General features: G+C 42.9%; 2 protein-coding genes and 1 pseudogene across 2 annotated transcripts; 2 read left to right on the top strand and 1 right to left on the bottom strand.

Moving 5' to 3' along the window:
* Nucleotides 1-26037: 26037 nt before the first annotated feature.
* Nucleotides 26038-27626, bottom strand: LOC118996730 (phosphoglycerate kinase 1-like; annotated as a pseudogene).
* Nucleotides 27627-29502: 1876 nt separating this feature from the next.
* On the top strand, nucleotides 29503-41563 carry DGAT2L6 (diacylglycerol O-acyltransferase 2 like 6). Its single transcript, XM_037060292.1, has 6 exons — nucleotides 29503-29610; nucleotides 30311-30381; nucleotides 30746-30950; nucleotides 32534-32708; nucleotides 40255-40454; nucleotides 40897-41563. Exons 1-6 carry the CDS (start codon nucleotides 29535-29537, stop codon nucleotides 41049-41051), a joined length of 882 nt encoding a protein of 293 aa, XP_036916187.1. The 5' UTR covers nucleotides 29503-29534; the 3' UTR covers nucleotides 41052-41563.
* A 19419-nt stretch (nucleotides 41564-60982) lies between these two features.
* AWAT1 (acyl-CoA wax alcohol acyltransferase 1) lies at nucleotides 60983-66672 on the top strand. Its single transcript, XM_037060263.1, has 7 exons — nucleotides 60983-61123; nucleotides 62074-62181; nucleotides 62451-62521; nucleotides 63852-64056; nucleotides 64409-64580; nucleotides 66036-66235; nucleotides 66481-66672. Exons 1-7 carry the CDS (start codon nucleotides 61048-61050, stop codon nucleotides 66633-66635), a joined length of 987 nt encoding a protein of 328 aa, XP_036916158.1. The 5' UTR covers nucleotides 60983-61047; the 3' UTR covers nucleotides 66636-66672.
* The last annotated feature ends 3254 nt before the right edge of the window (nucleotides 66673-69926 follow it).

Raw genomic sequence — 69926 nt, 5'->3', positions numbered from 1 at the left:
CAATGACTGCAGTCTGTCCATGCGGAAGAGAAAGCAAATGGACAGGTGTTGGGTGTCAGTTGGGGCCCAGACACTGGACCCAACACTCTCATATAGTATTAATACAGTGAGCCCTGGCCAGTGTGGCTCAGTGGATTGAGCACTGGCCAGGGAACTAAAGGGTCACTAGTTCAATTCTCAGGGCACATGCCTGGGTTGTGGGCCAAGTCCCCAGGAGAGGCCCCACAAGAGGCAATCACACATTGATGTTTCTCTCCATCTCTTCCTCTCTCTAAAAATAAATAAATAAAATCTTTAAAACAAATACAATGATCATGCAAAAGAGGTAGCATTATCCCCATTTTACAGATGAGAAAACAGGCCCAGAGAAACTCAGTGATTTCCTCAAGTTCACACTAGTAAGAAGCTGTGCTTCTCTCATTTTCCAAGTGCTTCCCGATTGTTTTTGCTTTTAGTTATGTCTTAAGGCCACTTTAAAAGAGGCAGCAGCTTTAAAAATCCAAACTCAAACCACCACTTATACATCACTGGAGCTCTAGAAATTCCTTCTTAGCTGACTCACTAAAGAAAAGGTTATGTCAGCTGCCCCGCCACCCCACATCTCCCCCTCAGCTGGGGGAGAAGAAGACAGAGGCAGTGAGCAGCCCAGCCTCCTCCATTTTCCCACCCGCCAGAGAGACCAAAAAAGAACCACCTTCTCTACTCCCACCTCCTACCAGATCCAGGCCTTTCAGGGTCCTAGAGTGAGCAGGGTTTGGGGGACTCCAGGAAGTAACTATTCAAAGCTTTCAACAGATCTGGAATGATACTATTTCATAGTTTCCAGAATGCTTTCACATACGCTGCTTCTGTCATTTCCACAATCTGTCCAGCAGGAAATAATGTCTTCATTTTACAGAAAAGGAAACTGACTCTGGGAAATGAACTGAGGGACTGACTTCGGTCACATAGCTGATAAGTAGAGTGTAAGCCACAAAATTGGCTCTCACTAGCTCTCCCCTAGAAGTCCACTCAATTGGAAAACGAGAAGCTGAGCACTAGGTACTTTAATGTTTTTATACAGTGATTAGTGCTTTCCAGGTTGTTCCTCTCAGTACCCTGGTGAGAAAGGCCAGGGGACCTACAGCACTGATTTCAAACCCCAGGGCTCCGCCACTCCCTAGCTGGGGGCCTCTGGAGTATCCAAGCCACCTGCATCACTTCCGTCCTTTACAACAACTTGAAAGGGGGAAGTGTTTGAAATCAGTCCACCTCCGTGTCATCTGGACTGCAAAGTTGGCCTCTGCCTCATCTCAGTCTCATCGGGGCCTCCAATTTGCTCATCAATACAGGAGACGTGTGGCCACGCATCTGTGCTGGACAGCACAGCATACAGCCAGGTGCTACTGTTATCACCATCTTCTTGCAAAACAGCTGTCTCCAACACCTCCACATCATTGCCCCACAGGTTGCCTTTAACCCATTCATCCAAGGAATGGTTTACCCTGGCACAGTTTGCTCGTGTTCTGTGACAAGGAAACCTGGCTCCAACTCCCAGCTCTGCCATGAGCTTAGCTCCTCCCTGTTGCAGGCAACACATGCCCTACTTACCTCACAGGTGCCGTGGGGAACAAATGGAATCCACCTGTGGAAACACTTCACATAGTTGTAAAACAGGGCTTGATAACCCTCACTGGCATGGGTCAGTGGGTTGGGCATCATCACATAGAGCAAAAGGTTGCCAAGTTCAATTCCTGGTCAGGAATGCCTGGGTTGCTGGCCTGGTCCTCAGTTGGGGCGCATGTCAGAGGCAACTACATATTGTTGGTTCTCTCCCTCTGTTTTGTCCTCCCTTCCCCTCGGTCTAAAAATAAATAAATAAATAAATCTTTAAGTAAATAAATAAATAAAACAGGTCACAAGAACGAGGAGGAAGAGTAGCAGGCTGTTGGTGAGCAAGGGAGACAGAGGAGGGGATGCATTATTTCCTCTTCACTGTTTCACAACTTGACTTTAATTCCTGCCCCTCTAATGCTATCTCACTCTACTGTTTGTATATCATCCATCAAAAAAGTTTATGAAATGCTTTCTTTGTATCTGCCCACTAGGCCATTTCTGATAAATGTATGTGAAAGGATGGTGAACAGATTGGAGATTTCAGTTTCTTGTCCCACCCGGCACTGAATCTCTGAAAGAGAGTACAATCAGCAATGACTGGGGCCAGCCTATTCCCATGTGGTCACCCAGATAAAAATAGCAGCCACAGAGGATAGGGGCAATGTATTGAACACCTAATTTCTATTGGGAACTTTGTTCTTAATCCTCACAACAGCCTGAGGTGGATACTATTATATCCTTAATTTGTAAATGAGCAAATGGAGGCTCAAAAGAGTGATGTCTCAGATTTCAGTCAGCCTGACTGCAGTCTACTGTGTGGCCTCACACTGGAAGGTGGGTGATGCTACCTGGTGGCACACTGCTCTGGAGACACCCCTCCCCTTTCTCTAAGTTTTGGACAAGAATTGCATCAGCTTTGCCTGCCAAGTTCTTCAGGTGCACATCAGAGACCTGCTCACCAGGGAAAACTCCACTTTGAAACCTCCCTTTCCTTGGTCCTCCTATTCCTCAAGCCACAGGGAAACATTCTTGCTCCCAGAGCCAGGTGCCCCTCTGCGCTTCCAGCCCTGGCTGACCTTGATACAAGTAAATTGTTTAAAACCTCTGCTACAGCCTCTCACGTAAGGGTTTCCTACAATTTTCTAAGCCAGCTGAAGCCCCCATGGTCCAGCAGGCTTTCCCACATAACTATGAGCAGACACGGGCCATGAGCACATGATGCTTAGGGGCCAGGGGCTGGGAGGAGGGGTTTCTGCCTGAGACCCTTCAGTGACAGACAGCATCTGTGCTCCCCAGGTGCCCTTGGCCCTGGCTCAGAGACATTCTTATTGGACATCTCTTCCTGAGCACTTGTGCACTGTGGACTAGCACTAGCCCTTACCTTCCAGCTCAGCCCCCACCTATACCTGACCATCCGCCACACAGCTCCACAGGGGGAGCAAACCCAAGTCCAACTCAAGTCTCAGAATGAGCTCATCATATTCCCCACCCCTCTTTCTCCCTCACAGCTTGTTAGGTCATCCCCACCTCTTTAGTGCTCACCCTGAGAAACTTAGTATTGTTTTGGCCATTTTCCTTTTGACAAAGCAAGCATTCAGTGTGTGTGGAGTGAATTACTGCATAAATGAGTCCCGTAATGAATCACACTTCTTCATCAGGCACATTCACAATAATCCAGCCTCTTTCTTTTCATGTTCAAACAATTTCACATAAAAGAAAACTCAGAATCCCTTCACCTTCAAGCGGCAATCATTTCTCTCTCAGACCTTTCAAGCTGACACTGAAGAGAACATGTTTTCACAAAGGGCATTCAATGGAGGGGTCCGCTTTCTGTTCTGCTTTTAACATGTCATAGACTACAGAGTCCACCTTACAATAATTTTAATGAGTGCAGATTAGCTTATAATGTTGCTATGTAATGGCTTACTTAGCCAGCTCTGCATTTGGAACATTTGGATTATTTCCAGGTTTTTACTGTTTGTTCCTTGGTTCATTTAACAAAGTAAACCACATTATTTGCATAAAATAGCCCTGTAGGAGGAGGGGTATTGGGTTGTTAGGGGCCAGGAGTGGGAAGGAGACTTTCCACTGAATTCTCTATCATCCCCTTTGAATTTTGAATCACAATATTCTCACTCTTTAATATAAATATACCAAAAGTTACTAAGCATTGCCCTGGAAGCGGGGTGTAGGAGGTGGTCTATACTCCCAAACTAACTTCCTGATATGGACTCTCCGGAAAGTGTGCCTATCGTGCCTTGGGAACCCAGGGGAGAAAACTTGGTAGAGAGTCTCAGGGAATGACACGCTGAAGCCTGGGGCAGGACTTGGTCCTTCTGCTAACACACCACACTGGGCCAAGGCCCAGAAAAAGAAAGAGCACCTCTTCTTTGGGGGAGGGGGCTGTATCTGGCATGGGGCAACAGTGAAGGGAAACGAGACTTTCAAGGAAGGCATAACCCAGCGTGGACTCGGCTACAGCTGCCAGGCTCTGGGGTCTGAACTTGATCCCAGCATTGATGGGAGATTTTTGAGGGTTTGAAACAGGGATGAAGCTAAGAACTGTGTGTGACAGTGACCCTCCAGCAGAAGCATGGGGACCAAAGTATAGGAGAAAGGGACAAGGGATCAAACTAGGAGGCCAGCTGTCCTGGTCTGTCCAAGACCCTCCTGGTTTTACCATCAAAAGTCCCATGTCCTGCGCAACTCCTCAGTCCCTGGCAAACTAAGATGGTTGGTCACCTCAACCTGCCTCTATGTCCCAGGGCCCACCTGTCCTGAAAAGTGATCTAGTGATTTCCAGGAGACTTTGAAATATCCACCCAGTTATGCCCTACCCTTTACAGATCCATCCTCAAACCACCACTCCTCAGTTCACTTTCACTGATTCTAGACCTGCTGACCTGTATGTACACTTAGAGATTTGTAAGAAACACATTCCCCCTGGTTGGTGTGGCTCAATGGGCTGAGCACCCTACTGGGAAGCAAAAGGTCACCGGTTTGATTCCCAGTCAGAGCACATGCCTGTGTTGTGGGCCAGGTCCCCCAGCAGGGGGCGCATGAAGGGCAACCACACATTGATGTTTCCCTACCTTTTTTTCTCTCTCCCTTCCCCTCTCTCTAACAATAAATAAATAAATAAAATCCTTTAAAAAAACTAAAAATTAATAAAAAACCCAACATCTCCACTTACCAACTTCCGGCCTTCTTCCCCACTCCCCTCCATGAAACTGAGGCTTCAGTCAAACTGAACCAGTCCCTGTGCCAAAGCAAAACTTATAGATGTTTGTATCCACTGGACCACTACAGGAAATGTTACATTCCCTATTTCTCTGCCTGTTGGAGTCCATTGCAAATACCACCTCCCCACAGGTCTACTGAGTACTAAAGAGCGGCTCCTGCATGTTAGATACCTCCTAAGGAGCTTTTCAAACCATACCACTAACCTTCAGAGCAAATAAATATCAATAGTCCCTCTTTCAAGATGAGGAAACCAAGACTCAGAGAGGGCAAGTCTCTCGTCCAAAGTTGCACAGCTACTAGCCTTCCCTTCTGTCTTCTTTGCAATTTTCTCATGGCCCCAATCCTTGTGTTGATGATGCAGGCACTTCTTTCACTCCCTACCTGCCCCCCTGACAAAGCATACACACAATTGTCAATCTAGAACAAAACCAGACTTCTAGTAGAAACATTTGGTGAATGAAGGGACTGTGCACGTTTCTTCTATAGTACCTCAGGCTGGTGCCTGGCTATAAATAAATTCTTCACAAATGGTTTTAATCAAGCTGTAGTTGCAATACCCAACCAAATAAGAGTATGTCAGAAGAGGACAGATCAGAAGAAAAGACACTATGGCAAACCTCAGCTACCCAAAGCTTTCTGGAAATGAGTCATTCTGAGGGCTGAAGGGGAACCTTTGAATCCAGGAAGAAGAACCCTGGGGTTGCTTCTTTCTCAGAGCTCCCCTCACTTCTACCGCTCCTTCTGAGCTCCTTGGTCCCCTTGGCCTTTTTTTTCTTTATTCTTGTCCTTTCTTTGTTTCGTTTTTCTTTTCCTCTTTAAAATTTTTTAAAAGTTCTGTTCCCTCTCGCACGGCACACCCTCAGACAGAGACCTAGCCCTCAACCCAGGCATGTGCCCTGACCTGGAATTGAATGACGGTAACCTTTCGGCTTGCAGGACAATGCCCCACCCACTGAGCCACATCAATGAGGGCCTTTCTTTGTTTTTCTGTTGCTCTTTTGAAGGTTCTTAGCTTTCCAGCTTATCACAGACTCTCCATTCCCTCTAGTTTGCCAAACTGATCACAGTCTTCCTTGGACTGCCCAGCACACTCTTGGTGCCTAGTCCACTTCAGCTGGCCACAGCAGCCCTTCCTCCAACAAGCCGGCCCTGATCACTTCCGACTAGTGACTGCTGGTCTCTCATGCACCTCATGGTTCCCATGCAGGTATCTGGGCTCGCCTCTACCTGGAAGGCTGGGCTGTGAGTTTCTTGCAGGTTCGGGTTGTGTCAGCCTTAAATGCTTCTGAATGGACTTGGCAGACCTTTGCTGCTTTTTGGCCACCTTTCCTTTGGCACTGCTGACTCAGTGGCAGTGAACCTTTTGTTTTTTGGTTGGTTGGATTGTAATCAAGGAATCATGAGTGCCAGCTGTTCAGAGTTTGTCTGGTGGCCTACTTCTCTTCTTCCTGCCTTTTGTACATTCCCTGGTATTTTACAGTTGTCCATCTCGCGCAGCTCAGGCAGCATGCTCTCTGTTTGGGGAAGGGAAGGGGTGGCCAACTGGGGTCTGACCCAGCCCTGCCACTCACTCTTGCTAGAGGGACCAGGAGAGCAGACCTTCTTCCTTTGTTCCAGAAGCATCTACTTGAGTACCTACTCTCTATCAGGCCCTGAGTCATGTGTTAGGGAGACAGAAATGAACATTGGTCTGTCCTTGCCTGGCACCTGGTGTCCTGTGTGACCTTGCATCCTTTCTTGTCCTCCATTTACCGATCTGAAAGTAAAGGGGATAGAGGCTTGCTCTGTAAGGAGACTTGGAGCTCTGGACAATGTGGATCTCATTTATCCTGAACACCGCAACCCTCGTCACACCTAGGCTTTCTGTTACAAGAGTCAGGCCTACCTCTCTCTTTTTTTAATATATTTTATTGATTATACCATTACAGTTGTTGTTCTATTCCCCCCTTCATTCTCCTCCACCCTGCACACCCCCTTCCCCACCATTCCCCCCTTTAGTTTATGACCACGTGTCTTAAGTTCATTAGATTCTATATTTCCCATACTATTCTTGCCCTCCCCCTATCTATTTTCTACCTATTGTCTATGCTGTTTTCTGTACCTTCTCCCCCCTTCTCCTCCTCCCTCTCCCCTGTTGCTAACCCTCCATGTGTTCTTCATTTCTATGGTTCCACTCCTGATCTAGCTGTCCTCTTGGTTTGCTTTTGTTTTAGGTGTGGTTGTTAATAACTGTGAGTTTGCTGTCCTTTCACTGTTCATATTTTTCATCTTCTTTTTCTTATATAAGTCCCTTTAGCATTTCATATAATAAGGGCTTGGTGATGATGAACTCCTTGAACTTGACCTTATCTGAGAAGCACTTTATCTGTCCTTCCATTCTAAATGAAAGCTTTGCTGGATAAAGCAATCTTGGCTGTAGGTCTTTGGATTTCATGACTTGGAATACTTCTTTCCAGCCCCTTCTTGCCTGTAAGGTCTCTTTTGAGAAATCCGCTGACAGTCTGATGGGTACTCCTTTGTAGGTGACTGTCCCCTTATCTCTTGCTGCTTCTAGGATTCTCTCCTTCATTTTAATCTTGGGCAATGTAAGTATGATGTGCCTTGGTGTGTTCCTTCTTGGGTCCAACTTCTTTGGCACTCTCTGAGCTTCCTGGATTTCCTGGAAGTCTATTTCCTTTGCCAGACTGGGGAAGTTCTCCTTTATTATTTGTTCAAATATGTTTTCCACTTGTGGCTGTTTATTTCCCCCTTCTGGTACCCCTATAATTTGGATGTTGGAATGTTTAAAGATGTTCTGGAGGTTCCTAAGCCTCTCATTTTTTTTGAATTCTTGTTTCTTTATTCTTTTCTGGTTGGATGTTTCGTTCTTCCTTCTGGTCCATTCTATTGATCTGAGTCCCAGTTTCCTTTCCATCACTATTGGTTTCCTGTGCATTTCCCTTCATTTCAATTCGTTTAGCCTTCATATGTTCCTCTAATTTGTGACTAAAATCAACCAGTTCTGTGAGCATCCTGATAAACAGTGTTTTGAACTATGCATCTGAGAGGTTCGCTATTTCTTGGTCACTTAGAGTTATCGGCTCTGGGGCTTTGAGTTCTTCTTGAGCCATATTTTGGATTGTTCATGCCTGTTACATATGAGGAGCAGAGTCCTAGGTGTTCACCAGGGCCGGGCAACCCAGTCGCTGGGTTGTGGCGCTGTATGTGGGGGCGGGGTCAAAGGAAATCAATGGCGGTGCCCTCTGCCTCCTCCCGCCGCAGGGGCTGCACAGTCCCTCTCACTGCGCGTGAATGTGCGACCGAGGTCAGCCTGCCCCGCACCCTCACTGGGTTCGCCGCTGGGGCCTGTGCGGTCCGTCTCACTGCTCACACCTCTGCTGGTTTATCTGCGCGTGAATGTGTGACCCTGCTCAGCCTGCCCTGCACCCTCACTAAGTCCGCGTTGCCTGCCCGCCTGGGTCGCCAGGGTCGGGGGATCCTTCCTGCCCGACCCCCGCTCCACTGCTGGCTCCGCCCCTCTTACTGGTCCCAGTTGAACGGTTCATTGTTATCGGACTTCCGTATAGTTCAATTTTCTGTTCTTTGGCTGTGTCTTTGTTTACCAAACCTTTGTTGTATTCAAACTTGGTTGTGGGAGAAAGCACAGTGTTTCCGCATACGCCTCCATCTTGGCGGAAGTCCACCTGCCTCTCTTACCTCTCTTCCTCTTCCCCCGCAAATTCTGAGTAGTGTATCTCACTCTGGATATAGTCAAGTGGCCCCAAGAAGCAGCTTAAAAACTGCAGCCAACTAGGGTAAAGTAAAGAACGAGGAAGCGGAGCCCTGACTGATATACCTCAGTGTGTTGCATGTCCTCCCACTGATCAAAACAGTCGCCGTTCACAGAGTTTAATTCCAGGTCAGGGCATGTGCGTGGGTTGCGGTTCAGTCCCCAGTCAGGGTGCAAAGGAGAGGCAATCAACCAATCACTGTTTCTCTCCCTCTCTTTCTCCTTCCCTTCCCCTTCTCTATAAATAAACAAATAAATAAAATCTTTAAAAAAGAAAGGAGTTACATGTCAGGTGGCCATCTAGGGGATATTGTAGAATAAACGAAAACACAACCCTGCAAGATGCAAAAAAAAAAAAAACCCTTTTCTAAGGAGAACTCTGAAGAGTTGTATTAATCAGTTTAGTTAGGAAGCCTCACCAAAAGCCAGAGTTGGGGGTGGGTGGGTAGGAAGGAAGGCAGAGTTCTGCTAATCTTCCTGGAGAAGGCTAAGGAATCGATATCTTCCTGCACTTGTAGGACACTTGATATCATTTTATATTTTATCTTCCAAGCAACCCTTTAGGTTACAGTAAAAAAAAATTTTCCCCACTCTGGCCAGTGTGGTTCAGTGGGTTGAATGCCATCCTGTGAACCAAAGGGTCACCAGTTCCATTCCCAGGCAGGGCACACACCTGGGTTGTGGGCCAGGTCCCCAGTGGGGGCCTGTGAGAGGCAACCAATTGCTGTTCCTCTCCCTCTCTTTCTCCCTCCTTTCTTCTCTCTCTTAATTAATCAATTAATTCATTCTTTAAATGTTTTTTTCCTTTTTGAGCATTTTGTATACTGAAAGACATATGCTGGGAATACTAGCTCTTTTCCTTTAAGGCACTTAATCAAAAATTTAAGTGTGCAGATTTTTTTTGTGACTTTTGTTTGTTTGTTTGATGTCTATATCCTCAGCTAAACCATAAGTTCAGTGAAGGCAGGAATCACATCCATTGTCTTCCCCACTGAACCCTCAGCACCTACAACAGTGTCTGGCAAACAGCAGTCACTCAATAGCTAATTAAAGGACACCAATAAACCGAGAGGTCTGGGACCTTGGGACAAACTTTAATTTTGCAAAGGCTGGTATGCAGAAGCAAGTCTCTTACCCTGGAAACCTAGTACATATTCAATAAATATTAATTGAACTTAATAAATAATAACAACAGGAAACACATAAATAATGCCAACTGTGTGCCAGGCCCTGTGCCAAGCACTTTATATTCATCCACTGATTTAATCCTCAGACAACCCTATGAAGTAGGTACTATTATTATTGCCATTTTACAGATAGGTGAAATTGAGGCTCAGAGGTTCACCAGTTTGTAAGTGGCAGAGCTGAGATTTGAACCCCAGCTATCTGGCTCTAAAGTCCATGCCCCTAACCACTACACTGCCTCCCAACAAGAGTGGTCACACTGAGATCTAAAGAGATGAACAATTTCCAAAACTGTCATGGCAAAAACATGGTGGAGCTAGGACGGGAACCCAGGTCTGCTCTCTGTACAGTGCTCTACCCACTCTATTGTATCAGCTGCTGATACTGAGACCCTGAAAACAGAGGCACAAGGAGGGATTTGAGAAGGATAGATAGCCATGCAGGAAAGGGCCCTGGTCAGCTAGGTGGCTCTCAGCAGAAGACAGGAGGAGGCAGATGGCAGCCACTAGGGCAGAAACAGAGGTGGTACCAGGTCCCTTTTCTCAAGCAGTGAGAGGTAACAGGTTGATTTCAGAGGTCTTACTTCAGGCTTACGCCATTCTTTTTCCTGAAGTAATTTATAAGGGAACCCCACCCCACCCCCACACACACAGCTAGAACCACCCCAAGGCCATTTCTGCCTCATTGCAATCAGAGACACTCGGAGAAAGGCTATATGTATATTAGGGAGTTTAGAGACTAGGATCTGAAACCCGAGGTGTGTAGGAAGTTGGGGCGGGGCAGAGAAATGGAATCCTGGAGGGAAGTCAAGCTCAGGTCTCAAACTTCCAGCAGCTGAAGGGATTCAGTGATAAGAGATTAAAGCAAAGCACCTGTAAGCACCTCAGCTTTAGAGGCACTGGCCTCCTGTTTGAGCTTCTTGACACAAAAGAACAGCTTCACGATCATGGCCTTCCTCTTCCGACTGAATCTTCAGGAGGGCCTCCAAACCCTCTCTGTTCTGCAGTGGATCCCAGTCTACGCAATTATGGGTGAGTGAGCCCCAGGAGCTGGAGAGTACAAGGAAACAGACTAAGAAAGAGGCCAGGAATATCCAGATGAGGGGGGCTCCCAGGAGCTCATTCGATCAGTCCCTTCCCTATGGGAAGGGCTGTGAGGGCGTCCTCACTCAAGACAATGGCTACTGTTGAGTTCACTGGATTTCTCTCCTCCCGATGGAGGGGCATGAAGGCCAGGAGTGAGCCTGTGGTTGTTCTAGGTTTTGTTTTTTGAATTCTCATTCGAGTGAGACAGAAAGGGGGAGAGAGAAAAAAAATCATCAATGTGTTGCTTTCTGCATGTGCCCCAAGGGGGGATCAAGCCCACAACCCAGGTGTGTGCCCTGACTGGGAATTGAACCAATGGCTTTTTGCTTACAGCACACTTCCACCAAGGAGCCACGTTGATCACGGCGGGCTGTTCTAGTTTACAAGACCAGTGCTCTAACCCCTGAGCTATAGAGCCTTCTGTTCTAGTTTAAAGATCACCCCAGCCTTCTCAGGACTGCTCCTTCTAGTTCACTGTCGTATTCAGGAACTGAGGCAAAGGTGGTGTGGCTTGCTGAGTTGGTGTTATTGGGTAGGTATAAAGTGATTTCACAGTATGAGGAAGTGGTGAGAGAATCCTGGAAAATCTCGGGGCTCCTGAGGAACTCATTTGACAGAATTTTGAGAAAAGGCTAGTCGTCGAATGGACACCCAGCCAGAAACCAGGGCTTTATGAGAGCCAGTTAAGGGGCAAACTTGGAAACTGGATGGGGAGAAATGTCATCCTGAAGGACGGGGCAAGTAGGAGGTAGCCTATTCCAATCTAGGGACGGCTGCATGACCCCTTCCAGCAGAGGTTCTTAACCAGGACCTTGAATTTGGGGTCAGGGGCAAATTTGAACTTGGATGGGGAAAAAATGCCCTTTTATTTTCACTAATTTCAGATGGAAATGACGGGTGTAGGCAACAACCCATACACGTGTTAGCAGTACATGGGAATCCATCGGTGACATCACAGGGATGTGCCTGTCGTCACCAGCCAGTTGCTGCAGGCATCTTGACATTTTGTTTATGGCTCATGACTACTTCCAAGTTCTTACAGTTCTGAAAGCTCCCATTAGGTCCACTTATTTAATGAATAAATTAAGAAGCCCATGTTACTATGTCACATTTTCACCTGTTTTGATAACTGTGTTTTAATATGTTGAGTTTCCTTTGTAAATCTGTATTTATTTTGTGCATTAAAAAATACTCTTCAGATAAGGGTCCATAGGCTTCACTGGACTGTCAAAGGGGCTCATCACCCCCAAAAGGTAAAGGCTTCTTCAGCCTCATTGAAATCAAATCACAATGAGCTCTCAGTCTGTCCTTGGCTTGAATCTAATAGTAAGAGAAGAAAGCGATTTTTCTGTAAATTCATTTGTTTCTAGTCCTTCCTATTTTCATGTTTTCTTTGGTGTTTATTTTTTTGAAAAAGATATTTTCTTTATATTTACAGAGAGGGGAAGAAAGAGAGAGGGAGAGAAACATCGATTGGTTGCCTCTTGCCCCATGGGGAACCTGACCAGGAATCTAACCAGTTCGATTGTAGACCTTCCAGTTTGTAGAATGATGCCCAACCCACCAAGTCACACTGGTCAGGGCTTCTTTTTTTCTATTTATTTATTTATTTATTTATTTATTTATTTATTTATTTATTTATTTATTTATTTTAGACAGACAGGAAGGGAGGGAAAAAGAGAGGGAGATAAACATGAATGAGTGAGAGATACATTAATTGGTTGCCTCTCACATGCCCCCAACTGGGGACCTGGCCTGCAACCCCAGCACATGCTCTGACCAAGAACCAAACAGGTGACCTTTAAGTCTGCAGGCTGGCACTCAGTCCACTGAACCACACCAGCCAGGGCTGGTCAGGGCTTCTTCGTGTTTATCTTAACTCTTCAAAACAACTCCCTTGACAAGTTCTAGCCCTGAGCTAGGAATGTGAGGGGCCTAGGAGTGTCCTAAGAGACTTGGCATCATGATGGCAGCCACCATTTCAAGTCTGGATTCCAGAAAGAGTTGACAAAGATGGGGCAGACAGAGTGGGGCAAAGAGGCCAAGAGAGAAAAAGCTGTGTGAGTTGATCATTTTAGGTGTGGGGTCTGGCCCACCCCAGAAAGCTTTTCTGTGATATTTGAACACAACTGTCCAGATTGTTCTGGCTCTTCTGGAGGACTCTCCCATGTTCTCATTTTTCTCCCCATAAATGATTTCTCCTTAAGTATTTTTCTCTCTCTTCATTTTCCTCTCTCAAAAGGACACTGTCTCTGGACAGGGATGGGGTAGAAAGTACATCTAACAATGAATATGGAAGGGTCCAAGAAGGTGAGAGTTAGCCTTCTTGTCGTGCCCACCCCCAATCTCACCAGCTGCCAGTTGCCCTAAAAGAGCTGGAGGAGTGGAGTGAGAATGTCAGGGACAAATGATCGATTGATGTGTCTTAAGTAAAAACACTAATAATAAATGTGAATGTTTTCTTTCACTTGCATTTTTTTTTAATTTTTTTATCTTCACCTGAGTACATTTTTTTCCCATTGCTTTTTAGAGAGAGAGGAAAGGAGAAAGGGAGAGAGAGAAACATCAATGCAAGAGAAGCATCTATTGGTTGCCCCTCATGTACACCCACACCGGGGATTGAACCTGTAAACTAAGTAGGTGCCCTGACAGGGAATGGAACCCACAATCTTTCAGATATGGGATGATACTCCAACCAATGGAGCCACACTGACCAGGGCTCACCCTGCATTTTGAAAAGCTTTTAAAAATTGTGGAACCCCTGGCTGGTGTGGCTCAGTGGATTGAGCACTGGCCTGCGAACCAAAGATTGCTGGTTCAATTCCCAGTCAGGGCACATGCCTGGGTTGCAGGCCAAGTCCCCAGGAGGAGGCACGTGAGAGGCAGCTACACACTGATGTTTCTTTCCCTCTCTTTCTCTCTCCCTTTTCCTCTCTCTAAAAATAAACAAGTAAAATCCTAAAAAAAATCTTTAAAACTTGTGGTAAAATGTCATAACAGAAAATACACCACCTTAACCATTTTTTAAAAGATTTTATTTATTTATTTAAAGGGGGGAAGGGAGGGAGAAAAAGAAGGAGAGAAACACCGATGTATGAGAGATACATCGGTTGGTTGCCTTTCACGTGACCCCAGCTGGGGATCTGGCCCGCAACCCAGACATGTGCCCTGACTGGAAATCAAACCTGTAACCTTTTGGTTTGCAGGCTGGCACTCAATCCACTGAGCCACACCAACGAGGGCTTTCTTGACTTCTTTTTAATTGATTATCTTTATCATTGTATTTGTCTTCCTCTGCTAGTTTAAGTGTTACATGTTTTGTTTCTATTCTTTTAGCAATTGTGTTAGAAATTCCAACATGAATCCTGTGTCTTGGAGATTACCAAGGTAGTTACAGCATCTAACAGTTGTGATGCCCACAGAGGTACCTAAGATATTCAGATCAGTTCAGCAGTTATAGAGCAAATACTAATGATAAGACCTTGGCTCTCTACGCTAAGACTACAACAATGCACTGACTCTTCTGATCTGTAGTCAGAAGTATCATCCATTGTGCCACTGGCTCGATACTTAGAACAATGCGTTGTAAGTACATGGTCCCTACTATCGAGTAACAGAGATCAACCAACCAATCATTCATTCCACCAATTTATGCATTTCAGGTGTTACTGTGGGACGTATACACAAGTCACTGCAATGCAGGACAGACTGGTTAGTGGCAGAAAGATCCACAACAAAGTGATATTAAGGTTTCAGAAAAGAAATGAATACATACACTCAGTAGAGAGGATCAGGGAAGGCAGGAAGGGGAGCAGTATGGCATGGTGAACAGGATGTGGGTTCCGGAGTTAACCCAACCTGGATAAGACAATTAGCTGTGTGACTTTAGACATGGACTGTAATTCCTTTAACATCAGTATCCTCATCCTCTAGCCTGGTGCACAGCAAATGCTCCATGCAAAGAAAAATGTGTCCTTTCTTCCTTCCTCCCTCCCTTTCCTCTTTCCTTCCTTCCTAACTTCCTTCCTCCTTTTTCTCACTGTCTTTCCTTCATTCCTTTTGTCTTGCTTAGAGCCTCTTTCAGTGCTTCTCCCTCCTAAACGATATTCAGAATCATGGCTGATTACTGAGCATTAACGGAAGGGGTGGGCAAGGAAATAGGGAAAAGGGAGACAAAACAAGGTAAAGGGACAAGAAGGAAGGAAGAAGTGAGAAGAAAGGAATGTAAAAAGTGTTTGGTCGATCTCTGACTGATGTGGCTTAATGGGTTGGGTGTCATCCTGCAAACCGAAAGGTTGCCAGTTTGATTCCTGGTCAGGTTGTGGGCCATCCCTGGTCTGGGTGTGCTATGAGAGGCAACTGATCAATGTTTCCCTCCCTCTTTTTCCCCGTCCATTCCCCTCTCTCTAAAAAGAAAGAAATAAAATATTTTTCAAATAAGTAAGTAAGTAAATAAATAAATAAAATCTTTAAAAAAACTGGCTCAGGGAGGTATGAAATACAAATATTGATGACCCTTAGAATTAAGGAATGGCCCAGAGAGTCCCTCTGAGGGCCAGCTTCCAGAGAATGGGTCTCCAACTGTCTCTTCTTTTCTGGGCTTGTATCACCATCTACCTAAATATCCTGTTTCCTAGCCCTCTACCCTCTATTCTCTACCCTCTCCAATTTACTCCACTGCCTGCTCCCAGGAGAGTCTTTCAAAAGCATCTTTGATTACAGCCCTCTGCTCCTCAAAACTAGTCAGTGGTGTCCCATCACCCACTTGACAAAGCACCAATGGGTTAGCCTGTGCATTCAAGGCCCTCCTCCATTCTCTGGCTCTAACTCTTTATCAGCTATGACGCTTGTCCTCCCAGCAATCTCTTCACAAAATGAACGTGATCACTTCTCAGCCTTTTGGCTAAGATCAAGTGTAGTACAAAATGAATAAGAATGGTTCTTTCCTGCTGCTTCACCTCTGCTCTATTTTCCCCATTGGAAATACCCTGATCGTTCTTCCTGGACTATCTACAAACAAGCCCTCCTTTGAGATATTGCTCAAGTCATAGCTTCTCTGCAGTGTGTTCCAGACAACCTCAGACTACATCAGCCCTGAAAACCCAGAGCACTTTGTAGAAACAGGTTGGGTAGCAGCCCTTATAGTATTTGTCTCCTTTATTTAATGAACTCCATGAGAACAGGAGAACATGTCTTGTTATTATTATAGTTCTCATAATACCAGGCTCAACAGAAAGTTGATAGTTCTTCCAGATTTCTTCTTCCTCAGTAAGGCCATTTAAGACTACTTCTTGTTCTTTTTCTCTCTCTCCTGTTTCTTCATGTGTAAAATGAGGATGATAAAATTACCCATCTCTCAGGGTCATAAGGGGATCAAATGAAATAATGTATGTTACTGCTGAATAGAGTGCTTCATAATAAAAAAATGCTGGGTGCATGGTATTAATTATCATATTTACATTGCTTCCATCATTTCCATATTTATTCTCTTCACACTTCTCCTTCCAGTCCCCAAGCCTATCCCCATGGCCTCTAGCACAGAGATTTCACGTGAGGTGCACTCATTCAGTGTTTGTTGAATGATTACTTCCACAGGTTGTTAGATTCATGGTTACTTTACATCCAATAAGTAACCAACAAAGGCACAGAAATTCATCTTTGACAAGATCCAGCTCTTGGATTATTAAAGGCTGGGTCTGCCTTTTACACTGGAAATAACTGGTTGCCTATAGCATCACACACATGTGCACACTCTGGAATCTCAGAAGGCCTTTCCTTGTTTAAAATAAGGACATTGGCAGTTTCTCTTACTGTTTTCACCTTCTGCCACTGGTGAATTTTGAAGTCAAACTTCCACTTGTGCTACAATTTAATGTAACAGATTTTATTTATTTATTTATTTATTTTTAGAGAGAAGGAAAAGGAGAGAGAGAGAAACATCAATGTGTGGTTGCCTCTCTCACACCCTCAACCCACAACCCAGGCATGTGCCCTGACCAGGAATCGAATCAGCAATCTTTTGATCTGCAGGCCAGCACTCAATCCACTGAGTCAAACCAGCCAGGGCATAATGTACAGATTTTATCATCAGTTACCTCCCCATGCTTGGCACTGTGCTAAAGGCTGTTTTCAAGAAGCTCCTTGGCCAGTAGGGAAAGACATGTGAGGTACAAACTACACAAAGAGCAAAATCAAACAGGCCAAGTTGAAGCATAAGTAATGTGCTGTGGGTACGTGGAAGAGGAAGCCTGAGATTCTGACCAGACAATTGACAAAGATATCACCAAAGAGGTATCTGTGAGCTAAGCCTTAAAGGTTGAGAAAATTTTGATAGGCAGAAAGTTGGGGAGAAGGTAGTCTGAATAAGGAACAGCATCCCCAAAGTCATAAAGATGTGAAGTTGCATGGTGGGTTGAGGGAATGGGGAGTAAATGAAGATGATTGAGCCCCTATTTCCCATACTTCAGCCATTTGCATCCCACCTTCTGATTCTTTCTGGGGCTGAGTACCACCTATGCTATCATTACTAACATTTTCCCCAAATTGACTCATTTCTGTAATCTAAATTAATGTATTTTAACAAGAAACTATATCACTATCATGAACTCACTTTTATTCACTGCGCATTAAAATAAGCTTTTATAGCCCTGGCTGGTGTAGCTCAGTGGATTGAGCGCGGGCCTGCAAACCAGACGATCGCGGTTCGATTCCCAGTCAGGGCACATGCTTCGGTTGCAGGCCAGTTTCCGGCAGGAGCCAGTTCCCTGCAGGAGCCAGTTCCCTGCAGGGGGTGCACGAGAAGCAACCATACATTGATGTTTCTTTCCTCTCTCCTTCCCTTCCCCTCTAAAAAGATAAATAAATAAAATATTTTTTTAAAAAAAAAAAAGCTTTTATACATACATCACCTCACATCATCATCCAGTGTCCTTACAGTGGAATGGGACCACACTTTGAGAAATACTGGGCTAAAGCATAAGGAACATGAGTGTGGGTACCGAAAGATGAGGCTAGGAATGTTGGGGCAAAGCTAGTCCATGGAGGGCCTTAAATGCCAGCCTATCCCTGACTGGTGTGGCTCAGTGGATTGGGCTTTGTCCTGCGGACTGAAGATTGCTGGTTCAATTCCCAGTCAGGGCATGTACCTGGGTTGAGGCCTGGTCCCCAGTTGGAGTGTATGTGAGAGGCAACCAATCAATGTTTCTCTCACACATCAATGTTTCTCTCCCTCTCTCCCTCCCCTCTACTCTCTCTAAAAATACATAAATAAAATCTTTAAAACATATGCCACATTAACACATTCAGGCTTGATTCTTTCAGCAGTGGAACATATTGAGGATTTCAGAAGAGGCAAACAATGTTATGACTTGTGCTTTAAACCATGATCTGGCAGTGGCACACCAAATGGACTGGATAGGAAGAGACCAGCAGGCAAAGAGAAGACACACAACTGCAGTCCAGGCCAGCGGAGATCAAGTCCTGGACCAAAGAAGTAGCAGTGGAGACAGAGGCAGGAGGATGGATTGGAGGAATGTGTTTTGGAAAGGGAGAGAAGTCAACAATAGCTCCAAAATATTGAAACTGTGACATTTCTCCTGAGGTCTGGAAGATGAATAGGAACTACTCAGGCAAAGAATCTTTTAGGTAAAAGGGACAACATGCACAGAAGGCCAGAAGCTAGAGAACAGAATGAGTTGAAGGAATGGACAGAAATACAGTATCGTGGAATGCAGAGAACAGGGGGTGGACGGGGCTCCATCATAGAGAGCCTTTGAAACAAAGATAACAAGACTGAACCTGATCCTTAGAGTCATGGGAAGCCATGTTAGTTGTTGAATTACTCCATTAGCATTTATTCCCACAGATTCTTATATCTATAGTTAATTTAGATCCACTAAGTAATCACAAAGCCACAGAAATGCCTCTTTGATGAGCCTGCCATGTTTTTGGTTATATGCTGCCAAGGGCCAGAGTCGGGTTTGCATTCAACGTGCTGGCTGCATCATGGCTCAGATGGAATCAGAAAGCCTGTCTAGAAAACAGGAGCAGCCATCCAGAGGAGAGATAACAGTGGTTTGGAGCAGGTAGTAGCATGGAGGTGGGGAATGAAATCACTCAAAAGATGTTTGGAAGACAGAACTGACAGGAAGCAGTAATTAGAATTGAATGGTTAAGGGTATACAGTCTCTGGACTAAGACAATCTGAGTTCTCAACTCTGGCTTCCCCACCAGGTAGCTGTGTGACCTCAGGTGGTTATTTTTTTTTAATTTTTATTTATTTATTTTAGAGAGAAAGGAAGGGAGGGAGAAAGAGAAGTAGAGAAACATTGGTTGCCTGTTACATGTGCCCCAACTGGGGACCTAACCCAGAACCTAGATATGTGCCCTGATCAAGGATCAAACCAGCAACCTTTTGCTTTGTGGGATGACACCCAACCAATGTGGGCCAGGGCTCAGGTGCTTATTAAACATTTCTTAACCTGAGTTGCTCATTCACAAAATGTGAGTGGTTATTGCCCTAATGGGGTCTTTACAAAAACTAAAATATGCATATAAAACAGTTTTACATAATGAGTATACAATAAATATTGGCTATTACTATATAGGGAAAGTGAGCAAGTGAGATGATTTGAAGAGAGGACAAACTTGGATTCATATTGGTACCATCTTTGACTTAAGCTAGTACTCACTAGTAATTTGAGGCTGCACAGGTTTAAGAAAGTCAGAACCAGAAATAAAGAGGGACATTACATAATGATAAAAGGGTCAATTTCCCAAGAAGACATAACTTTTAACTCTATATGAACCTAACAATAGAGCTATAAAATATATGAAGCAAGCACTGACAGGACTAAAAAGAAAAACAGGCAAATTAGCTATTGTATTTGGAGACTGCCTCAGAAACTACAAACAGCCCTGACTGGTGTTTGCTCAACAGGTTGGGCATTGTCCTGCAAAGTGAAAAATCACTGACTCCATTCCAATCAGGGCACATGCCTGGGTTGTGGGTTCAGTCCCTGGATGGGGGTGTGCAAGAGACAACCAATCAATGTTTCTTTCCCCCTCTTTCCCTCTTGCTAAATATAAATAAAATCTGGGAGAAACCCCCACAAACAACCAAAACTCACCCTATATAGAATAGATAACCTCTAACTAAAATTTAATTTTGGAAAGTGAAAAAGCTTCCAAAATTGAATTCGGCAAGCCCAAATGGTTTTGATGGCAAATTCTAGCAAATATTTTAAAGAAGATATATCACAGCTCTGGCTGGTATGACTCAGTGGTTGAGTGCTGGCCTGCAAATTGCCAGTTGAATTCCAAGTTAGGGCAAATGCCTGGGTCCCCAGGAGAGGGGATGTGCCAAAGGCAACAACACATTGATGTTTCTCTCCTTCTTTCTCCCTCCCTTCCCCTCTCTAAAAAAAATAAATAAAAATAAATAAATAAATCTTTAAAAAATAAAGAAAGAATATATATCACAAAGTCTACACATTCTTATCCAGAAAATGACAGAGGAAGAAACACTTGCCAAGTCACTGATGAGGCCAAACCCTGCTGATACCAAAGCCAAACAAAAACAGTACAGATAGAGGTGGGTTTGGCTGGGGTGGGGGGTAAATGCAGACAACTGTAATTGAACAACAATAAAATAATTTAGAAAACAGTATAAATAAAAGCTATGAGCCAATACTCTTCATGAATATAAATGCAAAAATCCTTAACAAAATACAAGCAAATCAAATCCAGTAATATATTACAAAGCATACTTCTTATTTTATTTTATTTTTTTAAAAAGATTTTATTTATTTATATTTTAAAGAGGGGAAGGGAGAAAGAAAGAGAAGAAGAGAAACATCAATTTGTGGTTGCCTCTCACATGCCCCCACTGGGGACCCAGCCCACAACCCAGACATGTGCTCTGACTGGGAATCGAACTGGCAACCCTTTGATTCACAGGCTGGCGCTCAACTGAGTGCCATCTACTCACAGGCTGAGCCACACCAGCCACAGCTAATTTTTATTTTATTTTTTAAAATTTAAATCATTTTTAGTTTTCAATTACAGTTGACATACAATGTTAGTTTCAGGTGTACACCCCAGTGATTTAGACATTATATAACTTTACTAAGTAATCATTCTGATAAATCTCATACTCTGGCACCATACAGAATTATTAGAATATTTTTGACTATACTGCCTATGCTCTACTTGACATCCCCATGACTATTCTGTAACTACCAATCTGTACTTCTTTTTTAAAAAAAAAATTTTAGATTATTTATTTATCTTTAGAGGGGAAGGAGAGAGGGAGAGAAACATCAGTGTATGGTTGCCTTTCGTGCATCCCCTGCTGGGAGTTGGCCTGCAGGGAACCAGCCTGCAACCCAGGCATGTGCCCTGACTGGGAATCAAACCGAGATCCTCTGGTTCGCAGGCTCATGCTCAATCCACTGAGCTATGCCAGCCAGGGCCAATCTGTACTTCTTAAGCCCTTCACCTTTTTTGCTCATCCTCCCAACCTCTCTCCTGTCTGACAATCATCAAAATGTTCTCTGTATCTATGAAGCTATTTCTGTTCTGCTTCATTTGTTTTTTTAAGATTAACTTGTTAATAGATATGTGTTTATTGCCATTATATTCATATTTTTTATTTTTTCTTCTTTTTAAAAAGACCCTTTAACATTTCTTTTAATACTGGTTTGGTGGTGATAGAGTCCTTTAGCTTTTTGTTGTCTGAGAAGCCCTTTTTATGTCCTTTGATTCTAAATAATAGCTTTGCAGAGTAGAGGAATCTTGGTTAGAGGTCCCTGTTTTTCATCACTTTGAATATTTCCTGCCACTCTCTTCTGGCCTGCAAAGATTCTTTTGAGAAGCCAGCTGACAGCCTTATGGGAGATGCCTTGTAGGTAACTACTTTTCTGTTGCTGCTTCTAAGGTTCTCTCTTTGTCTTTAACCTTTGGCATTTTAATTATGATGTGTCTTGGTGTGAGCCTCTTTGGGTTCATCTTGTTTGGGACACTTTGTACTTCCTGGACTTGTTTGTCTATTTCCTTCACCAGGTTAGGGAAGTTTTCTGTCACTTTTTCAAATAGGTTTTCAATTTCTTGTTCTCTCTCTTCTCCTTATGGCACCACTATGATGCACATATTGGTATACTTGAAGTTGTCCCCAAGTCTCCTTACACTATCTTCATTTATTTTTTTTCTTTTTTGCTGTTCTGTTTGGGTGTTTTCTGCTTCCTTATATTCCAAATTGCTGATTTGATTCTTGGCTTCATCTACTCTATTGTTGATTCCCTGTAAATTTTTCTTCTTTTTAGTTAATGTATCCTTTATTTACACCTGATTCACTTTTGTGGTTTCCATGTCATTTTTCTATGCTGTTGAAGTTCTAAGTTTAACTACTTTTCCCCTGAGTTCACTGAGAATCCTTATAACCACTATTTGGAATGTTGCATCTAGTAGATTGCTTGTCTCCATTTTACTTAGTTATTTTTCTGGAGTTCTGTTCTGTTTTTTTCTTTGTCTCCTCGTTTTGGTAGGCTCCCTGTGTTTGTTTCTACACATTAGGTAGAACTGCTATGTCTCCCAGGCTTGGCAGAGTGGCCTAATGTAGTCGGTATCCTGTAGGGTCCAGTGGCACAGGACCACTGATCTCCACTTGCACCCCTGGCACTGTGTGGGCTGTGTATACCCTCCTGTTGTAGTTGAGCTGTAATTGCTGTTGGCACATCAATGGGATGCAACCCTCAGTTATAATCAGATACAAGCACTGCCTCCTACCACTGTGGAGAATCAGCTGTGCAAGGGCCCACCCCACAGAACAGGACTTACTACAGTGGGGCTCTGCTGCTTGCTGAGGTGTTTGAATGGTGCTTCAATGTGGTCTGAAGCTGTCCACTGGATGAACTGCCTTAGAAGCCTCCCAGGAGATGCAGGCTGGGGTCAGCCACAATCTGTGTTCTGCTGTGGACCACCTAGCTTGAGCTACAAAGTTATCAGCAGATGGCTGTTCCTTTTGCTGGACTTTAAGGTGCCCAGGAGAGTCCAAGCTGTGAAACATGGCCAGCTGATGCTAGTGCTGGACCTTGGGCCACTTAATGGAAGATACAGGGGGCTTGCTGAGGCCAAACGCTGCTTGTTTGAAAGATTTTAGGAAAGTCTGAAGCATTAACCAAGATAGGCCATTCACATAGTAAAGGTAGTGGAAATACCCTGGGTAGACCTGCAAGTTGGGTGGGTTGGTTATCATGGAAACACTAGGGTGGTGCCAACAGTGATAGCCAGATTGGTGGAGACTCAGCTATGGTGCCTTCCTGCTGGCTCTGTTGGGGGAGGGCTTATCAAAGCAACAATGGCCTCTTCCAGCACTTTTATCTGGGAGAAAGCCACCCCCCAGCTCCCACCCTGATGACAGACACTTCAGTTACTCCCTGTATGTCCCTCGTGCCTTTCAAGCTGCTATCCTAGTGCTGGAACTCAGAGGAAATGAGTCCAAGCAAGTCCATGTGCAGGCCCTTTAAAAGGAACTGCCTGGGACTCTAGAAGCTTCCTTCTTCCTCAGCCTCAATCCCTGCTGGTTTTTACAGCCAGAAGTTACGGGGGCTTCTATTACTGGCACTGTAACCCTGGGCAGTGGGGGGAGGCTGGTGTGGGACTGGGACCTCTTGCTCCTCAAAGGTGATCTCCACAACCAAGATATTCCTTCAGATTTGTATCTGCCACACATGGGTGCGGAACCAGCCTGGTACACATCTCTGTCCCTCCTATCAGTCTGGATGTGGCTTCCTCTTTAAATCCATAGCTGTAGGACTTCTGTTCAGCTAGATTTCAGGCAATTCTCAGTGATGGTTGTTCTGTACCTTAGTTGTAAAGGTACCTTAGTACCTTTTTGATATGGTTGTGGGAGGATGTGAGCATCACCTTTACCTACGCTGCCATGTTGACTGGAAGTCCTGGCCAGTTGATTTTTGACAAAGATGCAAAGCAATTCAATGGAGAAGGGATGGTCTTTTCAACAAATGATGTGGGAACAATCAGATATTCATATGTAGTAAATAAACCTTGATGAAAACTTCACTTAATAAAAACTTCATTTTATTAAGAAATCAATTCACTCCCTGGCTGGTGTAGCTCAATGGATTGAGCGTGGGCCTGTGAACCAGATGATCACGGTTCGATTCCCAGTCAGGGCACATGCCTGGGTGCAGGCCAGTTCTCAGCAGGGGATGCACAGGAGGCAGCCATACATTGATATTTCTCTCCCTCTCTCCTTCCCTTCCCCTCTAAAGATAAATGAATAAAATCTTTAAAAAAATTTTTTCAAAGAAATTAACTCATGATGGGTGTCGAGGAAATGTCAGAGACTATATTATCCTTCTGTCAGATATAAAGCAGGCCCAATAGGCAGCATGTAACTAGTGAGGCTACTGAGATCCTTGCCCAATAACAACAAAAATGACCACTGCATTTACACATGAATCATGTCACATGATAATTTGAATGACAGTGATGCACAGGCATTTTCATGGTAGACCCTGAAACCTCCCAAATTGCACTCAGCCATCTTAACATCCTTACTTGTATCTACTTCTCCTGCTTATCCCTAGTGGTCAGGACCTGCCACCACATGGCTCCCCTCAAAGTCTTGGGGACCTTCACTTGGGAGTGCAGGTCAGGGTAGAATTGTATCCATCTCTCTGTTACTGCTTTTCAATCTTGTTATGACATTGCTTGAAAATGCATCTTCCCTCAAGTATGTTCTTTTTTAATTTTTCAAGTTGTTGCTTGCAAATTAAAAAAAATAAACAAAAACAGAACACTAAAAAAGAAGAGAAAAAATTAAGTCAAAATGGGTCACAGACCTAAATGTAAACATAAAACCTAAAACTTTTAGTAAAAAACATAGGAGAAACCCTTCATAACCCCAGGTTAGGTAAAGAGTTCTTAGATTTGACATCAAAAGCACAATATGTTAAAAAAAAAAGATAAATTGGACTTCATCAACATTAAAAATCTTTTGCTCTAAGAAAGACCCTGTTAAAAGAATGAAGAAATAAATATGGAAGGAAATGTTTACAAAGCACATATCCAACAAAAGACTTGCATCCAGAATATATAAAGTACCCTGAAAACCAACAGTAAAGCAATAGTGATAAAACAAACAAGCCAATTGAAATATGGGCCAAATATCTGAACAAACACTTTACCAAAGAGGATATACAGAAGGCAGATAAACACTGTTAAGCATCATTAAGTATTAGGGAAATGCAAGTTCCAACTATGATGACCTACAACACTACACATCTAGTAGAACGGCTTAACCATCTTCAATACAAACTAAATTAGAAGCTCATTGTATGTGAACTTCCCCCTTGATAATCCACTCCAAGAATCCTCATTTGAACATGGACAAGATGTTGGAAGCATGTCCTGGTATCAAGGCCATAATATCCAAGGAAGAGTCACACATATATGCACACAAATGTTGTTTTTTCATTATTCTTGCCTCAGATCTTCTTGCTTTTCTATTTTAATTTTTTTAAGATTTATTTTATTTTTAGACAGAGGGGAAGGGAGGGAGAAAGAGGGGGAGAGAAACATCTACGTGTGGTTGCCTCTTATGCACCCTCTGCTGGGGACCTGGCTCACAATCCAGGCATGTGCTCTGACTGGGAATCAAACCTGCGACCTTTTGGTCCACAGGCCAGTGCTCAATCCACTGAGCCATACCAGCCAGGGCAGATCTTCTTGCTCTTTGTCAAGGAACTCCTTGTTCCTTGAACTTTAGCTCTTCCATGTTTGGCTTCTGTTTCTTCTAGTTGTTAAAATCCTACTTCTGTTACCATGAGTGACAATGATGACACTCACACAGGTTAGGTCTAATGGAAAGTTTAGGGTCTCCTAGGTGCTGCACCTGCACTTCAAATAGATTCCACAAGGGGCATGGTATTCACTGAGGTACTGCTCTTTTAGATTACCTTTAGGACTTGTGGATAGCTAAAAGAAATGAAATGTAAAGTGCACAATTAATCCATCCATGCTTTTTATTGTTTTTTGAGTTTCAATGAATACTTCTATTATTTATTTAATAGACCTCCAACTTTATCTCCCTCCCTCCCTACAACTAGAATTTTATCTTGTTTTCATGCCGAGTAGCAAAACAATGACAATACTAATCAGGTAAGCTACTCCAAGAAGAGGATTAAGCTAACAGGTTAACAGGCAAAATATAAATATATGCACTCTAGCATGCACAGTGGTTTAGCCACTAGGAAATACAAATGGGATCCTGAAGAATGTGGTCAGATCCAGGGTGCAGTGAAGGTGTGCTGCTGTGCAGCTGTGTTACGTGTTCCTGGGCTGCATCTCTTGGCCACTATCTGGATCTTGCCAGGGGGGAAGACTGTAGCCAATACCAACTAGAGATTTGGAAAGCATTGAGTGGAGTTAGAGGATGCACACAGGAACCAAAAGGCAGCAAAAGTACTAAACATTGCTGAGAGCATCCACCCCAGGAAGGATTTTACCTTCCAGGAGCTCCAAACTGGCAGTACCCCCAGGGCTGACATGGCTGACTTTGTCTTCCATCTCGAACAGCAGGTGGCAGTGTCTCCACCACCTATGATGGTGATGTAGCCACTGGAAGTGGCTTTCACCACCTTGTCCATGAGGCCTTTGTTCTCTCAGCCACAAGCTTCCCATTCAAATATGCCCACAGGTCCATTCCACACAGTCTGCTTGGCCCTAGCTACAGCCTTGGCCTATTTCTTGCTGCTCTCAGGACCACAGTCCAAACCCAAGCCAGCAGGTACGCCAGCAGGTATGCCAGCAGCCACAGTGGCTTGGCCAGTCTTGTCATTCTCATCAAACTTGTCAGCAATGACAAAATCACCCAGCAAAGTAATCTTCACACCATTCTCCTCAGCTTTGGACATCAGATCTTTGACGATCTTGGCTCCCTCTTCATCAAACAGAGAAGTGCCAATCTCCATGTTGTTGCGCACCTTAAGGAAGGTAAAAGCCATTCCACCACCAATAATCATCTCATTGACTTTGTCCAACATGTTTTTGATCAGCTGGATCTTGTCTCCAACTTTAGCTCCACCCAGGATGTCTAGGAAGGGTTGCTCTGGGCTTTCCAAGGCTTTGCCAAAGTACTTCAGTTCCTTCTTCATCAAAGAACTTCTAGCTTTCTGTGGCCAACTGACTCCCACCACAGAGATATGGGCTCAGTGAGAGGTGCCAAACACATCGTTGACATAAACATCCCCTAGCTTGGAAAATGAGGCTCAGAAAGCTTCTATTTTAGTTGGTTTGGCTTCAACCTTGTTCCCAGAAGCATCTTTTCCCTTCCCTTATTCTTCCACATGAAAGTGAAGGTTCTCCAGCAGGATGACAGAGCTGGCAGCTTGGGTCAGCACAAGGTTTCTCCAGGGCCCACACAGTCCTTAAGAACAGAACATCCTCACTCAACAGAGATTTGAGCTCTACAGCAGCTGGCTCCTAGGAGTACTTGTCAGGCATGGGGACACCATCAGGCCAACCCAGGTGGCTCATGTGAATAACTCTCCATTGTCCAAGCAAAATTTGATGCTTGGAATTGCAGCCTTGATACACTGGTTGCTTGTTATCTGGTTGTTCTTCATAGGAACCTTGAAATCCACTCTCATGATGACCCACTTCCCCTTCACGTCCAGCTTATCCAAAGTCAGCTTGTTAGAAAGCAACATCTTGGCAATACAGAAGCAGCAAAAGGCCAAAGGATCGCACAGGGAGGGAGACAGCAGCAACAGTGCCCATCCGTGCTTTTTAAATAACATCTCATTTAAATAACATAAATGCTGACTAAACACTAATCATTTAAGTTCAGCTATTTTTGAAAAGAGAAAACATTTATTCAGTCCATCTATAGATATTTGTTAAACATCTACTGTGTACAAGGCTTTATTCTAAATTTTGGGGATACAAACAAAATGTATTTAAAGCAAAATATAAAAGAAATGATACACTTCAACTACTTTTAACTAAGAATTATCCCTGTTTAACTTTATCTGAATTTTCTTCTGAAGTTTACCCAGCAAATTGACACTCACTTAAAAAAAGATTTTATTTATTTATTGTTTATGGGAAAAGAAGGAGAAAAGAGGGAGAGGCAGAGTCAATGGGTGGTTGTCTCTCGGACTCCCCAGCTGGGGACCTGGCCCACAACCCAGGCATGTGCCCTGACTGGGAATCAAACCAGCAACATTTTGGTTTGCAGGCTAGTGCTCAATCCACTGAGCAATAGCAGCCAAGGATTGACTCTCATCTTTTATGAGGGTCAGAGGTAGCAGGACTTTCATTCATGGCAGACTTCCCATAAAATTTCTCCCACCACTGTCTCCTATTTAATCAGCATGCTTACAACAACCATCTCAGCTAGCTCTTGTAAAGGGAAATCAGCCCATCACTAAAGTTTCTTCTACTCCATAAATGTTTTTAAAGAAATGCCCAATCTGTCTTTTTCCTGCTATTTTCACCTAAAAATATAAGAGGCAAATCTGCTAGTAAGTAACCCTTGATTTTCTTCCCCTTCTCTGAAATTTTTTCTACCATCCATGATGTTGTTACCTGGTCAAACAAGTCATTCCCTTCAGTGGGTCTTTTTAAAACAAAATTACAATATGTGTACTTAGCCCCTTTCTCATGAATCTATAATTTATTTATTTATTTTTAAGACTTTACTTATTTTTACACACAGGAGAAGGGAGGGAGAGAGGGAGAGAAACACGAAAGTGTGTTTGCCTCTCACACCTGCCTCTGGGGACCTGGCCCACAACCCAGGCACTTGCCCTGACTGGGAATCGAACCAATGACCCTTTGGTTTGCAGGCTGCATTCAATCCATTGAGCCACACCAGACAGAGCTAAATACAGATTTTAAAGTGGAATTCAATTCCCACTGTTGTTAAAATGTATCACATTTGCAGTTCACAGCCTACTGTGGCCCTTTGCTAAAAGAGATAATTTTTTCTCCTTGTGAATCGAAGAGATGTGTTGACTGGGCCAAAATTGAATGTAGTAAAACAGGTTCTAAAGTGTTTTCTCATTTGTTTGTTTCTCAGCAACAAATGGCCTATGCACTGCAGGCAGCCCCTCTCTGCCGGGATGTGCCAACTGAGCAGTTCCACAAAGGAAGGAGGGTCAAGCTTCTAGAAAGGACTTCTGAAGTCCAAGGATGGAGATGGCAGCCACTGGCCCACAGTGCTATGCTTTTTCACTTGCCAAGCAGTGCTGCCTTTTGATCTTGGCTGAGGGCTTAGTCTGAGAGCATCATGGTTCTGCTGTTTCCTCAGTTAAGATCCGAGCCATCCAGGGGACTCATATTCAGGGACTCAGCAGTCAGCCTGGACCATAGTAGAACTAGGTGGGGATTTAGAGAGAGGGATACAATGGACCTCACACCAGCCTTGACCTGCTCCTTCAGTATAGAGCAAAGGTCAGAGCTCTAAGAGGTGTATTAAACTCGTAACAAAGATTATGTATTTTTAGAAATATATTACTTTTATCATTATAAAAATAAAAAACAATTTTTTATATCTTGAAGAGAACTGAAGAGCATTAACCCTTTGTGTCCCCTCAGGAGTTCTTCCCATTATCTGTTTAATCTTTCTGATGTTCACTAAATTCTGGGCCCTGTCTGTGCTCGCCTTAGCCTGGCTCGCCTATGATTGGGAAACCCACAGTCAAGGTAAGAGACATGGGAAGAGTGGTGGTCCCTGTCTGTGCCAACAATGTAACCACAGAGAGGGATGTGGAGGGAGAGAATGGAGGAGAGGCAGAGGGGGAAAGGGTGGGGAGAGGAAAGGGATACGTAAAGGAGCGGGTAGTGAAGAGGGGGAGGGAGAGGGAAGTGCAAAGGATGGTTAGAGGGAAGGTGGAGAGAGAGGGGAGCAAACTTCAGTCAAGGAACAGAGGTCTCTGCCAGACCACCCAGAAAGAATTTTTTAAAGATTTTATTAGTTTTAGAGAGAGGGGAAGGGAGAGAGAAAGAGGGAGAGAAACATCAGTGTGTGGTTGCCTCTCATGTGCACCCTTCTGGGGACCGGGCTCCCAACCCAGGCATGTGCCCTGACTGGGAATCGAACCAGGGACCCTTTGGTTCACAGGCCTGTGCTCAATCCACTGAGCCACACCAGCCAGGGCAGAATTTAAAGGTTGAGGTTTCTGTGTAGGTAGCCCACCTCACACTCTTTGCCTATCCCCTTTCTGGCTGACCCCAGAAGTGCAGGGACTTCCTATGTTTTCTTGGGAGTTGGATTCAGGGACAGTACCTACAGCTCTGTACCCTTGTGTGACCTGAGGACTGTAGCAAGAACTCTTCACCTCTGGGAATGGTAAAAGAATTGGCAACATCTCACCTGCTCTTCCCTTTCCTTCTGTACCCGCAGGTGGTAGGCGTTCAGCTTGGGTACGAAAATGGACCCTCTGGAAGTATTTCCAAAATTACTTCCCAATAAAGGTGACTACCCCTTTGTCTGGGTGTCCTCGGGCCCTGTTGCTCAGATTCTTCCCTTTCCACTCAGCTTCACGTTTTCGAAGGCTTTGGTGGCCAGTACTGAAAGTCAAGGTTCAGAAGCGTAATGCAGAATAGTGGCCCAGGATAGATGGGGAGGTGAGGAGATGGATGGATGGAGAGCAGCATTTCCTCACAGTGAAAAATGCAGGTCAACATCTCTGAGCATCATAACCCCTGATAACATCCCAAATGCACAGGAATTTGGGCTCCCCAAGGGAAACACAGGTTACCTGCTGGGATCTGAGTCCACATGTCCTCTCAATTCCTTCTTCCTATCCACTGTTCTGATTCAATCTCCCTCCAACAGCTGGTGAAGACTCATGACCTCTCTCCCAAACACAACTATATCATTGTCAACCACCCCCATGGCATTTTCTCTTATGGGGTCTTCATCAACTTTGCCACTGAGGCCACTGGCTTTGCTAAGATTTTCCCAGGCATCACTCCTTCTCTAGGGACCTTGGAAGGGATCTTCTGGTGGCCAGTTGTGCGAGACTATGTGATGTCAATGGGTGAGTACGGGGAATAATCCTATCCTCTGACCTACCTCAGGGTTCCAACCTCAATAAGCCCTGAGAGACAGTCCAATTCTTACTCCTTGCTGGAAGAGGACAGTAGAAAATGACTCCACAACACACTGGACCAGTAACAGGGGTATGTGGCTAAGCATCAGATTCTGTCTAAGATCTGAGAGGCAGCAGGGTAAGTTACGGGCATTCATAAGAGTTGCCAAAAATATATTTGGAGAAGAAAGGAAAAGGCTGGAGTTCAGAATCAAAGCCAAATATCAAACCCAAATGACGGGGAAGTCAGTAATGAAAGGAGCAGCTCAATTAAACTTTGCCAGACTCTTTCTTGGATATTAGTTGGCTTCTTTTGGCCAGTCATTTATAAAGCAACTCTCATCCCAAGGTGTCTTAAAGTTATTGTAAAGTCTTTCATACTAGCTGGTCCATGACCTTCACTCTCTTGGGAATCCCTTCAAACTTCTATAAGATGTCAAAGGATAAAGGATAAACATCCATCACAATCTAGGACAACCACCCCACTTCAGGCTTTAAGCTAGGGTACAGTGACAAGTATCCTTTTCTGTGGATAAATATCCATCCTTGTAGACACCAGAAAAAAACTAAAGCCAAATATTAACAGGTAAGATACATTTATCTGGAGCGACCAGATAAGAACACTAGAGTCCCAAAGGATGGTTCTGCTCCCCTCTGAGGTTAGCGTGAACCTGGAGCTGCGGGCTCTCTCAATGACTGAGGCCTGGAGGCAATTTCTGCCACCCCAGGAGAGTACAGAAGGTAAAGTCAGGGAAAAGATGGGAAGCAGAAGTGAGGAAAGAGTTTGTGAGTGGTTTTTTAAATTTTCTTAAAAAATTATTCATTTATTTTAGAGAGAAGGGAAGGGAGGTAGAAAGAGGGAGACAAACACCGATCGGTTACCTCTCACATGTGCCCCAACTGGGGACCAGGCCCTCAATCCAGACATATGCTCTGACTAGGAATTGAACTGATGACCTTTCACTCTGTGGGAGGTCATCCAACCAGCTGAGCCACACTGGTGGTGAGGGCTGTGACTGTTGTTGAGCAGAGGGATGTTATCTTTATTCCATGGTTCATCTACATTTCAATTTGGCTTGGTCAGGCTCCTGGGCCTGCCTACTCTCCAGAAACCCAAGCCAATAGCTCCCCTTCAGCAGGTACTCTAGGGAGGAAGCAGGCTGGTTGTGGCTAGTTCTGATCAGCCCTGGGGAGAGGACTCTGGTGAGTCTCCAGTGCTTTTAGCCTGGAGAAAGTGAAAGATGGCTGTGGTTCATGGGTAAAGAGGGAAGGAATGTGCTTAAATGCTCTTGAACTAAGAGGAAGTAGGCAGAGGAACTCAATGTCTCCCCAACTGTAGTAGCACAGACTCCCAATGCAAGCAGTTGACCCTAAGGACAGACCTCAGACTAGGGGTAACCCAGGATATGGAGGTCAAAGACAGAAAAGAGAAACACTAGTCAGGAAACAGAATTATCTCTACCATTAAAAGCCCAGAAGAAGCCCTTACCTTATCCTCATGCATCAAGTTTGTTGACTTTTTGATTTCACAGGTGTGTGCCCCGTGAGCAAGTTGGCCTTGAAATACTTGCTAACTCAGAAAGGCTCAGGCAATGCCGTGGTTATTGTGGTGGGCGGAGCTGCTGAAGCCCTCATGAGCCAGCCAGCCGTTTCTACCATCTTCCTTAAACAGCGTAAAGGTTTTGTGAAGTTGGCACTGAAGACAGGGTGGGTCTCTAGGTTCTGGTGCCCTATTGTCTGAGTGCCATAGGTCCTCTATCCCACCTCTCCAGAATGGTGTCCTTCCTTGGAAACTTGTACAGGGGGCTCCCTTTTGACTCTGATTAATTCTCTCTACTTCCTCACGCTGTCCCTTAAGGGTGTTCGGGCCTCCAGACACATTTTGGTGGGTACTTTTTTTACCTGAAGTTGGGGAAAGGACAATAGAAGAAGACCCATTAGTCTGGTAGACAGGCTGGGGGTATGGAGAAGAGCAGATTCACTCTATATAAACCTATTAACTGAGAGGTCTAGAGAACCTACCCAGGGCAAGGAAGGCATTGGGCTTGATACCATTGGGATTGCAAAGACAAATGAGGTATGATTCCTGCTCCCAGAGAGCATATAATCTGGTTTGAGGAATATAATGCATTCATTCAGCAGTTATTGAACACCTGCTGTGTGTCAGACATAGTACTAGGTATTGAGGATATAAAAATAGGTAACACCTGGTCTCACCTTTAAGGAACTCAGTCCAATAGGGAAGACAGACATATAATCATAAAATATATCCAGAAGAAAACCACTTACCATCTCAACTACCACCTGAGTTTAAACTACCATCGGCTCTCCCCTGGATTATTACATTGGTCTCCCAAGGTCTCTCTCTGCTTCTATCCTTGTCTCCCCCACATCCAAGAATCTATTCTCAACTGTAGCCAGAATGATCCTATTTTTCTATTGAATTTATTGGGGATGACATTGGTTCACAAAACCATACAGTTTTCAAGTGTAAAACTCAACAAAACATCTGCACAGTGCCTTGCGCACCCATTGCCTCAAGCAAAGCCAACTCTTTCTGTCCCCATTTATCCCCTCTTTGCCCACCTCCACCACTCCCCACCTCCTTTCCCTTTGGCTATCAACACACTGTTGTCTGTGTCCATTTGAAAGAATATATATATGTGTGTGTATATATATATATATGTGTGTGTGTGTATGTGTGTGTGTGTGTGTATAATAGAATATATAATATATAAAAGAATATATAATATATGTATTCTTTTTGCTTAATCCCTTCAACTACTTTCATTCAGCCCCCCAACACGCTTCCCCTCTGACAGCTGTCATTCTGTTCCATGTATCTATGCCTATGTTCCTATTTTTTCATAAGTTCATTTTGTTCATTAGATTCCACATAGAAGTGAGATCATATGCTGTTTGTCTTTCACTGACTTATTTCACTTTGCATAATAATCTCCAGGTCCATCCATGCTATTGCAAAAAGTAAGAGTTTCTTCTTTTTAATGGCTGTGTAGTATGCCATTGTGTCAATGTATCACAACTTTTTTCTAAATTTTATTTTTTAAATATATTTTATTGATTATACTATTACAGTTGTCCCATTTCCCCCCTTCACTCCCCTCCACCCTGCACACCCCCTTCACCCACATTCCCCCCCTGCTTTAGTTCATGACCATGGGTTGTACATATTAGTTCTTTGCCTTCTACATTTTCTATACTACTCTTACCCCCCCTTTCTGTTTTCCACCTACCATCTATGCTACTTATTCTCTGTACCTTTTCCCCCTCTCTCCCCCTCCCACTTCCCTGTTGATAAACTTCCATATGATCACCATTTCTGTGGTTCTGTTCCTGTTCTAGTTGTTTGCTTAGTTTGTTTTTGTTTTTGTTTTAGGCGTGGTTGTTAAGGATTGTAAGTTTGCTGTCATTTTACTGTTCATATTTTTTATTTTTTTTCTTTGATAAATCCCTTTAACATTTCATGTAATAAGGGCTTGGTGATGATGAACTCCTTGAACTTGACCTTATCTGAAAAGCACTTTATCTGCCTTTCCATTGTAAATGAAAGCTTTGCTGGATAGAGCAATCTTGGATGTAGGTCCTTGCCTTTCATGGCTTGGAATACTTCTTTTTTTTTTAAGGCATTTTAATTTTTTTAACTTTTTTTTCTTTCTTTTTATTTTTAGAGAGAGGGGAAGGGAAGGAGAAAGAGAGGGAGAGAAACATCAATGTGTGGTTGCTTCTCACACGGCACTCACTGGGGACCGGGCTCCCAACCCAGGCATATTCCCTGACTGGGAAGCGAACTGTGGCCCTTTGGTTCACAGCTCACGCTCAGTCCACTGAGCTACACCAGCCAGGGCTGGAATACATCTTTCCAGCCCCCTCTTGCCTGTAAGGTCTCTTTTGAGAAATCCGCTGACAGCTTTATGGGAACTCCTTTGTAGGTAACTGTCTCCTTTTCTCTGGCTGCTTCTAGGATTCTCTCCTTCATTTTAATCTTGGGCAATGTAAGTATGCTACGCCTTGGTGTGTTCCTCTTTGGGTCCACCTTCTTTGGGACTCTCTGAGCTTCCTGGATTTCCTGGAAGTCTATTTCCTTTGCCAGATTGGGGAAGTTCTCATTTATTATTTGTTCAAATACCTTTTCTACTTGCTGCTCTTCCTCTTATCCTTCTTGTACCCCTATAATTCAGATGTTGGAACGTTTAAAGATGTCCCGGAGGTTCCTAAGCCTCTCCTCATTTTTTGAATTCTTGTTTTTTTGTTTTTTAAAGATTTCTTTATTAATATTTACTTCTCTTTAAAGGGGAAGGGAAGGAGAGAGGGAGAGAAACATCAATGTATGGTTGCCTCTCGTGTATCCCCCGCTGGGAACTGGCCTGCAACCCAGGCATATGCCCTGACTGGGAATCGAACCGTGATCCTTTGGTTCGCAGGCCCGCACTCAATCCACCAAGCCACACCAGCCAGGGCTGAATTCTTGTTTCTTCATTCTTTTCTGTTTGGTTGTTTCTTTCTTCCTTCTGGTCCATTCCATTGATTTGAGTCCCAGTTTCCTTCCCATTACTCTTGCTTTGCTGTACATTTTCCTTTAATTCACTTAGTGTAGCCTTCATTTTTTCATCTAATTTGTGACCAAATTCAACCAATTCTGTGAGCATCCTGATTACCGATGTTTTGAACTGTGCATCTGATAGGTTGGCTATCTCTTCGTCACTTAGTTGTATTTTTTTCTGGAGCTTTGATCTGTTCTTTTGTTTGGGCCATTTTTTTTTTGTCTTGACACACCTGTTACATAGTGAGGGGCAGAGCCTAGGTGTTCACCCAGGCAGGGTAACCCACCTCCCTGTGTTGTGATGCTGTATGTGGGGAGGGGTCTGAGAGGGAACAATGGCACTTGCCCCACTCTCTGCCAGATTTCAGTCACTTCCTCTGCTTCCCACGAGCAATTTGGGCCCTTCTGGTGCTGATTCCCATGGGTTTTTGTATATTCTAGGACGCTGTGGATCTCTCCAGCGAACTCTCCTGTGAGGCTGGGAATTTCTCCCACTGCTTTCTCAACCCCCACAGGTGTTTTCAATCTGTGGTTCAAGGCTCTATTTCCCTGCACCGGGGCACTGGGTTGCACAGTCTGTCCCACTCCCCAGTAGTTTCTCCCAGTTTCTTTTCACATGAATTTGGGACTGCCTGGTCCACCAGCTGCTGCCTTGCCAGCCAGCCACCGCCTTGCCGCAAGTCCTTTCCACCCGGCTGCCCATCTCCACCCCTCCTACCGGTCTGGGTGAATGTTTCTTCTTTAACTCCTTGGTTGTTGGACTTCCATATAGTTTGATTTTCTGTCAGTTCTGGTTGTTTTTTGTTTTTAAATTGTTTTGTCCTTCTTTTGGTTGTGTGAGGAGGCACAGTGTGTCTACCTCCACCTCCATCTTGGCCAGAAGTCCTTTTTTTCTAAATTTTATAATCACCGTTCTTCAAATCATTTGCATTTTGATTATCCCAATTACCCTTAACATTTCTTTAAATTTCTAAATTTCCAACCACATTAAAATGGAAACTCAGAAAAGACTAAACATATAAAGCTTCTTGAAGAAATCATAGAGGATATTTTTATGAACTCTAGGAGTAGGGAAAGATTTCTCAGAGAGGTGTGTCACAGCTTTTTTTATCTACTCATCTACTGATGGACATTTGGGCTGCTTTTAAACCTTGCCCATTGTAGATAACACTTCAATGAACACAGAGGTGTATATAATCTTCAAACTGGTGTTTTGGGGTTCTTAGAATATATTCCCAGAAGTGGGACCTCTGGATCAGAAAGAAGTTCCATTTTTAGTTTTGTGAGTAAACTCCATACTGTTTCCCACAGTGGCTGCACTAGTCTGCATTCCCACCAACAGTGCATGAGGGTTCCCTTTTCTCCACATCCTTGCTAGCACTTGTTGTTTGTTGATTTATTGATGATGGCCATTCTGACAGGTGTGAGGTGATATTTCACTGGGGTTTTAGTTTGCATTATGCAAACTAAATGATGTACCTTTTCATCATTAGGTGGTTAATGATGTTGAGCATTTTTTCATGTCTATTGGCCTTCTGTATGACCTCTTTGCAGAAGTGTTTATTCAGGTTCTTTGCCCATTTTTAAATTGGGTTGTTTGTCTTCTTGGTGTTGAGTTGTATAAGTTCTTTATGTATTTCGGAAATTAACTCTTTATCAGATGTATTATTGGCAAATATGTTCTCCCATTCCGTGGATTCCCTCTTCATTTTGATGATGATTTCTTTTGCTGTGCAAAAGCCTTTTAGTTAGATGTAGTCCCATTTATTTATTTTTTTCTTTGTTTCCCTTGCCTCAGGAGACAATCGGCAAAAAATATTGCTCTGAGAGATGTCTGAGATTTTACTGCCTATGTGTTCTTCTAGGATTTTATGACTTCATGCCTTACATTTAAGTCTTTAATTCATTTTGAGTTTATTCTGGTATGCAGTGTAAGTTGATGATCTAGTTTCATATTTTTGCATGTATCTGTGCAATTTTTCCAATACCATTTGTTGAAGAGACTGTCTTTATTGTATGCTCTTGCCTCCTTTGTCAAATATTAATTGACTATAATGGTATGGGTTGATTTCTAGGTTCTCTGTTCTGTTCCATTGATCTATATGCCTGTTCTTATGCCAGTACTAGGCTGTTTTTATTACTATGGCCTTGTAGTACAGTTTGAAATCACATCATGTGATACCTCCAACGTTGTCCTTCTTTGTAAAGATTACTGAGGCTATTTGGGGTCTTTTGTGGTTCCATGTAAATTTTTGGAATATTTATTCTAGTTCTATGAAATACGCCATTGGTATTTTAATAGAAATTATATTGAAACTGTAGATTGCTTTGGGTAGTATGGACATTTTAATTATGTTAATTTTTCCTATCCATGAACATTGTATATGCTTCCACTTATTTGTATCTTTCTCAGTTTCTTTCTTCAGCATCTTATAGTTTTCCAAGTACAGGTCTTTTACCTCCTTGGTTAAATTTATTCTTAGGGACTTTATTTTGTTGTTGTCACTGCTGTTGCAATGGTAAACAGGATTGTTTTCTTAGTTTGTCTTTGTGATAGTTCATTATTGATGTATGAGAGTGCCACCAATTTCTGAATGTTAACTTTTGTATTCTGCTACTTTGCTGAATTCATTTATTAGATTTGTAGTTTTTTGGTGATGTCTTCAGGGTTTTCTATGTACAATATCATGTTGTCTGCAAATAATAACAGTTTTACCTCATTTTTTCTAATTTGCATGCCTTTTATTTCTTTTTCTTTTCTGATTGCTGTGGCTAGGAATTCCAGTACTATGTTGAATTAGAGTGGTGAGAGTGAATGGACATCCCTGTCTTGTTCCTGATGTTAAGAGAAACACTGGTAGTTTTTGCTCACTGAGTATGATCTGTGCTGCATGTTTGTCATATATGGTCTTTATTATGTTGAGGTATGTTCCCTCTATCAGTATGATCTTATTAAACATGGGTGAAATCATGTCATTACTCGAAATGCTCCAATGACTCCCATTTCACTCCAAGCAAAAGCTAAAATCTTTATAAGGGCCTTGAGGACCCTACATAATATGGCCATTGGCCACCTCTGTAACCTCATCACTCACTGCTCTCCTCCTTGCTCATTCCCTTAAAGCTATACTGGCCTCCTTGTTGTCCCTCTAACAAGCCACGTGTTCCTGCCTTATGGCCTGTGCCCTAGCTATCCCTCTTCTCAGTTTGATCTATCCTGACTGTCCTGCTCTCTCTTTTCCTTTGCATGTATCATGTTCTTTTCTTTAAGATTTTATTTGTTTTACTTTTAGAGAGGGGAAGGGAGGGAGAAAGAGAGGGAGAGAAACATCAATGTGTGGTTGCCTCTCACCTGCCCCCTACTGGGGACCTGGCCCACAACCCAGGCATGTGTCCCAACTGGGAATTGAACCAGCAACCCTTTGGTTCGCAGGCTGGTGCTCAATCCACTGAGCCACAGCAGCCAGGGCTCATTTTCTTATATATCATCAATTTTATTTATCTACCTGTTTTTGTTTGTTTGTTATTATTATTTATTGTCTGTCTTCCCTAAAGGTAAACTCCATGATTACATAGATTTTAAAAAATCCGTTGTGTTCACTGATGTATCCCCAGGGCTTAAAACAGTACTGAAATGTAGGAAGAACTTAATAAATACTTGTTGAATGAATGATGTATTATAATGGAGATATGTGCAAAGTTCTATGAGAGCACCAATTAATGGAAAGATTTTCACTCAAACAGGAAGTTACATCAGTGGGTGATATTTAAATTGTTAATTAAAATATTTGTAGGATTTTCCAATGAAACCAAAAGGCAGAAACAATTCAGGGGACCTACCACATATGTGGCATTATTCCAGGCCCTAGGGACTCATAGATAAATGAAACAGTTCCCAACTTTGATCAGCTTGACAGATAACTGAGGAATCAGACAGGTAGGGAGATGACTGTATTAGAGTTAAGATAGTGTTAGTGTAGGAGAAAAATAAGCATTAGGCAAGGGATACCTAATCCACATTGTGGGGGAGAAAATTAGAGGTCAAAGTTTCTTTAAGAGGATGAAGGGCTGGGAATATAAGACAGAAAACTGTACTTGAACAAGAATTAAATAAAAAATAAAATTAAAAAAAGAGGATGAAATCAGAGCTGAATATTGAAGGGCAAAATAGAATTAGCCACATGAAAATAGAAAGAAGGCATTTCTGGCAGAGGGAGCAGAATGCCCAGAAACACACATACAAGAGAGAACTGGGCACAGTTAACACAGCTTAGCATAGCAGATGGCAAAGAAAGGGTTGGGCGAGGGGAAGCTAGCCTGGTAGGTAGGGCTAGAATACAAAGCCCATATTAAGCAGCATGGTACAAAGTGAGGAGCTCTGGAAGAGTTTTAAAGAGAGGAATGACGTGTCCAGATATGCAGGTTAGGAAGATTACTCTGGATGCTAGGTGCAATAAAGGCAGTTAAGTTGTCCAAGATTGATTTCTTTTGATCACGGGAAAATGTGTAGCAGTTCTTCATAAAGAGTTCATAAAGGGTGGGGCATGGCAAGAATGAGACATAAGCTGGAGATGCTTGGGTGCTTGGGTTCTTGTCCTACACTGGGGAGATTTAGAGGTTTCCCATCTTGGTGAGGGCTTCAGTGGGGGAAGTTTCCTGGAAAAATGCATACTTCTGCCCCTCTCTTTGCAGAGCATACCTTGTCCCTTCATATTCCTTCGGAGAGAATGATGTTTACAAGCAAGAGGTATTCCCTGAGGGCACATGGATAAGGCTCTTCCAAAAAATATGCAAAAAAATCATAGGACTAAATCTTTGTGTCTTCCATGGTCGAGGCCTCACTCGAGAATCCTGGGGCTTCCTGCCTTTCAATCGGCCTATTACCACTGTTGGTAAGCTTTCAGTATCTCTGAACCACACTGTTTCTGGATTCCCGCCACCTCCAAGTCACACATCAAGTCCCAGGAGACCCATGGTACACATCTGGGACAGGCAATGAGAATTCCATTAGGTGTGGTGGAGGGCATGGTGGGGAGGACAATTGAACAGATAAGAATTATGGCCATTCACCAGTGGGAGAGAGTTCAACACCTGCCATGAGGGCATCATTCACTTACACTCCTTGGGCACTCCCCTGAGTTTGTCCTCATTCTGTTGTACATGTGTGACATTAGGTATTTGGAGAATATGGAACACGATGAGGTTAGAGTGGAGAGGGAAAAACAAAGGAAGGGGAGGGGACCCACACACTGAGTTTCAGTGTATGGCTCCCTCTAAGGGATGAGTAATTTGAATTGGGAGGGAAACCTGATGCTTATCTCTTCTTCCACATAGTTGGGGAGCCCCTGCCAATCCCCAAGATTGAGAATCCAGATGTGAAGACAGTAGACCAATACCATGCACTCTACATCAGTGCCCTGCGCAAGTTGTTTGACCAGCACAAAGTTCAGTATGGCCTTCCTGAGACCCAGGATCTGACAATCATGTAACAGAAGCTGAGTTCCCTTCTTCTTAAACCCCAAAGCATTGAAAGATTCAAGTAAGGCCATATGGGTAGAAGAATTTGGGGAGGGGAAGGTGTGTAATAGGAGACAAACCAAGCTACAAAGTACTTAATGAGTCAAATTTGGGGGAAGAAACCAGAGGAACATGGGAAGACTGGACAACAATCCAATTGAGCAAGCAGTCTTGTGAGTTCACAGGTGTTTTTTTGCCCCCTGACCCCAGCTAATTCTCAGAGCAGAGGAATGAGAATCCAAAGAACACCGTGCCACTTCCTCCTGATCCTCAATGACACCATCACCATTTAGGTTTAGACTTAGAAGCCTTGTTGAGAACAGGGATGGTCTGTTTCCTCCTAGACCCTTTCCGTACAATTTGGGGACCACTACAAGATAAACTGGGGACCTGAACTGTGGTTTGCTGATGCAAGCCCTCAGTTGTGACACATTTCTATACTGGCAAAAACTTTTGCATGCAGTTATGCTGTTTGTTTTTAAAATTAAAATAAAGATCTGGGTATTTAAAAACAAGTATGACTATTTCCTATTTACTCTGTGGTTCACTATTGTACTTCCCTCAAACCCGGCCAGAAAGCTGGTCTGTAGAGAGCAGCTTTTCATCTGCCCTTTATAGTGTCCCTGACAGAAAGTGTAAGGGAGTGGAATCATAACTACTACACAGTGTAGGAAATAGGAGCAGAACTATGGGAACTGACAAGTACCCACCAAGGAGTCCATCTCTCTTGATACCACATGAACTACCCTGGGTCAGAAGGGAGGGAGCCACAAGACCATGCACCAGCTGTGAATTGACTTTATGTCATTACCTACTGTGTACCAAGAACTATGCTATTACTTTCAAAACCTTTGTCTCAATGTTAACTGAAGCCCTGCAAGATTGGCATCATCTTCATTTCACAGTAGCTAAAACTTATAGAGGTTAAGTAACTGGCATATAGCTTTGGATGGAGCTAGCATCCAAACCCAAGTCTTACTCATTTTAATTCAAAGTTCTTTCTAATGCACCAATCACCACACTTTCTATTTCTCATTTCCTGGAGAATTCAGCTTCATTTTTCCCAGTGAGGTCACATGGCACCCCACTTAAATTAGTTCTTAAATGTGGGCAAAAATGACATGAATTCTATTCAGAGTGGTCCCAGTTTAGGCTTTGGAGAAATAACTTATCAATGAAAAAAAACTTTCTATAGTAATAGAATGGAATTGAGAGTCCAGAAGCAAATGAATCCATTTATGCTCAATTGCTTTTTGCTGAGGGTACCAAGATAATTAAATGGAGGGAAAGAATACTCTTCAATAAATGATGAAGAGGCAACTGCATATTCACATGGAAAAGGGTGAAGTTGGAAGCCTATCATACCATACACAAAAATGAACTCAAAATGGATCAAATACCTAAAGTGAAAACTAAACCTATACCACTCTTAGAAGAAAACATAGGGTAAAGTTTGCTGGCCTTAGATTTAGCAATGGTTTCTTATCTATGACATCAGAAGTACAAATGACAAAAAGAAAATGGGAAGTTGGACTTCATTGAAATGAAACACTTTTGTGCTTCAAAGGACACTATCAAGAAAGTGAAAAAACACAGAATAAGAGAAATTTGCAAATCATGTATCTGATAAGAGAATAGTATCCAGAATATAGAAAGAACATTTACAACTCAATGACAAAAAAGATCCAGTTAAAAATGGGCAAGAGCTAAGTAGTATTTCACTGGGGAGATATATATTTTTTAAATAAAATATTGTATATATATTGTATATAATATAACATAATTATATATTGGGAAAACTCAACATCGTGAAGAGAGTGTTTCCAAATTAAATCAAATGTTTAATGTGCTTCCATTTAAAATTCTCATAGTGTTTTGGTACTTGAGAAAGTTATTCCAAAATTCATCTAAAAGAATAAATGGTCAAAAATACCCAGGCAATTTTTGAAAATTATGAGTAATGAGAAGGAACTAGCACAACTAGATGTTAAAACACAATATAAATATATGAACATTAAAACAGAATAGGATTGTACAAAAAATAGATACACAGGTCAATGGGATAGAACCCAGAACCCAGAAATAGAGATAGATAAATTTATTATACCTACATCTTAGAGATCTATTCATATATATACAGCCATACCTTGGAGATATCGCAGGTTCAGTTGCAGACCACCACAATAAAGTGAATCACATATTTTTTTGGTTCCTAGTGCATATAAAAATGTATTTACTTTATATAGTCATCTATTAAGTGTGCAATAGCATTATGTCTAAACATGTACATAACTTAATTCAAAATACTTCATTGCTTAACAATGCTAACCATCATCTGAGCCTTCAGCAAGTCCTAATCTTTTTGCTGGTGGAAGGTCTGGCCTCAATGTTGATGAAAATACAGTATCTGCTAAGTGCTATAAAAAGCAAAGTGCAATAAAACAAGGTATGCCTGTACTGAACACAGTATAAAAGAAACCTCACAAGCCCTGGCTGGCGTAGCTCAGTGGATTGAGCGCGGGCCTGTGAACCAGACGATTGCGGTTCGATTCCCAGTCAGGGCATATGCCTGGGTTGCAGGCTGGTTCCTTGCAGGCTAACTACCAGCAGGGGATGCACAAAAGGCAACCATACATTGATGTTTCTCTCCCTCTCTCCTTCCCCTCTAAAGATAAATAAATAAATAAAATCTTAAAAAAAAAGAAACCTCACAAATAAATGGGGAGAGGTAGATTGTTTAATAAATGATATTATAGTGTAAATATGCATCTGAGGGGAAGAAGTATAATGTCACTTCATACAGTATACCTGAATACAATTTATTCTTGTATTATCATATATTAATGTATTATTTTCCATATGAACTACTATAAGTCTACTTATGTCCCACCCTGTATTTTTTAAAATATTTTATTTATTTATTTTTAGAGAAAGAGGAGGGAGGGAGAAAGAGGGAGAGAGAGAGAAACATCAACTGGTTGCCTCTTGCATGCAACCCAAGTAGGGGTCTGGCCTGCAACCCAGGCATGTGCCCTGCCTGGGAATAGAACCAGCAACCTTTTGCTTTGCAGGACAACAGCCAATCTACTGAGTCACGTGGGTCAAGGTTATATATTATAATTAGAATAAAGAGTTTTATTTAAAGCCTCAAACCATAAAAAAATAGCAGAAGAAAATGTAGGGAACCTCAGAAAATGGGCTATGGGTTTAGTCTCTCTATTTAAAGGTCCCCCAGGTCTCTTCCACCAGGAAGACTATTTTTGGCCCCAGTGCTTTCAAGGCCAAAGCTAGACCCCAATACAATGGCACAACACTATTGTGTGAGTGTGCAGCAAAATCGGTGGCCAAGGTCCCTCAGAATTTGTTGAGCCAGAGAGTTGGGTGGGGCCTCTGCATGGGCATCCCCAAAAGGCTTCCCAAAGCACTGCAGATCCAAGCTCCCTTCCATCTTGTGGCTGTGTAACCCAACAAGAAAGTATCAAGACTCCCATCACACAAAAGCCCTGAACCAGATGGTTTTACAGGAGAATTCTACAAAGCATTTAAGGAAGCGCTAACCCCTATTCTTCACAGACTATTCCAAAAAATCCAAAATGATGGGAAACTCCCAAACTCTTTATATGAAGCCAGCATCATCCTAATTCCAAAACCAGATAGAGACACAACAAAGAAAGAAAACTTCAGGCCAATATCGTTGATGAACATAGATGCTAAAATCCTCAACAAAATATTGGCAAATCACATCCGACAACACATCAAAAAGATCATACACCACGACCAAGTGGGATTCATCCCAGGGATGCAAGGATGGTTCAATATCTGCAAATCAGTAATTGTAATACATCACATAAACAAAAGCAAAGACAAAAACCACATGATCATATCAATAGACACAGAAAAACCTTTTGATAAGGTACAACACCCATTTATGATAAAAGCACTCAGCAAAGTGGGAATAGAGGGAGCATTCCTCAATATAATAAAGGCCATATATGAAAGACCTACAGCCAACATTATACTCAATGGGCAAAAACTAAAATCTTTTCCACTAAGATCAGGAACAAGACAAGGTTTTCCACTTTCACCACTTCTATTTAATATAGTATTGGAAGTTTTAGCCTCAGCGATCAGGCAAGAAAAGGAAATAAAAGGCATTCAAATAGGAAAGGAGGAAACAAAACTGTCATTGTTTGCAGATGACATGTTAGTGTACATAAAAAATCCTATAGCCTCTACCAAAAAACTGCTCGAACTAATAAATGAATTTGGCAAAACAGCAGGTTACAAAGTCAATATCCGGAAATCAAAAGCATTTTTGTATACTAACAATGAATCAGCAGAAGCAGAAATCAAGAAAAAAATCCCACTCAATATAGCAAAAACAAAAATAAAATATCTGGGAATGAACCTAACCAAGGGGTAAAAGACCTGTATACAGAAAACTACACAACACTGAAGAAAGAAATCAAGGAAGACACAAACAAATGGAAACATATACCGTGTTCATGGATTGGAAGAATTAACATCATCAAAATGTCCATACCCAAAGCGATTTACAGATTCAATGCAATACCTATTAAAGTACCAATGGCATATTTCACAGACATAGAACAAACACTTCAAAAATTTATATGGAACCATAAAAGACCCTGAATAGCAGCCGCAATTTTGAGAAAGAAGAACAAAGTAGGAGGGATCACAATACCTGATATCAAACAGTATTACAAGGTTACTGTAATCAAAACAGCCTGGTACTGGCATAAAAACAGGCACATAGACCAATGGAACAGAACAGAGAGCCCAGAATTAAACCCAACTCTCTACAGTCAACTAATATTCAACAAAGGGGGCAGTAACATAAAATGGGATAAAGATAGCCTCTTCAACAAATGGTGTTGGGAGAACTGGACAGCTATGTGCAAAAAAAAAAATGAAACTTGAGCACCAACTTACACCATACACCAAAATAAATTCAAGGTGGATAAAAGACTTAAATATAAGCTGTGGCACCATTAAAGTCCTAGAGGAGAACATTGGCAGGGAAATCTCAGATATTTCACACAACAGCATTTTTACTGATATGTCCCCTAGAGCAAGGAATATAAAGGAAAGAATAAACAAGTGGGATCTCATCAAAATAAAAAACTTCTGCGTGGCTAAAGAATACAGCATTAAAGTAAAAAGACAACCAACTGTATGGGAAAACATATTTGCCAATGATACCTCAGACAATGGTTTAATATCCAAAATATACAAAGAACTCACATGACTTCACTCTAAGAAGATAACTAACTCAATTAAAAAATGGGGAAAGGACTTGAACAGACACTTCTCCAAGGAGGACATACAGAGGATCCAGAGACACATGAAAAGATGTTCCATATTGCTTGCTATCAGAGGGATGCAAATTAAAACCACAATGAGCACTTTAGACCAGTGAGAATGGCTATCATAAACAAAGCAATAAACAACAAATGTTGGAAAGGGTGTGGGGAAAAGGGGACTCTAGTCCACTGTTGGTGGGATTGCAGACTGGTACAACCACTATGGAAAACAGTATGGAATTTTCTAAGAAAACTAAAATTGGACCTGCCTTTTGACCCAGCAATTCCACTGCTAGGATTGTATCCTAAGAATCCTAAAACACCAATCCCAAAGAACCTATGCACCCCGATGTTCATAGCAGCACAATTTACAATAGCCAAGAGTTGGAAGCAACCTAGGTGCCCGTCAGTAAATGAATGGATCAAAAAACTATGGTACATATACACAATGGAATTCTATGCAGCAGAAAGAAGGAACTCCTACCTTTTGCAACAGCATGGACAAACTGGAAAGCATTATGCTGAGTGAAATAAGCCAGGTGTTGAAGGACAAATACCCTATGATCTCACCTTTAACAGGAAGCTAAACACCAAAACAAACAAGCAAGCAAAATATAAGCAAGGACACTGAAATAGAGAACAGGGGACAGCGACCAGAGGGGAGAAGGGAGGGAATTTCAGGGGAAATAGAGGAGGGGTTTAGAGGAACAAATATAAAGGATACATGGACAACAACTAAGAAGGGTGGAAATGGGAGGGGGGGCATAAGGGGGGGTGGGATGAGATGGGAGTAATAGACAGAAGACTGTACTTGAAAAATAAATAAATTTAAAAAATAAAATAAATAAAACTTGAAGCCCAACATAAAATTTCAATTAAATCATCAGATAGAAAGAAAGAAAGAAAGAAAGAAAGAAAGAAAGAAAGAAAGAAAGAAAGAAAGAAAGAAAGAAAGAAAGAAAGAAAGAAAGAAAGAAAATAAAAGAAAGTATCAAGAGGTACAATGGAGCCCTGGCTGGTGTGGTTCAGTGGATTGAGTGCTGGTCTGCAAACCAAAGGGTTGCAGGTTCTATTCTCAGTCAGGGCACATGCCTGGGTTGCTGGACCAGGTGCCCAGTAGGGGGCGGGCAAGAGGCAACCACACATTGATGTTTCTCTCCCTCTCTTTCTCCCTCCCTTCCCTTCTCTCAAAAAAAAAAAGAATGAATAATTTTTTTTAAATAGGTACAATGAAGAGAGGTTAGAGAGAAAACAGATGAGGGGGAGGTTTCCTTGTTAGGGGAGAAAGAAGCCCTTAGGTCCAAGACTGTCATAGGGAACTCATCCTTTCTGAGCTCCACAAAGGAACCACCACAGTATCAAGGCATAATATCTGAGGCGAATTAATATCTCATAATTTTTGAGCCCTAAGCTCTGGATCTCAGGACCTGGTGGAGGTTTTTTCAATAACTAGTATTCCTCGTTTCCCCAGTAACTGAAAGCAAAGTGAGCTTAGGGATGGCCTCAGACAGGGAACTGGTGAGTCAGAAAACAGAGCAGTTAAGATGATAGCTGGAGGGGGACTCCGCCCTCCTGACAACCCAACTAGCTGGAGGTAAGCCAGAGGACACAGCCCAAAAGCATCTGTGCAAACAGGTCCTCCCTGAAGACAAGCAGAGTCAGGGAGATGCCTCAGTTCTTATTGTCAAGATTTCTCACACCATATGGCATATGCAGGTCATTACAGCACCTAGTGTTTGTACAGGATTAGCAGTTGAGCAAAAGTGTCAGACTGAATTGCTATCTGTAACTCGGCGCTTTCAAGCTGTCACGTCACTATTTTGTCATTATTTTAGTGAGTATTTGTGATATTCTTACTATGTGACAGGCATTATTCCAGATATTTGGGTTGTAGCACTTAATAAAACAAAGACCCTCCCCTCACAGAGCTTGTATTCTAGTTGGGGAAGGCTGATTAGCAAGCAAACAAGCAACACCACCAGATAGTGGTAAGTGCCATGAAAAAAAATAAAGTCAACAGTGGATCAATGTGTGATGGGGAGTCCAATTTCAGGGGCAACTTACCCTGGAAAGGTGGTATTTGAACAGACATTGCAATGAAGGAAGGCAGCCAGTCATGTTAACAGTGGGGGTACATTAGTCCTAGCGGAGGGACCAGCAAGGACAAAATTTCTGAAGAGAGAATCTAGTTGGCAGCTTCAGAGAACAGCAAGATTGCCTGGTAACTTTGCTAGAATGGAGTGAACAGGGGGAATGGAAGATGAGGTTGAGGCAGGAGAGTTAGAATAGGGAAGGAAGGCCTCAAGCTCTAGCCCTCCCCTTCTCTGTCTTGGCTGGGGCATCACAGACATGACCTTCACTGATGACCTGTTCTGCCACTTCTCCCTCTCCAATTACCTCTAATTGGGAAAACCAAAAAAATCCCTATCAAGAGAGGAGAGACAAGGATGAGCCATGTGGGCAGTAACCCCACCAGCGTCAGAAGCAGAGGACCACCCTGTCCCCAACACTTGCCTACATTTGCCAGATCTTTCTACCCAGACCCCATAAGACAACTCATTCTCTGATGATGCCCACTCTGTCTTCTCAAGTGCATACTATCACTTTAATAAGTTTACTGTTCTTTGGTAAGTCTTTTCATTCTGCACTTGAATTCCTTCTTGGGCTGCAACAAGAACCTGGGTGGAGTTGAGGCCTCCCTTGGCCTCCCAGAAGTGCTGCCTGGCATCAAGGCAAGAAGGTAGAGAAGTGCTAGATCAAGTGGGACCCCATCAACCCCTGTGATGGCTTTCGATTTTCATCTCAGTGAGATGAGGAGTTGTTGGAATGTTTAAAAAGAATTTATGGAAAATTTTAAACATACACAAAACTAGAGTGAATAGTATAATGAACCTCTATAAACTTATCACCTAAGATCGACAATTATCAAGATGCTGTCACTTCTTTCATCTGTTCTAACTTTTCCTTTCTTTTTAGATGAACTGTTTTTTTCATTCTTACCCAAGGATATGTTTATTCATTTTGGAGAGAAAGGAAGGGGCCTCCCCCACATACACCAATCAGGGGCCGAACATGAAACCTAGATATGTGCCCTGACCAAGGATTGAACGCACAACCTTCTGGTGTATGGGACAGTGCCCCAACCAACTGAGCCACATAGCCAGGGCTCAGCTGAAGTGTTTTAAAACAAATTTTGCCCTTATGTTTCTCATGTCAAAAAAAAGGGACCATTTTCTTATATAACAATAAAACCATTATCACACCTAAAAAAATCGACTATAATTCCTTAGTATCATTTAACACTTAGTCCACAGTCAATTTCCCTCATACCCTTCAAATATTTTTGCCAGTTGATTTATGATAGCCCATAAATTATTTTAATCTAGAACAGTCCTCCCTCTCCCCTCCCCCATTTTAAAAATACTATTCCCTTCTTTAAGAAACTTGATCATTATCCTGTAAAAAGCCCCATATTCTGAGTTTGTCTGTTTAACTCCTCATGGTGGCAAACTTGTTTCTTTATTCCTCCGACTTCCTATAAACTGGGAGTTAGCCCAGAGGCTTGTTTAGATTCAGGTTCAACTTTGGAGGTAAAAGTATTTTATACGTCAATATAGGTAGATATTTTATATTGTGGCTATCCCCTTTTCTAGTACTTCTAAGATTGATCCAAAAAGTGTGGGTAGTGGTGGCCTGATTTTTTCATTGTGACAGTCCACATAGACCTTTCGCCTCATGGTTTTAGCAGCCAATGACAACCATTGCATGACACAATTATTTCATAAGAGGATCTACAATGTTTTTCTATTTCTTTCAGGTCATCCACACTTACTAGGTCACATAATGCAGTATACAGATAAGCCTCACTTCCAACTCTACCCCTTCTACTCTGTTTCTTCCTTCTCTCTACAGGTAAGCATGTTTTTTAATTTAGGATTTTTTCCTTCTAGAGTTATTTTTGCAACAAGAAGCATTTTTATTCATACATTTACATGTATACATATATATTTGTATCCCCCCTTCTTGACAGAAGTTGCATTACTGTATATGCTATTCTGCATATACCTTTTTTCACTTAAATATATCCTGGAACTCACTCCATATCTGTGTCTCCAGATTTCCTTCATTATTGGAGGAAGATCTTCCTCATCATCGGCATTGAGTAAGAGGACGACAAAATCTGACTTACAATTTAGAAGTCTTCCACTAGCTGGTTTGTAAAAAAAAGAGAGAGAGAGAGATTTTTTAAAGGGTAAATATCAAAGCAGAGAGATCATTAAGAGGCTGCTACAATAATCTAAGGAGATGTGGTTATGAGCCATCTTAAATCATGCAAATCATCCCCAAACTCTAGAAATGGAGGGACTTGGGCCCCTGACAACTTTACCGAGCACAACAGCTCAGACATCTTGTGGTGTCTGAAAGAGAGAGAAATAGATCTTTATCTTATGTAAGCTACATTTTATTTTTATCACCTCTTGGCCTTTTGGCTAAGATCAACCATAAGCTATATTGTATTTTGGATCTCTGTCACATGCACTGAATCTACATCCTAGCTAATGCAAATCATTCTAGTTCTAACATGTTCTGATTATTACCAATAGAAGTCAGGACAAGTAGCTTCTTGTGTTGACTCTCTTGGTCACATGACCTTGAGCAAAGAAGAAATGAGAGTGTGTTCCTGGCAGAGAGAATAGCATGGGTGAGGTTTAATAGGCTGTGTTACTTGGCCTTTATCTCCTAAGCAACAGAGAGCCCCTGAATGTGACAAGAATTTTCAAAAGATTAAGTGAGTAGCAGTATAGAAGGGAAAAGAAACCAGAGACCAGGAGATCAGAATAGGATTCCAGGCTTAGGAACCCAACCCAGTTGCTTCTACCCAATGGGTAGTCATTGATAGCTCAAGAGAACCTATTTCTTCAATGACTTACCACAGCTAACTCTACCACCACCCCTCTAACTCCAGTTCTTACTATATATATTCTCTACTTGTTGCTGACTGCACTTCAGCCGCACTGACCTGCTTGCTGTTCCTTGAATATATTCCTTGAACAAGTATGCTCAAGTATGCATACAAGTATGCCAGAGGGTCTTTGTACTTGTTGCTCCCTCGGTATGAAATGCTTCTTGCCCTGGATAGCCACATGTTTTCCCTAACGGATCTACCTAAAATGGCATCCCACTTCCCGTTCCCTTTATTCTGGTTTATTTTACTTCAGAGAATGAATCACCACTTTGCATTATATTATATATATTTATTTGTTTTTGTTGCCTTCCTCTTTAGATTATAAGCATCATGAAGATAGGGACTTTGTCTACTTTAGTGCTGTAACACCATAAAACTAGAATACTACATAGCTGGCACAGGATAAGTATTTGTTGAATGAATGAATGAGATATAGAATGGATTTTATTAAGTCCTTCTACTTGTACTTCAAAGAGTCTTGGCTAATGAAAATGTGAGGCAACAGAGGTGAGGAGGAGAGAGCTAGAATGGAAAATAGCCCTGAGACTAGACACACAGGAAGGAACTTGAAGAGGATCTTAGAAGCTTAGCTGAGGCCCATTTACAAACTTTAAAGCACTTGGATTAACTTCTGTGGAGATTTTAAAGTTTTCTGTAACTAACTAAATCTGCTATTTTTGTGTCTGTGTCTTTTCTCCAAAGTTATGAAAATTTTTAAAGAACAACAATTTTTTTAACTTTTGGAAGAAAATATAGGAAAATATCTTAATAACCTCAGAGATGTGAAGAATTTATTAAATAACATACAAAAATATAAAGCTTAAAGGGAAGGATTGAAAATTCAACCACATTAAAATGAACAGTAAAATGACAATGAACTCACAACTATCAATAAATGAACCTTAAAAAAAGAAAAAAAAACTAAGCAAACAACTAGAAGAGGAACAGAATCAGAGAAATGGACATCACATGGAGGGTTTTCGGTGGGGAGGGAGAAGGGAGGAATAACAGGGAAAAGGTACAGGGAAGAAGAAGCATAATTGGCAGGCATTAAATAGATGGGGAGAGGTAAAAAATGGTATAGGAAACAGAACTCAAAGAACTTATATGTACAACCCATAGACATGAACTAAAGGGAGGGGAATGCTGGAGGGTTGGGGGGTGCAAGGTGGAGGGGTGATAAAGGGAGAGAATTTGGGAAAACTGTAATAGCATCATTAATAAAATATACTTTAAAAGGAAAAAAATGAAGAACTTAAAAAATCTCTTAAGAAAGTAAAAAGACAATCTATAAAGTAGGAGAAAGATCATTCATTTGACAAGTATTATTGAGCACCTACTACACGCCAGGCACTATTAATCATTCTTAGGATAAACCAGTGAACAAATCAAAACAAAATCCCTGCTCTTAAGAAGCATTGTATTGAAAATGTGTGTGTTTACCACATGTCAGGTACCATTATAAGTACTTTACATATATTAACTCATTTAATTGGCTCAACGACTCTATTAGGAGTTAGGTACTCCTCAGATGAGAAAAATGAAGTTCAAAAAGGTTATGGAAATTAAGACACAGAGAGATTAATTGCCAGAGATCACACAGTTAATAAGGGATTTGAACCCAAGCAGTCTGGCTCCAGAGACATGTTTTTTTCTACCCTACTGCAAACAGGTACCTTGACATTCATAGATTCTAACTCACAAGGATTAGTATATGGACTTTATCAAGAGCTCCTACAAATCATTGTGAAAAAATAATCAGTAGAAAAATGAGTAAAAGGCATAAATAGGTATTTTGCAGAAGAAATATGGCCCATAAACACGTGAACCAAAGTTCAACTTCTTTCATAATTAGGGAAATACAAATTAAAACTGCAAGAAGATAGTATTCAACACTAAACTGATTGGCAACAATTTTAAAAGTCATCCCTGGCTGCTGTGACTCAGTGGATTGCGCACCGGCCTGTGAACCAAAGGGTTGCCAGTTTGATTCCCAGTCAGGACATATGCCTGGATTGCCAGCTGGGTCTCCAGTGGGGTCCACGTGAGAGGCAACCACACATTGATGTTTCTCTCCCTCTCTATCTCCCTCACTTCCCCTCTCTCTGAAAATTAATAAATAAAATCTTTAAAAAAATTTTTAGTCAGTTCAAGCCAAATGTTAGGATATGGAGCAATGTGAACTCATGCCTGGTGAAAGCACATGATACAATCACACCAGAAAACAGTCTAGCATGTCCTAGTAAAACTGAATTTACACAGAACCTATGACTTAGCAGTTTCACTCCTAGGTATGTGTCCTAAAGAAACTTTTACACATGAGCACCAGAAGACATGTGTAAGAATGCCCAAGTCCTAGCAGTATGGTTCACAATAGCACAAATGAGCTGGAAACAACTCCAATGTCCATCAGTAAGAACATGGATGAAGAAGTCATGCTATATCCACACATTTTCATACAACAGAATACAAAAATAAGAGGTACATATGTCAACAAAGATAAATCTCAAAATGTTAGTGTTGAGTGAAAAATATCAAGTCTTGGTACATATACATGTACCTACTTTCATATACAGAGATAAAATATTGATAATTGTTGAATTGAAGAGGTAGATGATATATAAGTATGTATGTATTAGGCTGTTCTTTCAACTTTTCTACATGTTTCAATTTTTTACAAGAAAAAGTTGGAACAACTAACTTTGAAGGCCTTTAGAAAGAGTATGTCTTCTCTAGTTCATCACCATCCCCACTATTCCCTATTCATACCTCTCAGCCTGTTCCCTCATTTCTAATACCTCTGGTTCCTAGAGACATTGTTGTTTGCAACCTATGGCCATGCTCATCAGTCTCAGTCCCTCCTAGATCTCCCTGTCTCCTGCCCTGTAAACGGATCATAGTGTAGGGACATGACAGGTGTTTTTCTCATTCCCATAGGCCCAATAAACCATATATGAACTTCCGCTGTTTGGAACAGACAGTATGAGCTGACGTAATTCCTCATGACCATGCGGTGGAGAAGGAAGCCCTCTTCACCCACCTTCCAGCAGCTATAGCAACGTCGGCAAGTGTACTATACCTTCTAAGATAAGGGTGGGGCCTTTATCCCACAAGATAAGATGAAGAATTTTATGATTCTTTATAACTCTTGTAGTCTCTCTGGCACCATAGGTGAAAAGGGTGGGAAAGTAAGATCTGGGAACATCAAGGGACCAGTGGGGTTAAAACCACTGTATCAGGGATATAATAGATAAAGAAAATGGCAGTTACCTGTGCTTGGACATGAGAGTGAAAAAGAATCCATTGAGGGTGCATAGGCACAGAGAGTTGGCAGCTGATAAATCCTTCCTATTCAGACTGACCACTTTTCAGTTGCTCAGAGTCCAATGACAACAGGGAGACTGAAGCAGCTTCCCAGTTAGCATTTGCTGAGCCATATTCAGTGGTATGACAGGTGCTTTCTTTGCAAACTCTGGTTTTCACTCCCACAGCTATCACATTGTACTAAACAAATCCTCAATCCCTGCCACCCCCAGCTTGGCTATTTCTGTACATACCACACAGCATGGATTTATCCAATTGTTTAGCAGGAAAAAACAGGCTTAGAAGGAACAGGCAGATAGCCAGAGGCAGGCAGTGTCCATTGAGGGAAAGCTGAGGTTGGCCAGTGACACTGCATGACAGTCTGGACCAGGGTGCTGAAGCAGGTGGGGAAATGACAAGACTCCTGTCTAATTGTTCTAATCACCTGAACAGAGAGATCAAGATCACTTGCTTTTCCGATCTCTACCTACTTTAGACCAAGGACTAGACCTGGGTGGTATCTACTGGCTGTGTCTCCTTTAAGAATATGGCCTTGCCTTTTGGTTTATTCTTGACTTGACCTCCACACCTTGCTGAGTTCCTAGATCTCAGAACTTCAATTTGTGGTTAATATCTAGATCTTCCCATGGCCAGGCATTGGCTTAGGGGAATACTGATGCCTGTCCTTACTTCTCTGTGACTTGCTCTGGCTGTTTGCTGCCCCATCCTATAGTCACAGAACTCACTTGAGGATTTGATGCTGCCTGATAAATCCTTAGCAGGCCAGGGACTGAACATAAGGCAAAGGAGGACTCGGTTACCAAAACTGTAGCATCAAGCAGATACCTGCAGGCCTCTGAGAAGGAAATAAAAGCCAAGGCCAGACAATTAGCTTTTAAATTATGACCCATGGGGCAAAGACAGTACTTCACATGTGTAGTGTTAAAGAAGAAAACTCCTACTCGAAAAAGGTGTACCAATATAGATAGATAGAGAAGAGGACATCCATAAAACAATGATGAGTGTGTGTCATCAACCAAGCAGTATGATTAATACAATTCTGTGATGCCATGTTTAAAAAAGAAAGAAAGAAAACAAAGGATTGGTGTACTTAACATGAAGTTCTCACATTCCCAAGTTTCATAATTTCTTTTGCCTATCACTCCATTTTCTTTGATATACACTTTAGGTTGGCCAGGGCTACCCACATACCAAGAAAATCCTTGGCCTAGGAAATTGCAATCACTGTCACCTTTAGTTTAGATGACAACTGATGAATTGTTTTTCTCTAAAATAAAGCAATATGAAAGAATATAAACCAGTATGGTGACAAAACAGATTTCTGACCCTAGTTTTTCCAGGGCAAAGTCTGATCTCGGTGATCCAAAGCTAACAAGTCTCATTTTCCACACTTACATTTCAATGTTCCCTCAACTTGAGCTAAGGTGAATCTATGCAGTAGCACTCCCAGGTTTAGTAGAATTTGAGGGGCCTTCATGAAACCTGTCTCTGGACCTGTTTGGAGAAAAGGTTCAAATGCTCTTTTCAGTCTCAGTCATTTCCTTGGAGAGAGGGTCCAATTCTGCTGACAGGGTTACCTGGTCCCTGGACCCTACCCAGGTTAGTGGAGGCTTGAGGAAGTGTCCTACTGTTTGTACCAGTAAATCCTAAAATCTTCTGGAAGAGAGGAAATTGAGCAGTGCCACAGAAAGGGCTATGGGTGAGGGTTTCTGATCAGTGACCTTTCACTGACCATTAAAGACCTAGAAATCTGAACAGGTGGTGGAAGGAGCATGTCTAAAAATTAGTGCTTCCTCCATAAGAGGAGATTGGTTAAGCGAATCATGGCATATCCATACAATGAAATACTCTGTATAATCTTATAGAAGAAAATTGACATAAAAATATTCATGATATACTATTAGGTGAAAAAGTAGGTCACAAAGCAGTATAAAGAATGGAGATTCCAGCCCTGGCTGGCGTGGCTAAGTGGATTGAACACCGGCCTGTGAACCAAATGGTTTCGGGTTTGATTCCCAGTCAGGGCACATGCCTGGGTTGTGGACTGGGCCCTCAGTAGGGCGGCACGCAAGAGCCAACCACACATTGATGGTCCTCTCCCTCTCTTCCCCTCTCTCTAAAAATAAATGAATAAAATATTTTTAAAAGAATGAGATTTCATTTTGGTTAATAAATTATACATATGTACAAATTATACATAATAACTAGCATTTACTGAGATTCAAATATGAGCATATGTATAAGGAAAGCACTTTACTCATATAAAGCATATGAGTAAAGTGCTTTACATTAATTACTTTATCCTCATGACAACCCTATGATGTAGGGAGCTATTACATTCATCCTTCTGCAGATGAGGAAGCTGAGGCACTAAAAAGTTAAGTAATTTGCCATCATTCACTTGTGGCAAAGCTGAAATACAGACCTAGATGTGTTGACGTCAAGAGTCCAAACTCTTCACAGTGAAGTATATCTATGTCTATATTTATACAGAAGAAAAAGTGAAGAAAGAGAGATACCAGGATGGTGACAGTTGACAGTTAACAGTGGTTATTTCTGAGTGGTGAGATTGTGGTTGACTTTTGTTCCTGTTATGCTTTCCTAACTAGTCTGACATGTTTATAATTTATATGGATTATTTTTGTAATCAGGAAAAACAATAAATTGATTTCCATTTTGAAAAAAGCAAATAAGCCATTGCTTCCAACCAGTAGGCAACAGATTGCTGACAAGTAGGGGGAGTAACTTCATTACCAGGGTTCTGGAAATTTCTACATGGCCCAAGCATTGTCTAGAATGAATACATAATATGCTTCTACATATGTTTTTTTCAAATGTCATGATGTATACAGTCATGGTGTGCCTCCATAGCTCTTCAGTTTGCTATATATTTAATCAATCAATGAATTTAAAAAATACAACTATTATCATGTGGAAGTCCATGATATTTCTAGCATTAAAATACAAAAGGAAGGGATGGATGGGATCGGCTGCCAGGAGAAGAGAAAATGTATGGTTAGATTAACTCTCTGTAGCTTGAGTGTCTTCTCAACAGCTTACTTCCTTTTTTATGGGGAGGGAGGGGCAGGAGGAAATAGAGGGAATAAAAACCTGAAAAAGCACATATTATTGAAAGTTAACCCAGGAGCAGTCCTGGAGAAGACAATTTACAAAGAGAGAGAAGGTGGCGAGGGAGTTGATATATATTGGCAGAAAATTGTATCATGAAGACAGAATGCTCATCTCCCCTGTATTGCCAGGAGTCCATCTCCAACATCAACCACAGGGATGTTAACAGTTAAGTAGGGCAGAGATGCTGCAATAACTGAGTGCTGACATTTGCTGGAGGGCCAGGCTGGTACCCAATCAGCAGAAACACCAGAGGTGGGGCGGGCCTCTAGGTGTAAGGGAGGGTTGCAAAGATAATAAGAAGAGTCCAAAGATAATAAGAGGAGAGTCTTCTTATTTTTGGCAAAATAAGAAGAGCTTTGTCTTTTGCCAAACTGACTCAAAGGTCAGCACCTGCATTCCTTTCTCTCATTCTTCTTCTCCTCTTTTGTATTGTGTCCCTTTCCCTGTAATTCTGTGCATCCTCTTGTCCCCTACTGGAGTCTCTGGGACACATTCCTCCGTGAGTTTCCTATGATCACGTTACCCATAAGAAACCATCTTGATCACTGACCTCAAATTAAGATTTCCACTTACCAAGGGCCTAGGACTTTCTAGGCATTAGGGGCAGGTGCACTGACAATAAGATGTGGTCCACACTCTTTTAGAAGCATACAGTCTTCAGGTGTGAAAAGTAAAAGCAAACAGACCAAAAAACCACCCAAAAAAACAAAACTAAACAAAACAGAAAACAACTCCCACAACCCAATGTGCTTCAGTGAGCATAAAGTTACGACAAGGTAAGAGACAGAAGTCAGAGAGGGAGGAATGGGTCTTTGTTCCCCCCTCCCACTCTGGCTATATATGGGACTCAACTCTGAACCAGGTTCCACACTCCCAATCACTGCTCATGGGAACTGGTGCTGAATCCAGGAAGACTGGCCTACTCCAACTGAGAAGATTCTTCAGTAGGTCAATGGCATGGTGAACAAAAGAGTGCAGGAAGGGGAACTGTTCTGTATTAAAAGCCAATAAAGATCTTATCAAAGAGCTGAAACCTGGGTTTGATTCAGTCTTTAGACCCAACTGCCAATCTACTGGAAATACTACCCGGGAACCTGTTGAAGTGCACCATGAGCATGCAGTAAGCAAAGTCTGGGCTGTGGGAAATGCTCCAGGTCAAACACCATAGGTTCTCCAGCAGATGTTATCAGGGAAGGAAAGTATTAAGGAGGAACCTGTACATCAAAACAGACTTATCCCTGGCTGGCATAGCTCAGTGGTTGAGTGCCAACCTGTGAACCAAGGGGCTGCTGGTTTGATTCCAAGTCAAGGCACATGCTTGGGCTGTGGGCCAAGTCCCCAGTAGGAGGTGCACAAGAGGCAACCACACACTGGTGTTTCTCTCCCTCTCTTTCTTCTTCCTTTCCCCTCTCTCTAGAAACAAACAAACAAACAAACAAATCTTTAAAAAACAACAGACTTAAACTCTTCCAAGTGTCACAGTCATAAAACACAAGGAAAGACCCAGGAACTGTCACAGATTGGAGAAAACTAAGGAGACATGATACCTGAATACAGTGTAGGACTTGATGGAATTCTGAAACAGATAATGAACATTAGTAGGAAAAACTAGTGCAATCTGAATCATCTGGAGTGAACAAAGTCTGGAATGAACAGTAATGTGCCAGTACTACTTCCTTAGCTCTGATAGCTCTACTATGGTTATTGAAGATGTCAACAAGGGAAAGCCAGGTGAAGGGTATAGGGAACTCTCCATATTATCTTTGCAACCCTCCCATATGTTTAAAGTTCTTCCAAAGTAAAAGGTTTAAAAAAGAGAAAATTCAAGAAACATCTTAATTTTTTTCATGGGCAAGACTAAACCATAGGCAAGTGCTTTTGGGTAATCATAGAAAGGCCAGGGAAGTCCTGACTGGTGTGGCTTAGTGGATTGAGTGTGGGCCTGCAAACCAGAGTCACTGGTTTGATTCCCAGTCAGGGCATCTGGCTGAGTTGCAGGCCAGGTCCCCAGTGGGGGGTGCGCAAGAGGCAACCACACATCGATGTTTCTCTCCCTCTCTTTCTCCCTTCCTTCCCCTCTCTCTAAAAATAAATAAATAGCATCTCAAAAAAGGGAAAGGCTGGGGAAAAATTACTCTAAATGTCAGGATAATGCAGGGTGATGGTAGTTTGGGAAGAGGAAGAGAATTGTCATTGAAATGGGGCACGGGGAGAGGCTTGTGGGGTGAGTGGAAAAGTTTTATTTCTTGACTTTGTGGTGGCTGCAAGGTGTTTCTCTTACAGCAATTCATTAAGTCTTAGGTAGTTTTGTATATCTGAGTTTTATTTTACAACAAAAAAAATTAGAGAGAGGAGGTGGGGGAGAGAGTTACAGAGAGACTTAAGAGACATAGCATCCAGTTATAACCAGTGGATTTATTTGAATCCTGATTTAAATTAATCAACTATGAAGAGATATTTGAATATGGACTGGCTCTTAGATGTTATTAGAGAATTGGTAAACTTGTTAAGGGTGGTAGTGGCATTGTTGTTATGGAAGGAAAATTCATATTTTTGTTGATACATAGCAAAACATTTAGGGATGAAATGACATGTCTTATAATTGCTTAAAAATACTCCAAGAAAAAACAAAGAGTGGGGAAATGGGTGAAACAAGTAGGTCAAAATATTAATAGCTTGACGATGAACGCAAAGGTAAAATTGTGTTGCTTTTTCTAGTTTCGTGTGTGTGTGGAAATTTTTATAATAGCAAGTTAAAAGAGGCAGACAGCCTCAAACCCAACTGCCTCAGGTCAACATTCTGTGCCAACAGAGACTTACTCCCAAGGGCTCCCCACCCCCACAAACCTCCAGCGCTCCCTTCCCACCAGCCATCTCCTTGAGGTCACAAAGCCCATAGTCTTTGGAGCAGCCTGTGAGAGATGTTTCCCTTCTCTGGATCTCTGGGTCACCAGGACTAGATGGCAGTCCTTGTCAACTTCCTCCATCCTGGTGTCCCAGTAATCCCAGAAGAGAGAGTCAAAGGGCAAATGGGTAGGGTCCATGGCTCAGGCTCTGAAGTACCTGCCCCTGAAGTGGGTGGGAGGTGTGGGACAGAACAAGAAGGGAAGAGAGCAGGTGAAAAGCCTCCTGGTCACCAGTGAGTGAGTTTCTGGAGGCTGGTGTCACCTGTGCTTGGAACACTGTTCGGGGATCTTCACCTCTGTCAGTCTCCTGGGCATCATGCCTTGTTTCAAGCAGCCTAAGCACTTCCAGAGTCTCATAATTCTGCACTGGCCCTTGTGCTACCTTGTCATATGTGAGTACCGGCTGAAGGGTGCACAGCAAGAAGCCAGAGTCAGGGACTGGGGCAGAGCTGGGGTGGTTTGTGAGCTCATAACAAGTTTCGCCTCTAGCCTTTCATCATTTTAGATAGCACTACAGAGGACAGGCAAGGAGTCTTGAGCTCCCTGAGTGCCCTGGGGAAGGAAAAGCTAGAGTCTCAGGGGATAGTAAGTAAGGACAGGCAGGGGAATAGGACAAGGGCATGATGGCTCATTTTAGCTACTTGGTCAGCCTCACTATCTGGAGATGGGAAATGAGGCCCAGGGAATAGGCATGATAGGTTCATGATCATAAGGAAACAGGGAGTAAGACAGAGGAAGGATTAGTATTACAGACTTAGAAAATATAGCCTGTGTCTGAACCATAGTTCTCCCCTCTGGAAGGCATGGGTGGTAGCATAGCGGGGTAGCATGGGGGGATACAGAGATAGTGGAAGTAATGGTGAAGGGCAAAAGGACAAGAATGGTAGAAGGATACAGATGCTCTGTGAGTAGGGTTTGGGGATTTATGGGCAGTGTACGGGCAAGGGAGGGCGGGCTAGTGGTTCACCAGGGTTCCAGGATGATGGACAGGAGGGAGACGAAAGGAACCAGGTGATTCGCAAATGGGAGCAGGAGGAAAAAGCTGGTGGCAGGCATGGTGCAGGAGTAGAGGGATGATGGGTGAGCAGGGAGGCAGGTGGACCGCAGAGGCAGGTAGGTGAAGAAACAGGACTGGTGTATGGTAGATGATAGAGGAAATGTTTGAAGGACAAATAGACATGGGTAGTGGATAGGAAGGAGCTGAACTGTGCAGAAAGCCAGGACCAGAAGCTTGGGTAGTTTGGAGGGCTCTTAATAGGGCTGGACAAGAGTGGTAAGTGGTCTATTAAGTGGTCAAGCCCTGATGGCAGCACAAATTTGATCTGCTTTGCTCCCTCATCAGTTTGGATCATGAACCCATTGTTTATTTACCTGCTATTTACATCGTTATGGCCACTACCAATCCTTTACTTTGTCTGGTATATCCTGGACTGGAAGACCCCAGAACAAGGTAAGACTCATGGACCTAGAAAGAATAAGACTTAAGAATGTTCCATCTTAACCTGTAGCTAGGGAGTTGAACTCACGGTACCATAGGCCTTTTGTCCAGTTTCTCAGGGTCACAGGAGCTGGGCCAGTCAGGACCATCCTGGCGTCTCCTCCTTTTCCATCTCTCTAGCAGAGCCATGGTCCCTCCATGCTGGCAGGGAAGCCCTGGGTGAGTGGGAGGAATGGGATTGGCACACACAGACACTATCCTTACTGATATTCCTGTCTCAGGTGGACGGCGATCTGCCTGGGTAAGGAACTGGTCTATCTGGACTCATATCAGGGACTATTTCCCCATCACGGTAAGTGTGTCTTCCTTGGAGTCCCTTCACAGTTCCCCAAATACTAGGAATTTATGCCAAATGACCAGGGTTGTCCATAAAGGTAATGAGCATTCCAGACAAGTTTCAATGCAGACTAGACATAATTTTTTTAAAAATTCTTGTTTGTTTGTTTGTTTGTTTATTAGAGAGAGGGGGAAGAAGGGAGAAAGAGAAGGAGAGAAACACCCATGTGTGGTTGTCTCTTATGTGCCCCCTGCTGGGGACCTGGCCAGCAACCTAGGCATTTGCCATGACTGGGAATCAAACCAGCGACCCTTTGGTTCACAGGCTGGCACTCAATCCACTGAGCCACACCAGCCAGGACTAGGCACACTCTATGATCCAGCATTGCTCCTAGGCACTCATGCTAGGACACTTTGGATGTTCTTGGAATGACCTAGCAGATAACATAGGCAGAAACGCAAATGCAGTTCTGTTCAGTTTAATGAACACAGACTGAAAGTAAATTTTATGCCACATGTTTGGGATACAGAACGTGAGTAGAATACCATCCTCTGCCATCAAAGAACTCACATCTAATGGGGAGGATAGGCAAGTGTATACAGGGTCGAGCAGAAGTAAGGCCTGCTTGAGTGTGGTTGGGAGGGTAATAATATGGGTGTAATAATTTATAGTTTTAATTTGAACATTTCACATAAAATGTCCTATGGTGTGCTTGAGTGTGCTATTGTTATGTTACAGAATGACATGCTTATGATTTTGTAAGAAAAGATTTTGTAACAAAAAAGAGTGTTATTTGTGCCAGGCCCTGTGTTTATGGTTCAGTACAAGATCTACAAGTAGTTCAGAGGATGGGTAAGGAAAGGCTTCATGGACATGGTAATATGCAAGCAGAGCTTTCAAAGTTCAATAAAAGTTCCTTAGGTGGGCACTGAAATGGGGTCTGGGGGTGGGGAGAAGATACCAGGGAAAGGTTCTAGAAATGTACTGCTACACGGATCCTCCAAGCACACTTCAGAGTAGGCAACAAACACTGTCCTGATTTTGAGATCAGAGCTTGCCGACCTTTTTCACTTAAGAGCACTCTGAGAAAATGATGCCACTCATGGAGTGCACTGATGACTCCTTGCAGCCATAGGCAAGAGACCCAGGAGTTCAGCTGCCCCAGACTCTATGTAGTTTTTCAGGGGCCGAGGAGACCTATACCTCAGCCCCCCGAAAACCCACCTGTGGCCTATCTGTGAAAAAGCTCTGCTTAGAGAGCACTCTGATTTCTGCAGTGTGTCCACCTTTGCTTGACCATGTGGTCTCATTCCACCTCCTCTGTCGATTTTCTCCATGGCTACAGATCGTGAAGACTAAAGACTTGTCTCCTGAGCAAAACTACCTCATGGGGGTTCACCCACATGGCCTCTTGACCTATGGTGCCTTCTGCAACTTCTGCACTGAGGCCACAGGCTTCTTGAAGATCTTCCCAGGCATCACACCCCACTTGGCCACGCTGTCCTACTTCTTCAAGATCCCCTTGATTAGGGAATACCTCATGGCCAAAGGTGCTTCTGTGGCAGGAGATTAATATCAATAAAGGAAAAGAAAAGGGGTGGTATTATAGCTGGAATCCAGAAAGTCCTCTGGTTATCCCACAGGAAACCTTCCTGCTGTACTTTCAACCCAGTGCCTCCTGCAAAGTGGAGATACTGCCTCAAAGTGAAATGTGTTGTATTTTCTCACAGCCTTCTCTTCTCCACACCCCTTGTCCCACCTCATCCCCTCTACTCCTGAGACCCATGGGAACAGAGGATACACCAACAGGCCAGTGAGAAGTAGAGCAGAGGGTGTTCCCTCTCAGTCTTTTCTCCTCTGCCTATTATTTTATTCCTGTCTCTGCTCCTTGATTCGTTTCAGGTGTCTGCTCTGTGAGTCAGCCAGCCATTGACTACCTGCTGAGCCACGGCACTGGCAACCTTGTGGGTATTGTTGTGGGAGGGGTGGGCGAGGCCCTGCAAAGTGTGCCCAACACCACCACCCTCATCATCCAGAAGCGCAAGGGGTTTGTGCGCACTGCCCTCCAGCATGGGTAGGTGTTCCTCCCAGGTCAGGGGTGGGTGACCTTCTCTAAACAGCATGCCCTGGTAGGTGATGCCAAGATAAATGAGACATGACTCTTGCCCTCATTGAACCAACTAGTGACTAGGGGAGAAACTATAGGATTTCAAAAAGATTTAAGTCAACTGCTCCTTCTGAGCTAACTGGACCAGTTCCCAGCAAGCCAAACTACAAAGCCAGATTCATTATCAGGGGAATTGGCTAGAGCTGCCCTAGTATATAGTGGACTCCTATATTATCAATATCAACATCTACATCTGTCTGTGAATGCTAAGTGCAAGAGGCATTACGGTATGGTCAGTATGCACTAGGATCTGGAGTCAGGGGCCTGATTTAAAATCCTGGCTCCATGACTTACCATGCACTCTGGGACAGGTTCCTCAACCATCCTGACACTTCATGTGTTCATCCTTATAATGTTGCCACTAATAATTACACTTGCTTCATTGGGTTATTGTGGGATTTAAATGAATTTCTGTGCATAAAACACCTACCATGTGCCTGACACACAGTTAGCCACTAACGACTTAGGAGTAAGGAGAGACAGTAAGGAGGAGGAGGCCAAGGTTGGAGCTGTGGGCTGTCCCATCAGCTCAGCAGGCCGGCTCATTGGATACAGGGACAGCTGTCCTACTACAGACTCAGAAAGGAGAGAAGCATTTCCTCTAAGGACCTTGCCTTAGTTGTCTGTTGATCAGTCAGAGCAAATGTAGGGGAGAGAGTGCTGCACGCAGAGGGAGGAGTCCTGGAGGCCAGTCCAGGTCCTGTCACTCATTGACTGCCTGAGTCTGGAAGATGAGAAAAGGACTCACCCCCTCCGTGTCCTCTCCTGTCTCCACTGTGAGGAACCAGTAAGGTCACATATATCAGGGTGCTGGGAGATTGTTATTAGTAACTCTCACCGGAAGACCTAAGGAGCCTCATTCCCTATTTAAGACCCTGTCAGGCTGGATTCCCGTGGCCTATGAGAGAGGAATGATTTTTGCTGTGCTAATCCCAAGACCCAAGAACAGAATACCCCATGCATAGTCCCTGTGGGTGTGGGGGTGCATCATACACACACATTCGTGCAAAATTATTGTCATCTCTGTGCCCCCTACTAGTAGGAACAGAGTCAGCTATTCCTCTCCCTGACGCTTCCTGAAAGCTGTGAGTGAGTCTCTGGGGATCCCTGCCCAAACTCTTCTTCCTTTGCTGCACCCCCATATCTTGCCCCTGTGATCCTGGCCCAGAGAGAGCAATTTTACTGACTTTGAACTGTTCAGGACAAGAAACACAAAATAAGGGAGCCCTGTATAATGCAAGAAGAAATTCTTTATGCCACAGGGACTTTGTAATGGATGGGGTCCTGGCCATGAACACATGTTATTCCTGGGTGGTTCCCATCTGGCCTGTGTTTGGGAAATAAATTGGGTCTTTCTTACAGGACTCATCTAGTCCCTACCTTCACTTTTGGAGAAACTGACGTATTCAATCAGGTGGTGTTCCATCAGGACAGCAAGATGTTTAAGTTCCAGAGCTGGTTCCGCCATATCTTTGGTTTCTATTTTTGTGTCTTCTATGGACGAGGCTTCCCTAAAGGTTCTACTGGGCTCCTGCCATACCCGCTGCCTATCACCACTGTGGGTGAGTGCTGCTTTTAGCCCAAGGCCACCTCAGCTCTTTCTCGGCTTCCACCTCAGCCCTGCCCACCCTGCCCCCAACAAAGAAGAGGGCAAGTGGTAGGGGAGATGCTGGGAGTTGATTTGGGACCTGAAAGGATCAGGTCCAGGGTGGGAAGTGGAAAGAAAAGAGAAGAAGGTTAATGGAACACAAGAGTTTATTGCTCACTCTTTCTCCTTTGGCATCTCCCATGGCATCTCCCATGGCAGTCGGGGAGCCTCTGCCAGTGCCCAAGATTGAGAAGCCGAGCCAGGAGGTGGTGGACAAGTACCATGCACTCTATATGGAAGCCCTGCAGAAACTGTTTGACCAGCACAAGACCAAGTATGGCTTATCAGAGACCCAAAAGCTGCTTTTCTTGTGATTGAAGAGGCTGTGTGCCCAAGAGAGAGTTCTTGAGCCCTGGCTGATGTGGCTCAGTGGCTTGGGCATTGTGCCACAAAGGGAAAGGTTGCCAGTTGGATTCCTGGTGCGGGCACATGCCTGGGCTGCAGGCTGGGTGTTCAGTTGGAGCATGTGCAGAAGGCAGCCAATTGAAGTTTCTCTCTTTCACCTCGATGTTTCTCTCCCTCCTTTCCCTTCTTTCTAAAAACATAAAAAATAAATGAGAGCAAAAACAAAAACAAAAAGAGAGAGTGCCTGGAAGAGGAGACTCATTTGCTACTACCCAAAAGGGGGAGAAGGGAGGTGAAGAAAGGATAGTGCGTGGTTGGACACAGCATCAGGAATTCCTTCCTTGCCACAGAGCCCTTGTAGTTGCTGTCCCTGAGGGTCTTCACTCAGAGGGAGCCTGAGGCCCCTCAGGCCCAGACAGGCATGCTCCCTGCCAGCCTCCCTACTGGCATCTCCTCTCTGAACCAAGCAGGCCAGGTCCTGGAGGGCTCAAAAGATAGCCAAACAGCCCAAGTACCTGCCACTCTAGTTGCTGTTCTTGCTATGTTAGCACATTTAAAAATTGACATCTATTTTGCATACCATAAATTTAACTCATTTAAAGTGTAAAATTCAGTAGAATTGAGTATAGGCACAGCATTGTGTAACCACAACCACTCTCTGATTTTAGAGCATTTTTCAGGACCCCCTCAAAGAAACCCAGTTCACATTACCAGTCATTCCCCATTCCCCCATGTCCCCAGACCCTGGCAACAACGAATCCATTTTCTGTCTCTTTGGATTTGCCAATTCTGGACATGTCATATACGTGGAAGCGTAGAATAGGTGGTCTTTTATGGACCACCTATTAGGTAGAATGGCTTCTTTCTCTTAGCCTAATGTTTTCCAGGTTCATCCGATTTCTTTTTATGGCTGAATAATATTTCATTGTATGTGTACATCACATTTTTTATTCATTCACCAGTTGATGGATTTGGCAGTTGTTTCCACTTTTTGGTTATTATGAATAATGCTGCTGTAAACATTCATGCACAATTTTTTGTGAGGTAAGTTTGCTGTCTCCAAATACAAAGGCTTACCTTAGTTCATCCCACTCAGCTAACAAGCAGGCCTTTCAGATAGATCAAAGGCATCTTACTTAGGTTTTCTTTTCAGTTGACAGGTATTCCACATAGGTCACTTTGTCCTCATGGTGGTGTTGGTCTTCTAACACCATCATCTCAAGATATTTGCTACCTTCCTGGGAGTTCTACTATGGGGGTTCCACTTTATATCTATATTTTAAATGCTTACTAAGCTGTGTTTTAAAAAATTTTAAGCTGTACTCTGAGAGTTTTCAAAGAGTAAATAAAAACACAGATATCTCTTTTATTTTTTATTTTTTTTCAACCTATTGGGGTGACATTGGTTTATAAATTATATAGGTTTGGGGGGTATAATTCTACGATACATCACCTATATAGTGTGGTGTGTGTTCACCACCTCAAGTCAAGTCTCCTTCTGTCACCATTTTCTCCCCCTTTACCCTCTTCTACTTCCTCCCACCCCACAGATGTCTCTTGTTTCACAAGGCAATCAACAAAAGACCCATTTAAAAATGTGAAAAGGAAAATTTTTTAAATAAAATAAAATAATAAAAAATGTAAAGGAGCAAATGTTAAAAGGCTATCTGGAAACTCATGCAACTCAATAGCAAAACAAACAAACAAATCATTCAATTTAAAAATGGGGCAGAGGACCTGAATAGACATTTTTGTAAAGAAAGCTGTGAAACAGCCAGCTGCTGCTAGTGCCGGGCCTGGGGCCACTTAATGAGAGGTATGAGGGGGCTCACTGAGGCCAGATGCTGCTTGTTTGAGAGATTTTTAGGAAAGTCTGAAGCATGAGCCAAGATAGGCCATTCAAATGGTAAAGGAACTGGAAGCAGCTTGGGTGGGCTCATGTGTTGGGTGGGAAGAGGTCTCAGGAAAGCACCACAGGGCTGGGCAAATAGTGTGAGCCAGGTTTGATGGCGCCTGCTTGCCATCTCTGTAGAGGGAAGGTTCATCAAAACAACAATAGCCTCTGCCAGCACTTCTGTCTGGGAGAAAGATGCCCCCCTCACCACTCTTGCCCTGATGCAGGACATTTCAGCACTGGAGTTCAGAGGGAGTGAGTCTGAGTAAGTCTGTGTTTGGGCTCTTTAAGAGGAATTGCCTGGGCCTCCAGAAGTTTTTGTCTTCCTCAGCCTCAATCCCCACTGGTTTTTACAGCCAGAAGTTATGGAGACTTCTCTTCCCAGCACAGGAACCCAGGAATAGGATAGGTGTGGGTTCCCAGCACAGGAACCCAGCCTGGTGTGGGGCTGGGACCCCTTGCTCCTCAGAGGTGGACCTCTGCAGCTGAGGTATCCCTCCTGATTTTTTTTTGCAACACGTTAGTGTGTGACCTGCATTTTAAGCGTTTCTGCCTCTCCTACCAGTATCCAGTTGGCTTCTTCTTTATATCCTTAGTTATAGGAATTCTGTTCAGCTAGATTTCAGGTGACTCTGGATTATGGTTGTTCTGTGGTTTAGTTGTCATTTTGATGTGGTTGTGGGAGGATGCGAATACTGCATTTACCTATGCTGCCATCTTGAGCAAAAGTCCCTTGCGTTCTTATTACCATCAACTACTTGCTCCTCAAACATTCACTCCTCTATGTCTTTTCTCCCCACCCTCCCCGTCTCCCCTACAATGCAACCTCGTATCCTCCATCACTCTCCTTCTCCTTCTGAATATTTTTAAGATACTCTAAGGTTTTGTTCCATACTGTGGTTATTACAGTGACTTTATATGTGCTGATCATCAAGGGAACTAATCAGTAGAACTTAGAGAATGTGAAGGCAGGAAAGAATATTTACGAAGAGCAGCCAGGAGGGTGACCCTAGGGGGCCAAATAGCCAGGGGTCCATCTGAGGTGATCACAGGGGGCAGAAAGTGAGCAGAGCACTTGAGTGGTATCCAGAAGGCAGACCTACAGAGGGAGGAGCTGTACTTAGTCACTGTCCTTGGGCCCAGGCTATCAGCCAGGAAGTTCAGTGCCTCCTCATACATCATAAAGGCCAGCAAAGACCCTTATCTGGCCTATCTTTGATCACTCCTTACCTCCTTACCATGGTATAAAGTAATACACTGGACTACTTCATGTTTTCTGAACATTTTTACTTTTCTTTTTTCCTTTGAAACATGTTTTCTCTACATGGTAAAGCCTATTCATCTTTAAGCCCACATAAAATATCAT

The sequence above is a fragment of the Sturnira hondurensis genome, unplaced genomic scaffold (assembly GCF_014824575.4).
Source record: "Sturnira hondurensis isolate 20B ecotype Veracruz unplaced genomic scaffold, ASM1482457v3 Scaffold0011568, whole genome shotgun sequence".
Taxonomy (NCBI): Eukaryota; Metazoa; Chordata; class Mammalia; order Chiroptera; family Phyllostomidae; genus Sturnira; species Sturnira hondurensis.
Note: the sequence above shows the minus strand (reverse complement) of the source record. Positions and strands in the feature narration are given on the sequence as shown.

What these genes read in the sequence shown, in the direction of transcription:
- DGAT2L6 (XM_037060292.1), top strand. Translation starts at nt 29,535, where the DNA reads ATGTTCACTAAATTCTGGGCCCTGTCTGTGCTCGCCTTAGCCTGGCTC. An exon ending in AGACTATGTGATGTCAATGG is followed by an intron (nt 30,951 to 32,533) that starts GTGAGTACGGGG and finishes TTGATTTCACAG; the next exon opens with GTGTGTGCCCCGTGAGCAAG. An exon ending in TCGGCCTATTACCACTGTTG is followed by an intron (nt 40,455 to 40,896) that starts GTAAGCTTTCAG and finishes TCTTCCACATAG; the next exon opens with TTGGGGAGCCCCTGCCAATC.
- AWAT1 (XM_037060263.1), top strand. Translation starts at nt 61,048, where the DNA reads ATGCCTTGTTTCAAGCAGCCTAAGCACTTCCAGAGTCTCATAATTCTG. An exon ending in GGGACTATTTCCCCATCACG is followed by an intron (nt 62,522 to 63,851) that starts GTAAGTGTGTCT and finishes CCATGGCTACAG; the next exon opens with ATCGTGAAGACTAAAGACTT. An exon ending in GCTGCCTATCACCACTGTGG is followed by an intron (nt 66,236 to 66,480) that starts GTGAGTGCTGCT and finishes CTCCCATGGCAG; the next exon opens with TCGGGGAGCCTCTGCCAGTG.